Source organism: Chenopodium quinoa, unplaced genomic scaffold (genome assembly GCF_001683475.1).
Source record: "Chenopodium quinoa cultivar QQ74 unplaced genomic scaffold, ASM168347v1, whole genome shotgun sequence".
NCBI classification, from domain to species: Eukaryota; Viridiplantae; Streptophyta; class Magnoliopsida; order Caryophyllales; family Amaranthaceae; genus Chenopodium; species Chenopodium quinoa.
Genome location: NW_018744821.1, coordinates 3,165,306 through 3,236,669, shown reverse-complemented (window position 1 = coordinate 3,236,669; position 71,364 = coordinate 3,165,306). Strand labels below are relative to the sequence as shown.

Here is a 71,364-nt window from a genome sequence, read left to right as displayed (position 1 = left end):
AGGATTCAACATTAAATATTATGTGGTAACTAATTATTCAAGAATTAAATTGGTATATTCGATTGATTGAATAATTATCGTTGATTGAATGATTATGGTTTGACAGTCATCACCAAGTTTAATAACCTGTAAATAACGTAAAGTGAAAGAGATTACACACCAAAATTCTTGGAACGTATATACCTGGCTTTGAGTATGAACATATGGGGGGAGTTATGTGACTTTACATTTGATCATAACTTCTACTGGAGTACAGGATGCTGTACATTCCTTTTATTATTATTATGCGCAACGCAGGAATTCCGCCACCTATGTGTGGTTAATGATGCTGGCACAGTTAGCTTTCGTGTCAGTAACCTCAATTTATTTGGGGGAGGTTGAGTGGGAAACCCATTTGATGCGTAATCAACGCTAAATAAATTATGTAGTTGTCTAGTTGAGAAGTTTTGTGGAATTTTGTATGCTTGAAAAACAGATGCAACAAGGTAAGTTGTGTGTTGATAGGTAAATGCATATGTTAGTGTGTTAATTACGCTTATATACTCACCTTTACTGATTGTGTGTTTTGTGTGTTTGTTGGCCTTGTCTTTATCTTGGCCCTATGATGACCCATTTTTAATGGAGAGTAGTGGAAACCAGTAGAGAGAAGCTTTTCAGGTGATGAAGCATATTCATGAATAGGCATGAGTGAAAAGCGAATCATGCTAGTTTCCATAAGTATATGATGCGTTTAATGCTTTAATTATTTATGATATTATATTATGCATGACTAATGCAAAAGTTTAAAATTTGGTTTGGTTTTAATAAGGGTCTTTAATGGTTCAAGTTGTAGGTTGATTTTATTTTACTTCGTTTGACTTGGGTTTGACTTTACTTTCGTTTTGGTTGACTTTATAGTTGACTTGTTTTGAATGTTTTTAAAGATAGTCTCCCGCTGTGTGTCTTTGATAATTGCCTTAGCCGTTTTCACGGTGCGCGGTAATGTCTTAAATATTTCTATTTAAAGTATTAAACAGGGCAAAATAGGTATTTTAAAAGAAAGGAATTTCTAGGGTGTTACATTACTGGAGAAGACCCCAATGATAAAAAAACTAGTGCATGGAGTATAGCTGAGGATAAGGCACTTGTTTTAGGCTACATCAATGTCGATGGGAACGTTACCACAAATACCAAACGAACTAAAGCCGATTTATAGGCTGCAATTAGGACGTTATTCGAAGAGGCACGGGTAAAGAACCTTGAAGAGATAAAAGAACAGACCATTAAGTCCATGCAACAATGTTGGGATTTTATCAACACATGGGCTTCAAAATGGGTTATGGCATACGGTTATATCCTACGACGCCCGAAAAGTGGAAACTCAGGCGGAGATGTTGTCCAACGTGCCCATGAGTATTATGCAAAACTCAGTCATGGAAAACACTTTACTTTGATGCATTATTGTTTTGAAACAATGCAAAAATTTTTTAAATGGGCCCCACGTATGATCCAATAGCTTCCTTTGGAGAGCGAGGGAAGTAGGAAACGATCCGAACCAGAATCACCAAGTGTGGGTGTTGGAAGAAAACGACCTCCGGTTGTAAAAAAAATCAAAGAGTTTAAAACCAGAATCACCAAGGTAGTAATTCTTCTACATCAATAAACCTTGAAGCTTTCAACACAACTCTTGACGAAACTAGTGATAAGCGGCTTGATCAAGGAGAACAACTGATCGACTTGATAAGTAAAAGGAGCGATGTAATACCCCTAATATTTTAGTACTCTATCTATCTATTTTATATAGAAAAGTTTGATTTAGTTTTTACATTCTCTCAAATTTACAAGTAAGTTATTTTTAACTTTAAGTTTCGAGGACGAAAATTGTTTTAAGGAGGGTAGATTCTAATACCCGAATATTTTAAGAAATTATCAGATATATTTTTTAAAATAAGATTTACTTTTTTAAAAAAAAAAAAATTATTTTAAATTTTTTTTTATAATTTTTTTTGTTATCCTATACCGTATAAATTATCACACACACACACACACACACACACACACACACACACACACACACACATATATATATATATATATATATATATATATATATATATATATATATATATATATATATATATATATATATATTAGGGGTGTCAATCGGGTTTTCGGTTCAGTTTTGGGTTCGGTTTATCAGTTTTTGGTTTGTATCGGGTCGGTTTTTAACGGGTTGGAATTATTAATGGGTCAGTTCGGGTCGGTTTTAAATAATTACGGGTCGGTTCGGTTTGATTTATTCTTATTACAGTTTCTTTTCGGGCCGAATTCTAATCGGGTCGGGTTATAATTGGTTCGGGTCATAATCGGTTCGAGTTAAATTCAGTCGGTTTAAAAACGGGGTTTGTCAGTTTAAAGCGGGTTTTGGGTCAACACAAATCGGGTTGTAATCGGTTCGGGTTGTAATTGGTTCAAGTTGAACTCAGCGAGTTTGACAACAACTAGTTTTGCTTGTTTTAAACAGGTTTCGTTAACATATATCGTCTAGTATATCCACAATATTCTTTAATTAGTTATTCCAGTAGATCATACGGAGTATTAATTAGTTGTTTAACTTTATGTCCCTTTTTTATATAATGATTTTAAGGATCAACTAATAATAACAAATCTAGAGTTAGCTTTTGATTTAGATTTTTAATTTATTTTAATACAATATACTGTTCCATAAGCCATTACTCGTTAATAAACGATAATATTGTAGCATAAGAGTTTCAATGACATCAAAATTCCAAACCTTTTCAATATATATACTTTATAGTTCAAATTAAACCCTTTTGTTTTACTAATGATAAAATATACGCAAAACAAAAGAAAAAAAATTCTACGATTATAACGAGTTACGGACTTACGGATTATAAACGGTTCGATTATAATTAATCGATTTCGGGTTATAAACGGTTCGATCATAACTCATTACGGGTTATAAACGGTTCAATCCTAACTAGTTATAGGTTGTAAAAGATTTGGGTTTATCGGGGTTTTGTCGGGTTTAAACGGTTCCGGTTTACAATGGGTCGGGTTGCTATCGGGTTCAAAAGTAATCGGGTTGGGTTGTTCTCGGTTTCAGGTTGTATCAATTCGGCTTGATATCGGGTACGGTTCATTAACGGTTCTCAAACATTAGGCTCGGTTCAGTTTCAGGCTTTAAAAAGTCGGGTCGGGTCGGTTTAAGTTTTTTAAATAACAGGTTCTTAACGGTTCGGTTCCTTTTCGGAACAGTTCAAAATAGTTCGGATTCACCAGTTCGGGTCCGTTTTTGACAGCTCTAATATATATATATATACATGGTCGTATGACGTGTGTGCAGTCATGTTTTTTTTTCTTCTGAAAAACTCTAAGCTTTGACCTCTGTAAACTTGTTTCCACTAGTTTATTTGTCTTATGCTCAAGCTTCATCAATTCCCTTCTTATATCATGCGGCAATCCAAGATCATCATTTGATCAAACCAATTACTTTTTATTGCAAAGTGTTTGGAGTTGTGCGCATAAGATGTGATCAAGCAATCAAGACCTTTCTTTAATATTTGGTTAATTTTTGCGAAAGGTAATCACACGTATCTATTTTAGAGTTGTTTATATTATTATTGAATGATTAATTGTTCATATGCTTTAATTTATATATATGATTAATGTATACAATTTCATAATTTGATCATATTTAATGTCTTGTTATTATTGTTGTATATGATGAATCGTATAAATATGTTAGGGTTTTTAATGTTGTTGTTATAGAGAGTATTGTTTTATCAAGGTTTTAGCATTGTTAGTGCAGAGTATTATTTTTGGGTGGAGATTTGATTACATTTGGGTAACTAGTATGATTGCCCTATAAGAGTTGAGATATACTACGATTGGATCGAGTTTGAATTATTATATTATTTGGGAACATGTGCCAATATTAAGAATTTATTATCATGTGAATTATTATTTGATCAATGTATGAGATCAAAAGGTTGAGGAATTATTATTTTGTTCTTGGTCTGAGGCTCAATGTTGTATACCTTAGTTCTTGGCATGTTGGTAAGCGGATGATAATCATGAGTTAAGAATGAGGTACAATCTTTATTATTTATTTTTATATGGTCCCCTACAGTGGGAATTGACCCGTATGTGGTCTGGTTTAAAGTTTTTTTTTTTGTCCCCTATAGTTAAGAATAAGGTACAATCTTTATTATTTATTTTTATATGGTCCCCTACAGTGGGAATTGACCCATATATAGTCTGGTTTAAAGTGTTTTTTCTGGTTATTGAGAGTATTCAAGTTTTTATACTTGTTGGTTTGTTATTTGAATACCCATGTCTAACGCTAGGTATAAAACAAAGAGCATGGCATAATTATTGGTTACGAGTTAATTGAGTGAAGGATTGTATTATTATTCGAGGTTGGGTTTGACAAAGGTTATTTTCAGAGTACTATGTGTAATGTAGTTTCGAACTACATTGTTTAAGTGAGTTAATTATATTAATTATTATATTATTCTTTGTGTTATGATAAGTGGTGATTACTCAGCTTTTTGCTTACGTGTGTATTGTTTTGTTGTGCTATTTGTATTTGCGGCCATGTCTTTTTCTTATGGTGGCCCTGCGACGATCTATTTTGGAATTTGTCCTTAATGGTAAGCAGTCAAGTTGTTTAAGCAGGTTGATCAAGTGATCGTAACTAAAGGAGCTCCAGTGTCTCGATTAGTTTGTTATAACAAGTTTGTAAAGTTGTATAAATAGCTCACTTAGATTATTGGGTTGTAATTATTGGGATTTGTAAGCCTTAACACTTGACAGGTTGTTGAGTGTGGCAGTAATACCTCCGATTTAGGTGTATGCTTCCGCACTTTTATTTAAAGGTTGTCTATTTTTCCTTTATTTATTGTTTAGGAAAATTGTAATCTAATAATCCCACCTTTAGTCGGTCTTCCATAAACAATCCCACGTTTTGAAATTCCAGAAATAATCCCACTTTTGATCCTCATCTTCCACTAACGATCCCACTGACCTACAACTTGTTAAGCAGGTTATTTTATTTATTTATTTATCTATTTTTTTTAACTATACTCCTTCTCAAGCCACCAGTCCAACCACCACCCAACACTCACTCCTTACCGCCACCCCCACCACCAAGCCACCACGAAACTCACCAACCACGCCGGAAAATCCAATAACCATCCCTAAAACCCAACCCCCACCACGAAAACTCCACCCACTGCCACGAAAAACCCCACCCCAGCCCCCTGAAAGGCTGAAACTCAATCCTCAGCCACAAAATACTCCACCCCAGCCACGAAATACTCTACTCCGGCCCCAAAAAACGTCACCCATCGTCTCCAATTCGGTTTTTGGTTTAAAATTAAACGCAAATTATTATTTCAATCATCTGAAAAATCGAATTGAAAGGGAATGAATTGATGAATTCAGAGGAGAGGGAAACATACCAAAGAGAAGAGAGAAAGAGCAGGAGAAGGAGAAGGAGAAAGAGGGGTTCTGGGCTGCGAATTGGGTTGGGTTTTAGGGGAAGCTAGGTGGCTGCAGGAGCTGATTTCGGGCTACAGGGGTTGGGTTCCGTCGCCTTAAAGGGGTAGGTTGGGTTGCCGGGGAAAGCAAGGGTGGGGATGCGGTGGCGGGATGGGGAAGGGATACGGTGGTTGGGCTGGGGGTTTTGGTTTTGTTTTTTTTATATTATTTTTTTATTAGTTTTTTTTTTTTAAAAAAAAAAAAGGTTAAACCTATTAAAACATGACACGTGTCTTATAACCTATGAAAACCGGTTATCAAAAACAATCCAATCGGTAAAGGATTGTTAAGGGAAGATGGGGGTCTAAGGTGGGATTGTTTCTGGAATTTCAAAAGGTGGGATTGTTTATGGAAGATCGACTAAAGGTGGGATTATTAGTTTACATTTTTCCTATTGTTTATTATTAGCTAGTAAATTGGGGGTGTTACAAGCGAAGATAGGAAAAAGCTAAAGAAGGAGGAGATGAAATTCATCATGTTACGTTCATTGATGGCAAAACCCGTCCTCGATGAATTTGAAGTCGAAGTGTACAAGAAGCTTAGAGAGGAGTTTAGTAACAGGTTCTTTTAAAGATATTAGTTAAGTACTAGTTATTTTTATGTATTAATTATTTCATCTTTTAGTTTCTATATCAAGAGTTTATCTTTCAGCTAACAACATTATGTTTAAGACTTGTTGTAGTACTTAAGATGTAATCGTACGTAGTAGTAATTTTAATCGTTTGTATTTTTATTTGATATTAGATGTTGTAATCTTATGTGTTGGAGTAATAATGTTATGTTTCTATTAAAAAAACATGTAATTTTCTATGAAGTAAAGCTTCTATAAGTTTAGTCACATGTAACACCCCAATGATTCTCTCTTAAAACCTGTGAATACCCTGAACAAAATCCAAGAGAATTACTGGCGTGCTACCGCCACGTGTTCAAACGTTAAGGCTTTATCAGAAATTAGCAGCGGAAAAACTAAATCAGTTATAAATAAATTTCAAAACCAATGACCAAAACCAAATTAAATCTTACAACTTGGAACCATTAAGGCCCTTATTCAAAATCCCACAAAAGTAGTAATAAATAAAACCAGAGTTTAAATAAATTCAAAAGTAAGAAATAAAGTAAACTGTGAATGGTAATCAACACTCCACTCAAAATCCCACCACCTTGATGCAAGTCCAAACTATGTAAACACCTGTGATGAGTCTGCTCCCCAATATTACAAGTGTAAAGATTGGATCATTACAGGGTCATTGAAAGGCGAAGGCCACGACCAAAGAAAGACACACAAAACACGCAATCAGCAAAGCTGAGTACATACAAGCTGCAAAACATAAAAGAAATCCCTAACATGCTACTAATAATCAATCATCACGCATCATTAGTTTATAGACTTGACACATGACTCAACTATTTATAATCCTAAGACTCCATTAATTAATAATAGGTAAATCATTATTTTTATTCATTGGATTACGCAATAGACAAGGTTGTCCAACCCATGCTCCATTTGGAAAATCAATAAAAGAAAAACCCCATGCCTCCTTTCGGAAACATCAATAAACATCCAACGACCACGGGCACGACTCCCTGATCGTAGTTAGTATGAGATCTCATCTAACTCCTAGTTTTGAAAAGTATTTGAAATAAGAAACTCGTAGATCAGACGGCCTCGAGAAAAGTGCACGGCTAATACCCCGTGTACCCCAACCCCTGATTGTCATTACTCCATATGTGCACCAATCCAGAGTTTTATTGCTCATCCATCTTGCACCTTACATGATTTACAAGTTTAGACTTGGTGATGACTTATATGCAAAACAATATAATCAATCAAATATTACATCATTCCAAGCAATCCAAAGTTCCAATTCAATTCTTGATTTATTAGTGGCAAACAATATTTAGTAATGAATCATTTAACTACCTCGGTGTATAAACACCTTAAGTGCATAGGGCACTTCAAATCCTGAACCTCGTCTTAAAAGACTTTAATGAACTTTCTCTACTCAAATCATAATTAATTCATGAAAGAGTATTAAAAATTAACCTCATGGAACCATTATCAAAGTTAATTCCACTTATAGACAACCAAGAATCCATAACCTTTAATTAATCATAACATATCCAATTGATAAGACAATCACTTATACATCACCCACAACCGTAGTCATATACTTATATCTCAAACATGCCTCATACACAATATACGGAAATCACAATGTATAACCAAACAATTTAGCCCAGTCATCCCTATACATGATACCAAGTTCTCGACCCGTCCTTAAACATGCACCTAAAAGCAAGGTTTCGTAACTTGTACGTACCTTGTGTAAACAATTCGGTTGGCCACTTTAAAACTAGAAATCACCTTCAATAAACTCCTCTCCTAAACCAAACAATAACATCTCAATCAATACCCAATCAATCAAATTTACAGCAATACTAACCTATTTTAAAACCTTCAAAATCCAAATTAAACAACACTTTAAAACCTTCCCTTTAGTTAAAATTAAAGGCTTATTGTTACACCCCCGATTTACTAGCTAATAATAAATAAGAAATAAAGGAAAAATAGACAACCTTTAAATAAAATTGAGGAAGCATACACTTAAATCGGAGGTATTACCGCCACACTCAACAACCTGTCGAGTGTTAAGGCTTACAAAATCCCAATAATTACAACCCAAAAATAATATTCTGCATATATAACCCTAAAACCACAATAAAACAATGCTCCATATAACAACAACATTAAAACTCTATAAATAATACAATCAATCAATGCGACAAAAATAATACGACAATTAGAATCATATAATACCACACACTAATCATATACATATAAATCATGATTGTATATAATTCACAAATTATAAAATTTACACATAACAATACGGAGTACAATTAATACTAACAATTTATAATCAAACAAGTCAAAAAAAAATTAATTAAGGTAGTGTGATTACATATGCTATAATACAAACATCTCCCAAATAGGTTCGTGTGATTACCGATCTAATAGTAGGACGCAATATTGCAATTGCGCATGACATGATTACTCCAAACATTCTACTGCTCAATCACCAATTCACCAGCGCATGACTCAAAATTTTTGGAATAAAGGTAATTAGTTGACCAATTGATGATCATGAATCTAAAAAAAATTAATAGCACATATGGCTGCTACTATAATCCCCATGAACAGAATGGAGTTAAGAGAAAGCTATGAATTTATATCAAAACGGCTGTAAAAGTTTATTTATCAAAAACTTGGGCTAAAATAGTTTATATATGCTTAAAAATAGAGAGTCCTATTTAAAATAAAATAGGGTTTTAAACCTTTTCGAACTTTAAAATAAAAAATATGAGATTAGGAAAGTTATTTAATAAATAAAAATAAACTATTGTTTAATAAAATATATTATATAAAATCATAAAATATTCGGGTATTACAATCTACCCTCCTTAAAACAAGTTTCGTCCTCGAAACTTAAAATAGAAAATTTTAGGGTATAACACTTATATATAGTTCTTTAAATTTTCTTCATAAAAACCTTAAAATACACTCTTCTACATGAAATTACAGCAAATTTAAAGTTTAATAAAAATCTGAAAATTATTTAAAACCCCTAATAATCTTCGTTTTTAATGAGTGATTAAACCCTCTTTATAAAACATCAAAAGTAGTACTTAGAAACTATTTCCAGAATTCAGATTAATTAAAAACCCTTCAAAACCTTATCAACACATCACTTTAATACTCAATTAAAAGTCTCCTAGAAAATAATCACTTCCTAAAAAACAACCAACAATTAATATTATTAATCTAAGTGATTTCCAACAATATATCATGATGAAAACCTCTTAAAACATCAATAAAAACATAAATTTATGCTTAATTAACTTTAAACAATTAATTTTATTAATCAAACTCAAGGAGAAAATTTTAAGCATAAAAACTTCGTTAAAAATCAAAAACTGCAAGAAAATCATATTTACAGGATGAATTTGGCCACGAGAGAGTTGTACTCACTACCAAAGGTTGTGAGTCTTTTTTAAAACGTTATTTCCACATGGAAAACACTACTTTTTTTTTATCAAAATCGGATGAGTTCAGAACATGATCTGATTAAAACCGAATTAATATAAACGAACGGAAATCTAAAAATTAAAACATGTATATAATCTGAAATTATAACCTTTTACCATCAAAATATAGATTTGATACTAATTATATCAATTTCAAACAATTAAATCAAAAACCCAAAACAATACTTATATAATTATGCAAATAGAAATAGAAATAAGGGGAAAAGAAGGAGAGAAGAAGGGGGAAAAGGTGGATGCGGTGGCTGCCAGTTGGGTGGTCGCGGGCGACTAGGCGGCGGCGGCAGCAGGTGGGTCCGGCCGGCAGGTGGGGACACAATGAATTAATTCTCACGTAGGAAGAGGAGGAAGAAAGAAGAAAAAGAAAAGAGAAAAAAGAAAAATAAATAAAAAAGATAGGAAGAATAAAGGGAAAGGAAAATGAAATAAAATAAAATAAAGGGGAAGGAATAATAGAACTAACCTTTTGTGTGGCAAAATTTTGGGAATTAATGGGGTATTTATAGGAAAGAATATTGTAGGGTAAGTAGAAAGATTGGACCACATAAAATTAATGGGCCAAATGAATGAAATAGACTAAGCTTTATTTGTATTGAAATAGATTATATAATGAAGATTCATAAAATAATTTGTACCAAAATAATTTTCAATCCAATTTAATATTTTGAAATTAAATTACGGAAAAATACACATCAATATTATAAATAAAATTAAATTTCATTTATAACATATTAAGTTGGTAAAGTACGATAATTATTATTATGTAAGCTAATTATCGAATACTAATTATTATTATTCAAATTACTACTACTACTAGTGCATGAAAGAGAGTATGATGTGTCAAAATAGGGTAAAGAGAGAGAATGAATGAGAGGATGGTACCTCTTTGATATTCATGCTCTTAGGCACACAAATCTGGCGATGGCATATAGGCCTGGACCGTGCACGTGCTAGCCTTTTGAAAATTTCAGCTCGGTATGTAACTTCTAAATCAGGCCATGAGGCAGGTCTAACTAACCCCAAAACACATGAACCTAGCACGAGACATGACTCGATTCAGTCCAGAGCAACACGACTAATAGATAAAAAAAGTACTCTAGTAGTATACCCGTTAGATTTTTGTGGCCCATGCCATTGGAACTTTGGAATTGTGGCAAAGGCTACACCTCACATACACAGATTCACTAATTAGATTTCATACCTTTCTCAAGCACATTCCATAAACACAATTTTCAATTTCCCGGGAATTTCAGAGACTAAATTCCAAAAATGCCCCTACTACTCCGGCCACCGTCGCCGTCGCCGCCACTCTTCCACTCATTCTCCGGCGATCACCCTAACCTGAATTTCATTCTCTCTCCAAAACTCAATAATTTCCCTCAGCATCATCGGACGACGTCGCTTTCCGCCTCCCGAAACGTCGACTCGTTCACCCAGAACTCGGGGTACTTGTTCAAGCTCAGTGACTCGGAGGCGGAGTCGCTTTCGGAGTACGATATTGCGAGCATTGGTTCAATTTACAGAAGGAAGCCTTTGATTTTGGGTCGTAGGTTGTTTCAGATTGGTACTACGCTTGGAAAATGGTTCGGAATTCGGTATATTGATGGGGTTATGGAGAGGGCTGATACCATGTTCAAGGTGATTGAATTTTCTTTCTATTCTTTCAATTTCTTCTTGGTTGCAATTGCATTGTAAAGAGAGCTGAAGTGAACTTATTAGACCTCAACTGAAATGAACTGAACTTATTAGAGTTGAACAAGTGAACTTATTTTAGCTGAACTGAATTGAAATGAAATGAATATTTTATAAGAGAAGGAAATTAGGAACTGAAGTGAATTGAAGTGAACTTATTAGAGAGGTCAGCTAACTGAAAATAATCGTATCAGAAGAGGCCCATAGTGTCCATTTTCATATTCATGATCAAACTTTTTAACTTTGACTATAGTCATGTGAGGTACCGTTGTATTGTCTCCAATGTGTACTTTTATTATATTATCAAGTTTTTATAATTATTTAAAAAATTTGTAAATTAAGATTTGATGGTCAATGATAGACTGTGCAAACAAAATAAAAGACTATATATTATATGATGACCGATGTTGTTTAGAATGTAGAAATAGGATTCATGCTTCATAGTTTAGGAATAGTTGTAATATTTTGACTTTTACATTAATCATGGACTATCTTTGTTGATTTATACTTGTTATAAGTGTAGATATTGGTTAAAGTTATAACAAAGTGACAATTATGAAAATGGAAACATTACAAGAATTTTGGAGCAGAGGAGGTATGGAATACATGTGAAAAAAATTAAATGAAAAAGAGATATATATTCGATTTTGACACTATCTCATTTTCATATCATCAACAACACCACCACCACCAACAAAGTCTTACATGAATTGTCATAAGGAACTGTCCAATATAGAAAAAGGGATATAACAAGATAATGAGTTGAAAGAGTTCGGAAAAAGTGTGTAAAGTGAGAAAAAGAAAGAGCACCTAGGTAAAAATTAAGAGAGTGCTAACTTCTAAAGAAAGCCAAAAATAAAATTCAAGAAAGTTTTAGTAGAGTGGTAAAAACATGCGAGTAAAAAACATAAAGGTATGAGAAAACCTTAGCAAAGAAAATAAAAAAAGTTCATAAAACACGAATTTGGTAGAAAATGTAAATACTAATATAAAATCAACTAAAGTATATATGAAATCATGACATGTCGTTGACGGTGAATTTTTACCCTCCACACACCCATATTCAACACCATATTTCCCTCAATCCGCAAAGCACATCTTAAGTCGGCCATTCTCGGGGTCTATTAATAAGTGGCTCCATCTTAAAAGACACCTTCAACTCTTGTTTACAGGACTCATGATCTTTTTTCTTTTTTTTTTTGGGGTCTATAAGAGTATAGGGGCCAAAAAGGGCAATGATGTTGAAGGGATTCCATTACCAGTCTTTGATAGATCATCCTAACATTTTACCAGTTTAATTAGGATTGGTTGTTACTAGACAGTTCTTTCCTATGGGCACAAGGTTAGGGTCATGATAAAAGAGTTTTTATTGGACATGGCTTTCAATGGACATGATCTCTACTCTTTATTGGAAAGGGTCATTATTGGCGTATAGGGACAATATGATATCCTAATAATTTGTATAAGAAAATATAGAGTTGTCAAGGTTAATAAATTTACGCGTATAGTAAAGTGTTACTTTTTTTTTTTTTTTTCCATCTCTTCTTTTCCCCTCTTTAATTTGGCCGTCCGTTATTGACCACACTAGCTTTTGGCCTGTTTTTTAAGATGACCCTCTGTTAATCCACACTGACTCGACCTGGTCCACCCGATAGCCAGGTCCGACATCCACTATTGTACATCACTGTACCTTTGTAGAGTTTGGACTTTATCAAAACTATATAATTTATTGCTCGATGGGGCCTTGGGGAAGCTAACGTTTGGTAGATTATCAGCTAAAAGCAAATAGATGTTCACTATTAAATTGTATCATGATCAAGGACATAATGTGACGTTGACTCAGGTGCAATATTCTTACTTGAACGTCTTGGAGTGCTGCAATGGTTGTGTTGGTTTTGACCTTGAAGAGTTTTGACATTTGACTATGTTGTTTCGTTAGAAATTTTAATAAATGTTTCTTCTTGCTGTTTGCAGGTTCGAGCGGCTGAGCTTCGGAAAATTCTGGTTGAACTCGGTCCGGTATTGATAAGTCACATCGTCTTTGGATTCCATGATGCTGTCTCCAATTTGTTCATTCATGTTTTTGTGCTTTTGAATTATGCATAGCTTGTTCACATACACTTAATGTATCTGTTATCTCCATTAATTTCTGTTTGGTAACTCCATGCTCTGTCCTGTCGATGGTTTAGATATTTGTTATCACCTGATATACTACTAGAGCACTAGGTGCATGATATCTGCAATGCTTTTGTCAGATCATAGCTTCAAAAAGTTAGTCTGGTTTTCTAATGGATGATATATAAAAGATGAATATCCTTTACCAATAGTCTATTGTTTCTGTGCATGTCTCAGCCACCAGAATAATTCTATCTTGCACTTAATTTATTATTCCTATTATTGCAGATTTCTGCATGGTTTTGTTTAGATATTGGAAGATTGGGGATAAAAATAAGGAAGGGAAATAAAATTTCTATATGGATTGTTTTTTTTTTTTTTTTTTTTTTTTTTTTTTTTTTTTTTTTTTTTGTTTGTGCTAGCTTATGACCTGGTTCATTTCTATTTTGGATACTCTTTTCTTGGGTAACCCATCTCAAGCTTTTCTTTCTCACTGCAGGCCTATGTCAAAATTGCTCAGGCTATTTCATCTAGATCTGTAAGTTGCCTTTATCATCAATTTAGTGTTTGTTGATGCTGATCTACTGTTTTGGATTTGTTAAATATGTGTATCTGTACAAGTAATACCATTTTGCGTTGAATACTTTCTATTTCTCAAGTTTTTGACCGAGTATTTCCTATTCTTTGTCTTCTGTAAACACGGAGGCTTGGAGCAGTGACTGGAAGCACCATTTAAAATAACTCTTTGGCTGTAAACTTAGCAAAAGGAAGTAGTACATGTAGAGAAAAAGAAGCTGCACACAATTTCTACTGAATTTTAGGGTGCTGTTCTATTCACCTCACTTATCTGAACCTTTTCAGCTAAACTTAACTAATTTAATTTTTTTTTTTTTTTTGAACTGCACTTATCTAAACTTTTTAGGATTTATTTTGATTGTGAGTTGAACTCAGATGAACTTGCTTTTCCTAATTAGAACTTATCCTAATTTTTTTTTTCTTCATGAAATTAGTGAATTTAAGGTGAGGAGAGCATATCCTTAAATTTCTTATGATGAGGTACCAAGGTACATACTTTGGTGGCATTACCAAATAAGGGTGTTTGTCTCACAAATATATTGACATAATTTAGTATTATAAAGAGAATCAGAGATTGGGAATAAATATCAGAACATGTGCAGAAGAATTAGGGAATTTCCCCATTACAAATGGGTCACATTATGCCATTACACAAGTCCTTTCTTTGTTGCAGTTACCCTGAACAAGCTGACAGGATTACAGGATGAGGAGCCAATGTGCTGTTTGCAAATGATAATTGGTTTATCGATTGAATTTAGACCATTAGAGTAGGTTTTCATGCAAAGTTAGATCTTTCATGGTATCCTTATTGGATGAAGAGCCAATGTGCTGTTTGCAGATGATAATATTATTTTTTAAAAGGTGAAGTGAACAGGGCCTAATTAAGGATACTATGAAAGGGAGATGGTGGAGGCAATGATTTGGAAATGTCTAACACCAACTGTAACACCTCTTAAAGTGAATCTTTTTAAAATTGAAAATTCATCAAAACCTTGTGAGTATTATCCATTTCGTAATCAACTAGGAAAGTGAAACCCTTAATTAAGTGATCAAGCTAAGAGTAAACTATCAGAATCTCAAAACCCATAATAACAAAATGAGATAAACTAGATTAAATTGTCTTTTGGTTAAGTAAATTATTCCAATTGCACATCCTCGTTTGTAGTCAATTAAATAAATGGAAGACGTATAAAAAGTAACAAACTCCCAAAAATTTGACAATATGAGTTGATTCCATTTTCATCCTGTGATAATAAGTAATTTTATTTCAAAAACATCTTTGAGGACATAAATTAAGAACACAAGCTCTATAACCAACTAAGTAATCACATTATTACATTACCACACAAAACAATCTAATTAGGATATGAAACACAGTATTTGGTGTCCCGGTGACTAAGCAGTAAGCACTGGCACCACCTATTTTAAGGTTGTGCTTAACCTTAAAGTGATCATAGCTAGAAATTTTACAATACATGTCTAGTGTCTACAACCCTCACCAATATTCACAAGATTGTGAGGAAGAATTTTGACATAAAAGTGTTTTGAACCTACTAGTAGCCTTTTCTCAGGCGTTGGGGGTGATGTGGCACTTATCTTGTATTAAAATGAGTTTGGATTAATCATTATCTTGGTGATTAGCTAGAATTATACGAACATGTAACTAGGTGTATTTTTTCAAGATGTGTTCAGTTGTTCTCATAGAGACGTCGTTGTGGAGTTATATACTCTTTCTTCCCACCAAATTTTCCTAGTTGGAAAATCAGCACTGTAGTATATTACAATCACCGGTCCAGCTCATTTGATAAAGGGACATATTTTATAATTCACTATGTACCAGTGTTGGCAAGTTGCAATTACTTCCTCTGTTTTTTTTTTTTTTTTTAATTGCAACCTTGAGGATACTTGCTTGCCATTTCATAACTTTAATATCTCAAATTGTGGTTTTAGCAAAGAATATAAAAAATTGATATTTTGAAAGTTTATTTCGAGACAAATCTAAAAAAATCCCACATGACTATTTTTTTTTCCAATGTATGATTCATAAAAGATGATCAAAGAAGCACTTGTGAATAGTGTAACATTCCAAACATTCTAAGAAGAACAAAGGAAATTTTAATCAATGAAGGGTATTTTTGTCTAGCTATGTGGAACTGCTTTGGAATAATTAAGTATCATAGTTTATCTTGGTCAAACTTTACTTTGTCACTTAAGACATTTGTGACAAAAAGAGTTTTATTCTATGCTACTGAAATCTTTCTTGGCAAAGTTAAGTAGAAGCTTTTGCTTAATTTGGTACTCCTTTCTATTGATCCTTAGAAATTTGTTGTTCTTCTGATGTATAAACTGTTGTATGAACTGTTTTCAATGTTACTAAAACCGTTCACTCTTTTCATCTATTGGATGAATGTCAAAAAAGCAAGAATCTAACAAAGGCTCTTTGACATTCTTCCTCTTGCTGTCATAAACTCATGTTTATGTTTTTATCTTATGCATCAATTCTTCTCGTAGGACTTAATTCCACCATCATACTTGGATGAACTTTCAGTGTTACAAGACCGTATAGCTCCATTTTCCAATAAAGTGGCATTTAGTACCATTGAGAAGGAACTTGGGATGCCGATAGATGAAATCTTTTCAGAAATTTCATCAGAGCCAGTAGCTGCTGCATCTCTTGGCCAGGTATCAGTAATTGTTGATTCAAGGTTGATGTGGGAAAGAGTAAATTACATTTTAGGGGTGTATATTTGGTGCTCCTTTCTGCGTTCTGACATAAATGATATCAATGTCATCATCTTGTTACTGAGAGATGGAGGGGGAGAGGGGGATGGGGGGCAGGATTGGGCTACCATCTGGCATGAGAGGGATGTTGAATGCATGTATATAGGATCATGACTTTGTGAGCAATTAGAAATCTGGTTTGTTTTTAGGAATCTTAGCCTATGTAGGCTCATACTACAGGAAACATGTCAATTTTTTTTCTGGGACTACTCCATTCCTAATTAAATGCATCACTTGTGTTGGCACATAGTTTTAGAAGAATCTTTGGATAGTAATATTATATTGTGAAAGTGATGCAAGTGGGTAAATTATTTATTAAAATAAAAGGGTTTAATAAGAAAGAGAAACCACAAAAAACCTGAGTGAAGATCATGGCATAGGAGAGAGACAATTATAGATGGTTACCCAATATAGAAGTGAGACATTTATTTTGGAACGGCCAAATAAGGCAAGTGATGTATTTATATAGGAATGAATGGAGGGTTTATTATTTCCGACGCACTTTTGTGTCCCTAGTTTCTGTTGTGTAACTTTTATTCAACTGACACTTCGTTCTTTTCGTTTCTGATTAAGAAAAAGATTTTCTAACCAAAAGAATGTTTGAATAGGTTTATCAAGCTAGACTTCGGGCAAGTGGACAGCTGATTGCTGTCAAGGTCCAGAGACCTGGTGTAAAAGCTGCTATTGCCTTGGACATATTTATATTGCGTTTTGTTGCAGGGATAATTCGGAGGGCAGGAAAATTTAATACAGACTTACAGGTAATGATGCTATTTCCTTCTTGCAACAATTATAAACTTAAACATTCACAGGGGATGATGCATGACAGTAATAGAGTTGATTCAGCTGATAACAAAATCATGCCACATGACATCAAGTGTTACACTTTACATGACACCACAGAGTACACTTCCACAATGCATTAACATTGCTTGAATTGCAATTGTAACCTCTCCACAATTTAAATCCTAACTAGTAACTGTGATGCTCTCAGGTTTTTTGAATATGGAAATAATACATACAAAAACAAACAAGCAAATGTTGGCCTTCACTTCCTTGCCACTGAGGCACTGATGGACATCCTATGTTCTTGTTTTGAGAGGTTGAATGGACCTAAATTTATTCCCTGTTGTCCTCCCTCTTTCCTCTTTTCCAGTTGACGTTTAACATTATAGTTACTCTTCTTAGCACTTTCACTTGCTTATGAGCTTTATTCCTGGTCAGCTGCAGCCATGCCATCTTGTTCTCATTTTTTTTTTCCAGGTTTTTATTTTTTAGTTTTAGGATCTAGACACACACAAGTCAAAACCTTGTTTTTTCTATTCGCAAATTCCCTCTTTGATTTTAGACTTTAGATCTTGGTCTACCTTCTCCCTATTTAGCATGTATAGTATGATATATCAATGTTCTCTTTGTTACTGGCTAAACATACTTTCCTCGACACCCCCATATATGGTTATTTTTGTGCAGAAAGTCAGTAGACTCTGAGTGACCTATGAACACAGCAGGTCATATGTATAGTCCAGTCTTGGAGAATTACATTGTAGACTATCTGCAGTGATATTGAATGAATACTGCCATTGTTGTGTTGTAAAGGGTTGTAAAATGCAGTGGATCTTGCTTCTATGGCCTATGGGATGAATTAATGATTGTCATTGAACTGCAAAAGGTCTTATGTTAGTTAGTTCTTGATATTATTGTTTTGCTCATGTCTGAGTGAATTCGAATGTGTGTGATACATATCAATCCATATCAAAGATCTATAATTGATCTATATGGAATGATTCCTAGTATTGTACATAAACATGTATTTCTAGGACTATTCATCATTTGTTCATTATATTCTTTTAAAATAATTAGGAAATGTTATGAAATAAAAGTTGCAAATATAAGTTCTGATTAGGAATCCACATCATTTTTTTTCTTCTCTTTCTATTGATGATTATAATTAAACAAGTGGATTATTATTTGCAGGCAGTTGTTGATGAATGGGCATCAAGCCTTTTTAGGGTAAGTTTATTTCCTTTGATCATCATGTCTGCATATTTCTATGATCATCTATGTGCCTAAAATTTTGACCGAGGGCCTTTTTTTGGCTATTGGCTCATCTCGTACTTGCTTATGTTCTTAATTATAGGCATGATAGGTGTCACCTCTGTGTTGAAAATTATGACAAAATTTCCTTTAACTTTGGGAAAAGGGTGCATTGCTGCATTTTTTACTATCCTACTAACTGAAGGAAAGATTTTGGATGCTACTAGTATAATGCATTTTCATTAGTTACTTCTTTCTCAGATTCTATTATCTTGTCCTGTCTGTTGTTACTTTCTCTCTATTTTTTACACTTACCATTACCATTTTATTTTAAATTTGTTATAATGGTCAAATGTGAGAGATGAGATAAGAAATATCCTTAGAGCTTCATAATGAATACAGGTAAATCAAATTGAATGCAGGAGATGGATTACAGGAAAGAAGCAAACAATGGATTAAAATTCAGGTGAGTGAGGCTAATTATATATTAAAATGTTGGAACTTTTAAGGTTCTCTTTGGCAAGGAATTTTCTGTGTGTAGGTAATGACAATGTGTACAGTCCTTGTTATTTTCAATTTTACTATGACTGAAATATCTAATGGTTGAAATTGACGTTACAAATTTGAACTGATTTTTAATGACTAAAATTGATTTTTGCTCATGACTGATATTAACTAATCATGGATCTTTTTAACTAGATAAAAATGGCCAGTATCATATTTGCTGAATGATGAACTATAGTTATACATCATCATCGACTTCATTATTATTACTGAACAAGATTTAACTAAGAGATGACATAGAATTAAGTTTGGGTGGCTCAGATAGAGAGCAGAGGACTATTGTTTGGGTTTATGAGGGTGGGCATTTACAATAGCAAGGGTTTAGGTTGTCAAAAAAGCAAGGATAGGGAAAGAAGTTATTAAAATTCAGTTGAAAACTTCTCTTTTTGATTGTTATTGCCGATCATTAATTCCAATGGTTCTTTTGATGTTGTCATTAGTTTTAAGTTTTAAATCTACTATTGGTGCTACAGGATGTCGCGACATGATCTTTTACCTTTTTCTTTTCTCCTTGTCAATAGTGGTATGATGAAGGTGGTAAGAGTAGGTCCTGATTATATTTTGTTTCTATATCCAAACTTCCTATATCCAAACTGATAACATTACAACCAGGAACCCTTGAAGGTCTCTTTCAAGTCTCTATTCTTTTAGACAAGGCATCTTTTAAATTTGTTTGAGTCCAATTTTATTTTATTTTATTATTATTATTTTTTTTTTTTTTGAAAATTTCCTATGTATATAGAATAAAAAGCCCTAATTTGGTAGTGTAGCTACATGCCTACAATGATAACAACCTAATATGATGTTTATTGAGGTAGGGGTTTGGAGAGGTTCGTATCCTTACCCTTTTACGTAGATGCTTTTTGAAAGGCTGTTTTCAAGGGAAATATAAAATTGAACAAAAAGAATGTTATATGTTTAAAAATAAAGATCAAAATAGGTAATGTGATAGAAAGAAAAGTAGTTCACGATAGAAAAATAATACTAATTGCATTAATATGAGTAAAAAATTTGCATGTTGAATGAACAACTATACAGTTTTTTTATTAAATTAAAAAAAAAAAAATACAGTTATATAATTAGGAAAACAGAGGTTTTTCTAAGCAAGTCACATTCCTCTATCTTCCTGGAATTTACATTCCAAATACTTCATCCTAGTGCTTTTCCCCCTGTTTCTTTATACAAGGTACACACCGTGTCCGAAGTTTTATATAATTTTGTAGTCATGTTTTATTAAGGTGAAAAGGCTCTAAAACTCTCAGTTGTGGTGTCTGAGACAATGTCTGACAAGTGTCCTCAATTACGTATTAGTCTAGACTTTTGCTCTGATGTCCTATTTGGCTTCTTTTTATTGCAATTTCAATATTTAGAGTTTTGTGTTGACCTTAATTAAGGATGACTGCCTATGGGCTGCTTATAATTTTGGTTTGGTTTCTGAATCAAGTCTCTTCTCCTTTTTGTTATTTGGGACATCTTTGTCCTCTCTTCCGCCTTCTTAGAAAGAAATTTTGCATTCTTTCCTGTTTTTCCTCAGCTCTCCCTGCCTCGTCATATCTGTTTGATTCTAGTATGTAATTTTCTTTCAATACCTGCAGAGAGTTGTATGGTGGTCTTCCTGATGTTGTGGTTCCCCAGATGTACATTGACAAAACAACTCAGAAAGTCTTAATCATGGAATGGATTGAGGTAAATATCATTCTATAATTTCTTATTGCCTTTTACATAGCTTCCTCATCAGCACATTTATTTGGACAGTTTTTTTTTTTTAATTTTTTTAATTTTTTTTTTCTGATATTTTGGACTACTTTAATTCAGTGTCTGATTAAAGAAGTTTTAGATGAGCAGTGTGAAAATGCGTGATAGAAATTTTTTAAAATTTCCTGCATATGAAAATGTTGTGCTCCATTTTTGTTGATATATTTGGTGGGGTACACTTTTGTTTTCCTGAGTGCAATGTAGATAAAAAATTTCTGCATACATGATAACATAAAATCCTCTCTTGCTACTTCCAAACATATAGTTAATAAACAGAGGTGAACTTGTGTGTTCTCCAGTTTACAGTTGGTCATTCTTCATGAGCCTCTTCAAACAAGCTTCTCATGCAAAGGTTTTAAGTTTTGTAAGGACCTTGGGATTTGAAGATTAATGCAGGTTATGAAGTGAACTACAAGAAAGTATATCAGGACAATCTCTATTTCTCTAAAGAGGTTCTCCGATCTGGAGTCATTCTTTATTGATCAGGACAACCTTGAATGAGATTCTCCAATCCAGAGAGTCCACTAGCATACAGCATTGGTTAATTGAGCCGGTAGATTCTTTGGTGGAAGTTCCTAGAAGGAGCACTGTCCTCTCTGGCCAGAGGGTCAGAACTTAAGCACTATGAACTATAAATTGTTCTCCAGCTTGCGATTTTCCCAGTTATGAACTTACCCCATTCCAAATTTGAGAGTACAATAACCATACCATGCACTACCTCCATAACTCCATTCTTGAAAGTTTTTCACATTATCTATTTTAATAAAACACATTTACTACATTACCCCACAATATTTACACCTTTCCACTCACTCGTATATTTCCACCTATTTCTTACACCCACCCATCATTTTACACATCTTCTCTTACTTTTTTCCACCTTTTTCTTATACCCATCTACCTTTTTTCAATCTCTCTTACTTTATCCACCTATTATTTTACACCTACTCACAAGATCAACACTATCTTATTATTCTCTCCCATTGTCATCATTTGTGTGCAAATAGTAATGGTAAAGAACTTTTGCGAACGAAAATGAACTTCTACAAAGTAGAATAAGACTCATGAAACCTGCAAATATATTTCTAATTGATGAAAATATTCAATTGCTTGCTATATGCAGGAGCATGAGAGGGTTGTTGTTAGAGCAAATGAAGTAACTAGCAAAGAACAATTAAGAAATCTGATAGTAAAAGAGACAAGAATTTGGAAGGTGGGAAAATCCTTTAAGCAATTACTTGAAGACTATAAAACCCACCCAAAGCAAGGAGAATAGTTGTATCTCTCACTAATTTCCACTCTAAAGCAAATGGGTTTCAAGAACAAGAACCCTAGTTTTCAATGTGTTTCTCTCAATTTGGGGATAAATAACAAAATAACCCCAACTGGGTATTTATACCCCGTCAATGTTGGGTCAGATATCAGGTAGGCACGAATGTGCCAAATATGGCACGGACGTGTTAGCCTAGATAAATCAGACCAGAAGCTACTGGTCGTCTGGAACTTTGGCTGCACGGAAGTGCCAAATTTGGCATGGACGTGCAGCCGTGTTCAGGTCAGCACAGACAACTCATAGTAAACCAGCTATAACTTCCTCGTTTCTCATAGGAATTAAGCTTATGACATATCGTTGGAAAGCTCTTGAAACAAGCTTTCACCTTTAATTTGAATCATCTAAAAATTCAAAATAGTTTGATAGATATGCTCAGTTGAAGTTGACCCATTCCATTTTTCCTTGTTTAACACAAGTACTTCATCCTTTAGCTTATATGCTAAACCTCGATTGATTCTCAAGTCATATTCCAACAGTAGTGTTTTGAATCCCTATTAGAGTACTAAACTGAATTGTTGTTGGGCACATGTCACAAACTTACTTATCATCCCAATGCTTTGATGACCAACTTGGTTAATTCCTACTTAACACCCTAGAAAACCATCTATATCAGATCTGTTGTGAATACCAGCATGTTAGATTTTTTTTGGTAGGAAGATTAACTTCTTGGGTTACTTTATGCTACAAGAAGCTTAGCTGTTGGAATTTTCCTTATTTTGACTTAGCAGGTCTAAGTGAAGCTTTAAAAAACTGTAAACATTATTTTCGGGGAATTTTGTGTAGAACTATCCTAAAGATAGGGTCATTTGTAAATAACTATCCATTTTTTTTTATTTGTTTAGAACTACCTGCAAGTTTGGAAAAGTTTGGATAGCACTACCCACTAATGTTTTTCGTCCCATTAAAACGTTATTTTGGCCCAATTTTTTACTTTTTTCAATTACAATAGTCAATTAATGCTAAAATAAGCAAAAACCCCAATTCAATTAAACCCTCAAACCTTAGAAATTAAAATCCTCAAATAATACTACACTCAAGAACCCTATAATAAATTACGACTAAAACCTTAAATAGGTTAATTAAGGTAAATTAAAACCTTTATACAAATTGGGAGAGTTAATTGGGTGGCAAAAGTGAAAAAAGTGAGCTCCGATAACGTCTTAATTGGACGAAAAATGTTAATGGATAGTGCTACCCAAATGTTTTCAAATTTGTGGGTAGTTCTAAACAAATAAAATAAAAATGGGTAGTTGTTCACAAATGACTCAATCTTTAGGGTAGTTCTACACAAAATTTCCTTATTTTCGAATTTGTTTTCATCCTAGAAATGAGAGAATTAACTGATTTTTTATAAAAAAAAATTATTCAAGAAGTGTTTCACATAAGTTTAGAATCTTTATGACACAATTTATTAAGGTGAGATTTATTTGTTGAATTCCAGACTTTGTATCTTCTTGTGAGCTTTTAATTGTTTTAGTAAATTGCTGGCCATTCTTATAATTCAATCTGAGAACTTAGAGGCCTTAGCTTGGATTGTGGTGATCCGTTTCCGTAGTCGCTACCAATAAACTGGCTTAGTGCTTCTAAGATAGATTTATGTACTTTATTACTATTAATAACACATAAGCAACAAAAGAAAATTCCTTGTTTCATTGGTTTGTCTTGTTTGTTCAACATGTCCAGTGGTTCAGATAGTGTTCTACACCGTACCTCAGTTTCTTATGTACTCCCTGCACCCCCTTTTGTTTGCTCCATTGGAGGGGAGTATTAACATTTGGTTGAAAGAATTGATGAGAGAAAAAAGTGGTGGGGTTAAATGTAGTCGTTGTGAGAGTAAAGTTGTGGTCCCCAACAACCAAAAGTAGTATGGAGCAAACTTAAAAGGACGAACTAAAAAGGAAAATGTGGCAAACATTAAGAGACAGATGGAGTAAATATTTAACTTTTGGACTAAAATGTATTTTACAATAACATCAATTCAACAAGTTTGTTCATACATTATTAATATTAACTTTATAGCAAGTTGATACATGAAGGTAAAGAATGATATTGTTGGTACTATACTATAACTTTGACTTTGATGGGTTTAGACTATTATACTGTAGTATTATCATTTGTTTACTGATATATATGATCTTAGAATTCTCTAACTTAATTCCACAATTAGATTAATAGTCCTTGCTTATCTTATTTGTTCTGTTTGTATGTTATCTCATTGTTTTTGACGTTTACTTTCTTTTAGGGGCAAAAATTGGCTGAAGTTAAAGATCTTTATCTGGTTGAGGTAAATTCTTTTATTGGATGGTGTTGAGAAAATCTTTACATTTATTCTATAGTCAGATTCTATAGCCTAATGAAAATTGTGTTCATGGACAGGTAGGAGTTTATTGTTCATTTAATCAATTGCTGGAGTATGGATTTTATCATGCAGATCCACATCCTGGAAACCTTCTGCGCACATATGATGGAAAACTAGCTTATTTGGGTAATTGGGTTATCTCTCTCTCTCTCTCTCTCTCTCTCTCTCTCTCTCTCTCTCTCTCTCTCTCTCTCTCTCTCTCTCTCTCTCTCTCTCTCTCTCTCTCTCTCTCTCTCGTGCAATGGCTGTGATGTGTGATCTATGCCTGTTTTTTCCATTTCAATTTTCAGTGTCTGCCTTGTTTTTCCCGTATTTACATGAAGTTTGCTGGGCTTTTCTTATTTCTTTTATCTATTTTCTGAATTGTGAATAATTTCATTTCAAGGACACCCATGACTCTCATTCTGTGATAAAAATTAACGTCTTTAAACTTTTGGATTGATAGAGGGTTGGTATTTTGTTTGTGTTTGCTTGCTGCGATTTCCAAGTTTTGTCTGCCTGATGGATGTGGAAGAGTAATGCACTATCTGGTGCTATATGACATAATCTTTAAGTTAAAGTGAGTAGAAAACCATAAAACAGGACAACCAAAGGTCGAATTAGCCTATTAAAAAATCATGAGAATGCATGCCAATGATGATGGATATTGCAAGTATGCATCTCAACACCAGATGCCAGATTTAAAAAAAAAAAAAAAAAAAAAAACCACACCAACATGTTAGTAGCCATACTAAAGAAAAAAATGCACTTATATTCACCAAAGCACCCAAAAGCCTGCCATAGATGCACACTTTTAGTTTTTGAGACCTCCCTCTGCTATATTCTCCTTTGCTATCCACCTTGCCTGCTTGTGGCCTCACAAAGAAAGCAAAACACATCCAGCGCTTGTATCTTTAACTAAAAAGCGAAGATCGAAAGACATTAGCCACCTCATTCTGAAGGAAGAGATGAGGTTAGTGAATAGTGACATGAGTTTTAATTTTATTTGTACGAGGATTATAAGGTAGTAAAGTACCATATTTGCCTCTCTTACTGTATTACTGGAGCATATATAACTACCAGTAACTTTGGAGATGAGAGTTTAAAGTGTTCTTGTGAATCTTGTCACCACCTTTTCAGACTCATATTGGTGAAAGTCTAAATATCTGTGTAATGTAATTGAGGCACAAGGTTAACAGATGGTTTGACAAAGTTTTACAACCTATAAGACTGCAACATTATCAATACCCCAAAGCCTATATCAAGGCTCCTTCATATCCTTCCCTGGAAAGAGAAGCGGGGTTGGGTGTGTGCAACAACAATCTACTACTATCTCAGTTAAATATTAGTTGCAACTTTGGAATATTTTATTTCTCACAAATAATACCCCAAAGTTGCAACTAATATTTAACGGCGGTAGTATTTCACAATAATTAAGAAGCGTAGATATTTATTGCAAAATGAATATTTAGTCCATTGCAATCCAAAAACTATGGAATAATGATTCTTTGGCTCCATTTTGAAGCAACAATGTGCTTCTGTGGTGTTTATATATGAATAATTACTGATTTAACTTTTTTTGCTTGTATAGCGAGTCTGCATGGTATAAAAGGATTAGTGTGTTGGTAGAATGCACCATTGTGAACTACCTTTCCAAATTTGTTGTCAAAATCTCTTGGAGACTTTGGGAAAGATTAAATAGCATGGTTGCTTTGAAACCCCTGAAAGCTATTACTCTTATTTTGTTAATGTGTTAAATGTAAGAGTATATACCAAAAAGAAAAAAGGGGTATGTTGGGTATATACTCTCTCTGTCTCTCTCTCTCTCTCCTTTCATCCTTTCTTGTTATGCTGTTGCTTGTCCTTCCCCTTCTCTCTCTAAAAAGCATCAAACCAAGAGTCACTTCCTGTCATAAATTGTGAAAATAGTATAGTGCACGGGTGCACCATGCACATGGTGCACCCGGAAAGAACATTAGACATATTTTAAAGAACATGGACAAAAAAAAAAGAACATGCTAGTCTTTGAAAAAGAACATACCTGTGTTTGACAAAAGAACATGTTTGTGTTTGACAAGAACATGACATTACAAAGAACATGTTATTTTTCATGGTTATTTGGGTGGTTAAACGTGTTTGAAAAAAAACATTATATTTGACAAAAAAGAACATGTTTGTATTTGACAAAGATATAGGTGATCATTGGGCGGACCGGGCCAAGGTTAAAAAATCAGCTCACTTCTCGAGTCGGGCCAAGTTTTGGGCTGAAGTTTTTGTGCCCAAACCTGCCCAAAATGGTCCGGCCGTGCGGGCTTTTCGTGTTGAGTATAAAAAATCAAATAAAATGCATAATAACGCAATCCCAAACCCGCCCAAAAATTTAAATTTACGGGCCGGGTCCGACCGAATTAGGGGGTGAAATTTTTTTGCCCAAAACCCGTCCAAAATCAAGCCGGGTCGGTCTAACTTTGATCACCTCTAACCAAATAACATAAAGTCTTTACAAAAAGAACATGATAATACAATAAAGAACATGTTCTTTTTTCTAGTTACTCGGGTGATTGATTATTATTATTTTTTTTTTTTAATATACATACATTAAAGAACATATTGTATAATGTAAAGAACATATAGTTCAAACTCAAAGAACATATTAATCAAATTCAAAGAACATATTATGCTCACGTTCTTTATAAATATCTATAATGTGCTTTTTTTCGCCCATGTTCTTTTAAATATACCTAATGTTCTTTCCGGGTGCACCATGCGCATGGTGCACCCGGGTGCACCAACCATACATTACATAAATTGGAATTTTGAACCCAAATTTTGAATGAAAAATTTGCTCATCCTCCAGTCCTCCCAACTGGAGCATATAGTCACTAATGTACCCAAAGCATAAGGACTAGGGGAAGTGCATCATATACTGTTGCAATTGATGCATTGTGCAGCTTGTTTGTTTATTTATTTCATTTTATTTCTAATATGTGAGGACATTTGCCTTACAAAGTCACCCTGTAAGTCTGTAAGTATTACTAGGGCGCAAGTACTTTTTATTTTTCTCATATTCTTTTGTTTTTTCACTTCCAGACTTTGGCATGATGGGTGATTTTAAGGAAGAACTACGTGATGGGTTCATTGAAGCTTGTCTTCATCTTGTAAACCGGGACTTTGAAGCGTTGGCTAGAGATTTTGTTACTCTAGGGTATCTTGTAGTAATATTCTTGTTGTATGTTTTCTGTAGTAGGCTTTCAAATACAATCCATTTCTGATATGCAGTTGATCTTGACAGGCTTCTTCCACCAACTTCAGAGAGAGATGCTGTCACAAAGGCATTAACAGGTTTCAATCTCTTGTGTACTAAAATATTCTGTTGCCATGGCTAAATACCTAAATTCTGAGGTTGATCATGGTAAAACTTCTTTTTTCCAGGTGTCTTTCAAAATGCTGTTTCTAGAGGAATTCGCAATATAAGTTTCGGGGATCTCTTAGGTGACCTGGGAATTACCATGTAATCTTCAATTTACCCTATTAAGAATGACTATGTTGCTTTGTTGTATCAAGAATGACTCTTTGGGGTTTCAAGGTAAAAAAATCTGTATGAGGAAATGGATTTGTTTAAGGTATAGAGAAGGCAAGGAAGAATAATCCCATACCTCAGAATTACATTACCTGTTGTAGTAATTGTGAATTTTTCTTCTTGTCTACTAGTAGTGGTGGTGTGAGAAACGATGATTTGCATCCAATTCTTTGTTTATATGTAAAAAAAAAAGTTATATATTGAAGGACAACAAGGGAGTCATATGCTAGCAGAGGGCTAGAAACTAAGAAATTACCATTCCTAATTTTAGCATGTAAAATTTTATGCACAGATCCAAGGAAGACTAGGAAGACTGATGGTCAAAATGCTGAGCCTGGATTTTAACACTACGATAGTCCAAACTCTGAAAAGAAAAACTTATGAACATAAACTAGCGCTTCTCAGAAAGATATGCTGGATTTTATGCAATATTAACTTTCGACTTTCGTCAAGCTAAACCAAAGTTGCTATTATTGAATGTTTGTCTTAACTTTTAAAAATTACTAGTATCAATAGATGATATGCTGTTTACTCAATAAGTTAGAAAGATTCTTTAATGAAAGATTTACACGAAACACATGAATGCCTGCATATATGTTTGAGAAAAGAGAAAAATGTCTATTGTTTATGAAATTGCAAGTGTTTAAATCTGCTTTAAGGAATTTGATATTGACTGCAAGATAAAGTTCTAAAGATATGCATATATGCTGTTCATTTCAGGTATAAATTCAAATTTCAGATACCCTCATATTTTTCGCTTGTCATAAGAAGGTATTGCTTCTTTTTTAAACAGATGCAGTTCTTCGTTGTATCTTGGGACTTAATGATGCTACAAATATATGTAAATGTTGATACTGAAAGTTACTTCGTATATTCAGTTACTCAGGGCTCTGTACTAAAGCCTTTTGGTATCCAGTAGTCTTGTAGCTTTCTTCAGAAGAGGCTTTGCAGTCTGTAAGTGTGCATGTAGAAGAAATACGTGTGATGTAGACCATGCAAATGCAGGGAATTCGGGCAATGATTATGAGATGCCAGTAGTTTGGGTAGGAAATTTGTGAAAATCTTTGATCATAAGGTATGTGTGAAGGTCAATGAGTGAAACAGATGAATGAAAATATTGAAAGTTTGAAACATTGAAGTTTATTCAGGTGACCTGTTGAGCAAAGGACATAAGCACATACTCCTTTTTTTTACTCGCAACACTTCCTTTTAGGGAAATGTCTAAGTACATGGAAGATTTGCAACATGACTATATTTGGTAGCGTTTGAATATTAAAAAAATACCATTGCTACCGTTACTTCCCCATTTCTCCTCACCCTTTCCTCTCTATCATTTAACAGCCAACAACACTAGTCAAGATCTCAGCCACACCCACCACCACTATTAGCTGGCATCAAACCAAACCCATATCTGCTGTAAGTGGCCTTATCTATACTTGAAGCCGAATCTATTCAGATCCACCCCATCTCCTCCTTCCTCCCTCCCTCTCCACTCCTCCCCTTCTGGCAATCCAGCCACCACCGCTACAAAATTACACCAGTCAAAAACGGAACCACGGTCTGCGATTTGTTTTCCGTCTTAATAACCCATAGTTTTTAATTACAGAAAAATCCGATTCAATTTCCTGACCCAATATTCTTAAAAAAAATATATTTAAAACTAAATCAGAGATGTTGACTTATTTATTATGAAGATAAACAAGCCATATTATTTTTTTTGTTGTTTATATGTAAAAATTTAGAATGGAAAACTAACGAGAATAATCATTATAACGTCATTCCAAGATAATTGTGTGTGTGTGTGCGCGTGCATGTGTGTCTGCAAAAATGATATTTGCTTTGTGTGTGTGTGTGTGCAAAAAATGTACTCCGTATTTTCTTGGTGTGTGTGTGTGCGTGCACAAAATGATATTTTCTTTGTGTGTGTGTGTGCGCGCAAAAAATGATATTTGCTTCATCCTTTGTATATCAGCCTGGCTGTCTTGGAGGGTATTGCAATTAGCTTTGATCCTAATTACAAGGTTCTGGGTAGTACATACCCATGGATTGCCAAAAAGGTCCTGGTGGGAAGTTCACCAAAGTTAAAGTCATCTTTGCAGTCTTTACTTTACAAGGTAGATTGTGTGTTATTATGTTTTTAATTGTTACCATTCTCTTATGTTTAAAAAGTTTCTTTATCATGACTGCATGCTGTGTGCATTACATAATCTCTACTCCTACTATCTTCTTAGGATGGTGTCTTCAATATCGAGCGTTTAGAGTCACTACTAAATGAGGTGAGAACCCCCACTTTGGCAGTTGGCAACTTGGCACCCCTTTATGCCTCTGCTTGTTCTTGAATCTTACTTTTTTTAGTTGTTCTTGGGCTTATGTATATACACTTGTCATACATGTTCACTTGTAAACTCTTCTGTCTTTGAAAATTCAATTTCAAATTATTGGGTATATAAAGTGTTGTATATAACACTTGTCATACATTTTCAGTTGTGAGAATGTTTTTTTCCCAAAATTCATCTGTCGTCGAAAATTCACTTTCAAATTATTGGGCATATAAAGGGTTAAGCTGTAACTGATGCAAGATACATTAACAAAGAACAAAAAATTATACTCGCAGAATTATGTAGTACTACTACTAATACATCTCATGGCATTGCCTTTGCTACTTTTCTTACTAATACCCTTGATTTTTGTCACAACAGATGCGCCGTGCTAGACTAGATAAGACCCAAGTAAAGAAGGATGAATTTGACAAAACTATTGCTGCCAGAGATATTTTATCTTTCACATTAGCAGAGCAGGTACAGTGAACTGCAGAATCTTGATCCGCTCTTCATGTTAAATGGGCACATGTGCATATTTAATTGAAGTTTGTATTCTGTCCTCTGTGAAGTTTCTTTTAGTCTCAGTATGACTTGCATATTTTTCTAATGTATTATAATAGCAAACTCATGGTTTCACTATTGGTACATTTGGTTAAAAGAGCATGTCAATACACACAAGATAAGAGAAACGAACAAATTATACGATGTACAATGCTCACTTTGTTAATTTCTGTTCCATAATCATGAGGAATGGATTGTGCTTGAGAGCTTTTTTGCTGTCTTAAAGTTTCATTAGGGATGTATTGGCTTCTATGGTATTTATTGTAGATGTTAGATGTGGATTATAGGGGACTACTTTGACGGGTTCTAGATGACTTATTGATTGACCTTTTTTAAGGGGGCAAGTATCTTATATAGACTGTAATACATTTTATACTATATCTTACCGAAGCGATGTCCCCTATTTCTTTTGTCCAGAAAAAAAGCTCGTCTAAAGGAAATACTTGAAACAAAAGGAGCACTATCTCTCTGTCGTATTTCTAACTCTGTTTTATTTCAGGGTTCTTTTGTTCGGGAGATTTTTCTTGAAGAAACTGCGAAGGTGAGAATCATAGATGTGTGGTGAAAAGATCAGGGGGTGGGGGTTTGAGAGACACATATTTTGTCTGATTGCTTGTTTTTTAATTATAGGGTTTAGATGCATTGGGGATTGCTACTATAAACTCAATAGCTTCTGGACCTGCTGCATATCTACCCTTTCCTGTTCCAATTCTATCATTTCCCCTGGCTGATGAGGATGTTATCAACTTGAGGAACTTCCGCCGCATTGTGCTATTGGTGTCAGGGCTACAGGACTCTGGAGTAGTAAGTATCTCTATAATTTTTTATACATACACTATCACACTGGTCAATGCAGACAACAATCAAGAACATGCACTGATAAGGCTATTTCATTTGTGAGCTCTAGCATATGTATATTTAGTAGGCTAACTCATTTGTAATGCTGCAGTGGCTTCCTTGTTCAATGGTATATTGTTTATTGGTCTCAATGGTTAAAATTATCAATCCCTCCATCCCTTGTTCAACTTTTTAGTCTATTTGTTTGGATGTCCAAAAAAGATCTTCATTATCCCTTTTGTTGAGCTTGCTCTATCTATTAATTTCTTCTCAATCATTTTCCTCTATTCAATATCAATATATCTGTCTATTGAATATTTTTTCTTAATTTCTGATGTAAATAGAAGCTGGAAGATATATATGGGACAAATTACAAAGTACTTATTTTGTAGCCGTTGGCCTGTTGCCTAACCCTTTAGCGACTGTCACGATTCCTCAAATTTATTATTTTTAATTGAACTCTTCTCATTTATTCTTCTACTGCGATTTTGTTGCAATATTTGCAGCAGCTTCATGCCTTTATGAGGCCGTGCAGATAATATTACCATAAAGAAGATTTTCAAAAGAAATTTGGTTCTTTTTTCGATTCGACTGCAGCTTTCAAATGTTTAAAATCTATACATGTTTTGATGTTTATTTGGGGAGGTGAACTTGCTTGAGCTCTAATTTATCTTGTTTAGTGAGCCTGCTAGTTGCTTTAAATATTCCTGTTACATGAACTCTGAGTTTGCTGCTAGACATGCATTACTTAAAGTTGGCATACTTGGTTAAATTGAATTATTTTCTCAGAACTCTTCCTTAAGTAATGCTGTATGATCCAATTGTCCCATTAACTACACTAACTTTGCATTCAGTGCTACTTTTTTCAAGTGTGCAGTAGGCACTTCTGGTCATACATAGGATCAGTACTCCTACACGCCTACTTTGTATACTTCTCTTACTCACGAAGTGAAGAAATTAAATTTACCTAGTGCATATGAATTCAGACTCATTACTCACTACTGGACTACTTATGAGCTGACTGAAACAGAAATGAGTCAAGTTCTTGTAAAAGCAACTCAGCAATAGATATTATCTGTTCAATTTTAATTTTGAGAGCTTACTTTATTTATTTTATGATACCATGCTAGATTTGCACTGGAAATAAATTAAGATCATGTTGGTTCTGTTGTAGGAAATTGAAAAGATCAATGAAAATCAGCGGTCATCAACGATGGACATATACCAGCTTTTTTATCGGCTTCCACCTACTCAGGATATTCAACCCATCCTTGCAGTTGTAAATGAGGTAAGAATTGATTGATGTTTAACATAATTTTTGTATGATATTAGCATTGTGAGGATAATGGCTGGATCACTTTTCAGTAAGACATTAATAAAAATACAGCTACATGGACCAAGAAGTTGGTCAGTGATGGAAATTTTGCTCATCTTGCTTTCATAGTAAAGTAAATTAGAAGTATTAGGACTTTAGGAAATATGATAATCTTGAAAAACAAGGATCAGTTATGAGTTCTCATCTTTTTGGTGACATAAAAGGTTTTGTTGTAAGATTAGAAGTATTAGCTTTCTTTTGCTAGATTATATAGATCTACATATTCAATTTCATAATTTTTACCTTGTACCATGCACAAACGCTGTAATGCACATTTGTTGATTATATAAATGCAATCTTTTCATTATGTTACTAGTCTTAGTATATACCAAATGCATCCTAAGTTTTCTCTATTTCAGCTTCCATCAGAACAACAGCAGCAGTTGTACAGTTTGCCATCTGAGGTGCTTGCAAGATTTCTATCGCGTGTTGCTGCAAGAACAGTTCGTAGATTTTTACTTTGAAGATTCTATCTAATGCTTCATGCAAATATGCAATGCGAAGGAATGCATACTTCCACAGAAATACTGTGTCGTAGATTTGAAAACAAAAGTTCAAATTAAGTTTTGCATTAAAATTTATGGTCTTGAAAAAAAAAAGTTTGGTCGCATAATTAAGCCATTTACAAGGTGAAGGACTGTTATCATTCTTATCAATACAAATGCATAAGAAATGGTAAAATGCCTTAAGGTTGTGTTTGGGAAGATAGATTTCATTTCAAATGCATCATTTGAATTATTGAATTTGAGTATTTCAAATGACATGGTTTACCTTGTCATTTGAAATCCTTACCTTCATGGGTTATTACTTGGTAGTTGTATAATTTGGGCAAATTCCTCATTTGAAATTCTTGGACATCCAAACACTATAATTGTCCCAATTCTGGAATTTCAAATGAAATTTTAGAATCCAAACACACCATAATAGGATTTTTGTTTGTTGTGTAAATAGATTTACAATATGCACAATTTTATTATGTATATTTTTATAAATGTGAAAATTGCGACTATTCATTCAATGAAATGTGATTTTTCTAGTAGTTTTCTGGTAAAGATTTTTGCGTAATTGAGAAGGCTAGTCTTTTACATACAACTATACAAGGTTAGTCTTGGCAAGATTGATAGACATCCTTGTTAAAAAAAATGCTACAAGATATAGTGATATAAAAGTGCACATGAAGAATGTTCCATGTGCAATAGTCGTAGCTTTGTTGAAATGATAATTTTATTTGATTCGTTCAATTGTCATGCAGTAGTTAGATTTAGATCTTGTCGTAAATGTATATTGTTATATCAATCTATTTTATTTTTTTAAAAAAATGGAAATTTAGTTAGGACACGTGCGGTGCTCGTTTAAGCAACCTCTACTATACCAATGATGACGTAAATTATACAAATGTTTAAGCTAAAGAGAGCGTGTGTAAATAATTGAGTGGGTTTGAAAATATGGCGGAAAATTTAGATAGTACGGGATCAATCGTCTTAGCTGTGTCTCTCAAACCCCCCACCCCCCGATCTTTTCACCACACATCTAAACCACGAATATTTTGTCTGATTGCTTGTTTGAGAGACACAAATATGCAAATCCACCCAAAAGCCACCAATTCCAACCACGAATCAAGCAAACCACACACAAATTACTAGATCTAAAACCCACTAGAAGGATGGATTGGAATTTGAAGAGAGATGAAGAAGAAGAATTGAGAAATGAAGAGGAGAGAGAAAGATAATGGGAGATGATTAATCTGATTATTAGAGTGGGAAGGGTTAGATAATTAATTTAGATTAAGGTTATAATGTTTTGTAATTATGTGTAGTATTATGTGTTAATAATTTTAAAGTGATGGTATTTTGATCAATTTAACAAAAAAAAAGTTACTAAAATAAGAAAGAAATAAGTTTGTTGCACATAATTGTTAGCACCCTTTTTGGGTAAATGTTGCAAATAACTGTTAACGGAGGTAGTAGAAGATTTCCTTAAAAATAAATGTTGCACATATTTGGGCATTTGAGTTAACTAACCAAAAGAGTAGAACTACAAGTTATCGAACATGCCCTTAAATTTTTTAAGATAAATGGTTATGATTTAATACAGATACATCAATATAATCAATCGTAACCGACATCTATGGTAGAAGCTTCCTTCTTTGTTTTGAGCCAAAGACGAGTGCGAAGACGTGATTTATTCAGATAATGAAAGTTGTGGTTTTGTCTGGCTATCATGGATCTCTTACTCCGGGGGCTAAAGACCACTGAACATCATTTGGATGTGCCAAGGGAATATGGGCTTAGGCCTCTTTGATGATTGTCATTCTCATGGCTATTTGGATGTCCCTACCGACGCTGGGGTGCGAAAGCATGGGGAGCGAACAGGATTAGATACCCTGGTAGTCCATGCCGTAAACGATGAGTGTTCGCCCTTGGTCTACACGGATCAGGGGCCATCCGAAAGGAAGGTGCTAAATGTTAGAGTTAGCTTCATTCTTCTGGTAGCTAGGAAATACCCTCGAATTGTTAAGCTTCATTTTATGCCGTTTAACTGCAGGGTAAAGCTGCTGGCCTGAAGAGTGAGGCTGATCCATAACATCAACTGCAGAAGAAAGGCCATCTACTGAAGCTCTCTTTCTTCAGTCACCTAGCTACGTGAGCGCTCCTCATAGAACAAGAAGAACAACGAGGGGGGGGGGGGGTACTCCCCCCAGTGGAAAGACTGCGGATAGGGCTCAAATACCAGAATCAAGATCCAAGGCCTTCCCCCTCCCCTGATTCTATTCAGGACAGGCGAACCAGAAGGTCTAGTCAGAGCCGCCAGGTTTGGAACAAAACAGTCTCGCCGAAATCAGGAACAAGGGGCTCATCCAGCAAGTGAGAAGAGAGGAAGAGCGCTTGAGAAGGGAGGAGTCTGTCTAGCGTCTTTCGGTTGGGGTCCGCCCCGGGGGTTAGGTTAGACCGCTCGGGTTCTAAAATGCTTTCGCCATTTTCCTTTTTTTCTATCTTCCTTCATCTCTATCGGAAGTCTTGAAAAGTACATTTAATCTCAAGAGAGGAAGATAGAGGAAAGAGTGTTAGTAACAGCCAGAGTCACTAAATTTTCATGACTAACAAGACAACTGCTCAAAATTTTACTTTTTCTATAAATAATTGTAGTTGATTTACGTATATCTCTATAAAGGCTCACAACAATTACAAAGAATTAGATAGCTCTCAAGCATCTTAGAACCTGATTGCCCTCATAGGAAGCGTAAGTTGGTTTTGATAAATGTATTAACCAGCTCCCTTATCCACATGATCGTGGATCTATCCAGTGTGTGCACCATTACCTCTTATCAAATTCATCTGACTTCGACAAGTCCCCAAGGTTTCATCTGAGCATCTGCTGGAGTTGAATGACTTGCTGTTGCTGATCTGGGGGTAGTGAACTCAGCTGTTCAGGAGTTAGGTTCAGCACTTGTTGCAACAAGGCAGACTCCACATCAGGTGGAAGCTGCATCTGCAGAATATCACGAATGCTAATAAATAAATATTCACTTGAATTAAGAAATTGACGTTCTAGATCCTGGAAACTAATAGACAGCATAGAACAGCTAAGCAAATGAATTTGTGTACCAAGATCTTACATATTTTAGGCTGCTAAACAGCATGCTAAGCATATAAAATTGTGTACCATGATCTTACAGATCCTCACAGTTTCCCTCCTCACAACTGAATGTAGCTACTTGTACATCATGAACTATAATTCCAGAAAGGGCAGGAGTTTTTATGATAACAAAACAACTGACTACATGCTGCAATCTGACTAATAATTAAATAAATAATAAAACATTCTAAATCCTACTTTATCTCTTGGTAATGTGAAGTAGGAGGCTTTAGTTTAAATACTGGTACTTGTACACTTAATATTCCAACACTAGGTCCTGCTAAATTAACCCCCTCCATCTGTTCTTATTTGCCTCATTTGGCTAGCACACATGCTAAGAAGGCTTACATTAGTGAAAAAAAGGGTTGTGTGAGCACATTATAAAGTCAGACAAAAAAGGAAGGATACAAGTAAGAGGTTTAGGGATAAAGAATGACAAATACAACCACCACTGTAAAATAATGAGTAGCAATTCCAATTCAAATGAGGACTAATGAATTCATACCAGATAAGAACAGGTGTTTTAAGGTGAACAGCCTAACCCAAATTATAACATAAAGCAGCTTTTTTTTTTTTTTATTCTGACAGAAGCATATATGAATTAATCAAAAAATAAATAGAGGCGAGATGCACCATTACCTGTAGGGCTTGCTTCTCCGTGTTCTGTGCTTCCACACCAGAGCTTTGACCAGCTGCAGCAGAGCTACTTGCAATGGAAATGGCAGTTGGTGAAGCTAATCCCGCAGGTGAGTAAGGCACACTTCTGTCATCATCCAATTTCCTAAGTTTTGAAGGACGACCCATCTGATTTTGAGAATCTTTTTTATCAGATACTGAAGCATAGTTCGTCAAGGTGTTTGTCCGACTAGCCACAGTTGCATCCCCGACACTTTGTGCATGCTTGGGAATGTCCTTTCGATTGGCCTCAACCGACGCAGGGCGTATTGAAGAGGCAACCTGATGTAGCAACAATTTTCACAAAATTAATTCTCCGCAGAATTAGTACTTAAATTTTTATAACTATGTTTTAGAAATATGGCTCATCTTTCCTACGCCCCATCATGTATTTCTCACGTTCTATAAAATTCGCAAGTTTCTACATGCTTAAATTAGCTTCCATTCTTCAACTTTATTATCATCAATGAAACCACGAGAATATACCAGGGAACTCTCTTACCTGAAATACAGGAACTGACGGCACAGATTGGCTTTGAAAAGTAGGCTGAAGTTTTGTATTTTGAGTGGATGTCATATTAGCATGTCCTGTATGTTGCAATGGTGGAGTTTGAAGCGGTCTGAATGAAGAGGAAGATACAGGTGGCATTTGCAAACCACCCAGAGGTTGAGGCCGTGCAGATATCAGTGATGAAGGCCCAGAGTGTGCAGGCACTGCACTTTGTGGTGGTGAAATCATCTGGTTTAGATTTGGATGCTGAGCTCGTGGTTGTGGATGATGTGGCAAGGGTGCTGTGAATTGATTATGTGCCAATGGATTCTGGGACATAGAGGATAATGGAGTGAAAGAAGGCAACCCAGGAAGAGTATGAGAAGATGGAGGGTGACCCTGCATGGTAGGTTGCGTTGAAGATTGAGGTATTGGAATAGTAGAATTTGGGATCTGTTGTCTTATATTTGGCATCTGCAACTGAAAGTACCCATAAAAGTAAGGTTATTCAAACTTTATATATATATAAAATAAAATAATATAAAATCGTTTGTATGATATTCCATTGTCATAGGCTTATTTAACATACCATTTGAGGTGTCACCATCCCCAATATTATTTGTGTCTGCATTCAAATTCAAACAAAAAGACATAATATCATTCTGCACAGAACTCATTTTGAAATTATATTTTGGTACAAACTACTCTACAAACAAGATATCACTTAAATATCCTAATAAAAAGTAGTTTTGGTATACAGACCAGCAGACAAGAAACTGTAGAGATCCACAAATAAAAAAATAAAATAAGAATAAAAATAAATAAAAAAAATAAAAAACTGGACTGACCATCACTATTATCAAGACTGCATAGTGAAGGATATATAGGGCCAACAAACAACACAAAATATTAATCAAGGTGTTTTAAAATTTTCCAAAATTCTAAGGAGATCCATTGGTGAAACTATAAGGAACCAACAGTAGTGCCCAGATTCTTTATAACTATCATTGTGGAAAGCCTGAGAGGGAAAACAGCAGTCACAATGAAACAAAGGAGCATGAAAACTTTAATGGCTAATGCCTCATCTACCAATGGATTTTTTTCACCTCTTTTGGATTGAACACCAACAGTTATAGCATATTTTATAGGTGAAATTGGATGTATTTCAGATGAAATAATATAGTTGATAAAGGGTGATTTGTTATTCATCACATCATCAATGGTTAGACTTATAGAGTTATGGACATAATGCTATTGTGTATCAAGAAGCAGGATGGAAAGCTTTTTCAAGTCTTGCGGTTGTTGGAAGCTTCAAAAGTTCAAGTGTATATGGTATTAGAGTGGCTACTCTAAGGCTTCTCAGTTTATTAAAATAAGTTTTGGTACGTAGGAATTGGAAATATTATGAAACTTATCCATAAGTATTTTACTCTTTGTGTTCTTGACTTTCCCATGGGTCCACTGTCTGATAAGCGATAACTTTTTCCCTACAAGTTACTTTAACAAATTTAAAATGCAGCTAGGAAGTTTATATTATTTAAATTGAACCTATTTACCTGTATGGAGCAATAATGCAACTAACATAGCTGGAATATATTTATTTGCATTATTGCATATAGATTTCCTTTGGTAGTAGTAAATAAAAAAAATAAAAATAAAAACTTCAAAACCTACGCAAAAGGCTGTAAGACAGTTTAAAATTGATAACCAAATTGCACAACATAGCACAACCCTCAAAAACTTACTTCATATTAATTTATCTATCATATGAACCACAAACAAGCTACCTACCAAAGTAGGTTCCGACACCCGTTCCATGTACGATGTACCAGATTTCAGTACACTACGAGTAGACTGGTGGAGAGGCAAGACATTGGTAAATCCAGACTTTTCAGCCTTAATTCTGCAAGGCTTTTGTGACACAAATTGTATCATAGTTTTATGTGAAATGACCATTACTCCAGAGGCTTGCTCAAAATTGACATTTCCATTTATCCAAATCAAAAAACAGGAAGATAATATCATCGTATAGCATTAACTAACTAGCTAGCAAGAATACTATAAACAGAAGCACAGAGAATTGAAGAAAGCCAGATGCTACACCAAGCAAAAGAGAACAAACTTAAGGGATTTTCACCAATCAATGGAAGAAGTTCAGATTTGAGCAGAACCTGGAAGAGAGCTTTTGGAAGATGTGGGCTCACAAGCAAAAGTTGACGTGCGAGATCTTTGTTTTGCATAGAAAGCACCTGTAAACAGATTGAAAGTAAATAGATGGAAATTATATTATAACTCTTCAATGCATCTCTTTTGCAATATTAACCTTCATTTCTTGTATAACTTGGTTCAATTGACTCCTGGACATTTTGGCTAGATGATGGGTTAAAGGATCACTGCCTACTAGAGACTGATTCTGCAAACCATTTTGAATAATCTGACCAGTCTGAGAACCACCAAGAGCTCCTGCCATGACAGAAGCAGCAGTCATAGCGATTGGGAGGCCAATTGGTTGATGTAATGCTGCGTCCCTAATGGAAGCCGGGCCTCCTACCTGCTTTTGAGTATCTGTTTACATAGCAACTCCATTAAGATATGGTAACAGGTCACCTCCATATGAACAAGATAGAGGTAGACCTCCAAAAGTTGAAGCAGTTGAGGAAGAAACTAAACTAACCAACATTTGTTGCCAATCCTGGCCCACCCCTACCCTGCAAAGAGAAACAAGGAGCAATTTCAGAGCTTGTAGTCAGAGAAGCCCCCCCCCCAAAAAAAAAAAAAAAAAAAAAAACTCCACAAAGAAAACCATTCTTGAGCCCAAACTTCAAATAATTCACAATCCAAATTCTGATTTCCAAGTTGCCAATTCCACTTCTAGATCTTAGAATTGACTTCCTCTCTTAATGGACCTACTAGCTTAAAGATCTTGTGTCCAAGAGAGGTTGATTCCAATCATATTTATTTTTTTTTTTTCAAATGTTTCCTTCACAGCCTAGAGTGACTTTATACTCCAAGACAATAGTGAGTCCTGGAGGGTGAAAATTGGGAAAATATCTGTCTTGTATTACTAGATTGATGGTTGTGATGCTTTAACCTCCGACCAATCTTTTAAAGAGCTTAGAGTCTTGAACATTAACAGTCAGCATCCCACAAACAAGAGACCCTTGTTCACCCTCTGGCAGCAGATCCCCTCCAAAGTAAAGACTTCCAAGTTGAGCAATCTCACTGTCCTTAAACCATCTACGGATCTACCAGTATTCCATGAGTATATGATTCCCCTTTCTACTATAGAATACCTGTTAGAACTTAGTTCAAGTATGCACCTCACTACGAGTTCCATTCACAGGTCTTATTTTATTTGAACTTATTAGCCCTTATCTTATATTATCTTATTGGACAATATTAGACGTTATAGGACCTAATTATAAGGTTTAATTAGAACTTATCAACCTTTGTCTAATATTATCTTATTTGAACTTATTAGCCATTATATAATCTTATCTGAATTTATTGACCCTTATATTATTTTATCTAGAACTTATTAGCCCTTTAATTATCCTCTCTGAACTTACTAGCCCTAAACTAAACTTATTAGACCTGGGGTAGGTACAAATAAGGTGAGGAGATCAGAGCCGTAGTCCCCTCTCCTCAGTTCTTAGAAGCCCACCTCTTTGTTGCTGGATTGCCTCAAAAGGATGTGCAGAACATCTATTCTACAAAAATCTCTTCCTTGAAATTTAAGGAAATGACAGTAAAAGCTAGTATAAAATGTGAAATCTTAAAACAATAGGATATACAAGTATACATACCTAGAGTCCTAGATGCACCTCAAAGCATAAATTTTAACATGTTCCACGACCTTGAGATTCCACAAGTCTCCTTTGTCTAAAACCCTGAGTCAACTCCTATTTTAGGTCATCCGGTTGTGTTTGACACAGAGGATCTACAAATTAATATCAGATATAACTCATTTCAATTCCTTTGTCCATAGCCACTAATTCGGACACCATCACACCATGTTAAGAGGTTGTTTGGTAGCAAACCTCCCCCATACACTGTATGTGTACAACTTGTTCTAGCTCCAAGCATTACCTAAATTGACAAAAGATCCCCAAGAATATGTGGTCACCTCCGCTCATCCTTAAGCCCTTCAAAACACCCTTGGATTTATCCACTTAGTTGAAGCCAAAAGGAATGCTGACCATATTTGAACACTAAATAGTGCCCTCTTAGCAGAAAATTTATTTGTGCCACTACACTCCAATCCAAGAGCACTAAGAGGTCGTTTGGTTCGTTATGTTGGAATGGATTGGTATGGAATCTCATACTAGGAAGGTGTGGTTCTAAACCCCATACTTGTCTAAACTTGTTTGGTTTATTCTTTTACAATCCATTAAAGGAAGGGATAGCGAATCTTAGGGGATAAGGTGGGTATGGGATTCTAGGGGGATTGGGTGGAATTAGAACCCCTTAGTATGAGATTCCATACCTAAATTTGCCTAACCAAACAACAAAATGGATGGATTGGACTTTAACTTCATTCCAATCCATTCCAAAAACTCTAAACAAACAACCCCTAAGAATAAAGAACCCATAGTCCTACAGAATCACAGTTTTAAGGTTTAAGAAATTTTACACATCTGGCCATCTGGGGCCAAATATATATAAACTTGCATCTAACGCAACTCATATTATCAGAGATTTACAGATATTAATTAATAACAACTATGCAAATGAGAGACAGAATCGCACATAGACAACTTTGCTACAATAAATCTATATACGTACTTCCAGAAAGAAATAATATAATACAAACTAAAACAACAGACCATGGATTCTTAAAATTTACCTGTTCACGATTTCTATCAGCACCTTTGTCATTTTCAGCAAAATCTACCCGCAACTGCCGGCCATTAATCTCATAACCCTGAAGATTACGGCGAGCACTGAGTGCTGTTTCCTCATCCTTGTACTCACAAAATCCATAACCTTTTGGCTTCCCAGTTTCACGATCTATAACCAATCTGAAAAAAAGCAAAAAAAATAAAAAATAAAAATTAATTAGGAAAATTCTTGACCTAGGAAAGCACTCAACAAGAAATAGATTTAAAAAAACAGTACTAGAATGCAAATGACTTCAACAAACAAACATAATGTATTATAGTCCAAAGTTTAAGTTCAACTTGCATTACAATCAAACATCACACTAAAAACAGACACTGAATCATTGATGAAGCTGAAAGACTTGCACCTCTGATCCTAATCGATGATATAAAAAGGAAGATAATTATTCTGCGCATATTTCCCAGTCTCGGCCTACTTCACCACTAACCTATTAATAACTATCCTTGCCAACTAACATAATCAGAACTAAGGGGTAAGTGAAGCAAATTTCCACCACTCCTCCCCCTTTACACATTTTCTATTGAAAGTAATAAAACCAAATCCGGAATTATAGAAACGACAGCATAGACCACTTTTATCATGGCAGTTGGCATTCAACCTATGATATCAATAGATTGCAAGGTCAAATTCAACTAGTACTCCATATAAATATGATGTTAAACATAAAAAACAAAAATCGAGCCCCGGTTATAAGAAAAGATCCCATGATCAGCCCCAGCCAAAATCGAGTGATACACGAAGCAACACGATACTCTCGAGCTAAAGCTGAAGCTTCATTAACAGTGCACCAATTTCCAATCAACATTTTTAGTAACAAAAAATTGGAACTCGTTTATTATACTAGCAACATCAAATTTTGCAATAGCAATAAAACTACAACTTAGGGTTTAATTTAAAGAACCAATTATAATTAACAAAATTGTGCATAAATTACAAGAAACGAACCTGAATGAAACAACAGGGCCAACCTCTTCACAAATTTGAATCAGCTGTTCTTCAGTTGCATCATAAGGTATATTCCCAACTATTAATTTCCAAAAAAAATCGACATCAAAACAAAAATATATTAAACAAACAATACAAATAATTCCCAGATTTGTGCAAAAATCAACAGATAAAAAGAGAAGAAAAGGGCGAACCGAAGACGCAACGATGTTGCTGAGAAGAGGCCATAAAAGGGAAGAAGAATCAACGAGACGAAGACATGGATGAGCTCTATTGACTCAATCTTCTCCTTTTGTACATTATTTGGGAAAATTGCATCGAAATTGCAGAAGCTTGAGATGGGTATTTTAATGGCGTCGGAGTTGGAGTTTCAGACTGGTGAAAAGAATACACAGATGTATACAAGTTTTGGGTCCGGAAGGTGAGTCCAAGTTTACGATTTTTTATCGAATGTATTGCAACCAATATTTAACGGAGGTAGGGCCTGTTCCGATTGACTGAACTCAGATGAAATGAAGTGAACTGAACTGAATTGAACTGAGCTGAACTGAACTGAACTTATTAATTAGTGATTTTTAAATACGGATTAGTGATCTTTGATTATTTATTATTATACATATGTGTATATACAAATGTATATATTAATAATAATAATAATATTATTATTATTATTATTAATATTATTATTATTAGGGGGTTGTTAAATATCGCCCTCAAATATCTAACTAACGCACGCAAAATAAAATAAAATTACGTATTTATCCTTATAATAATGATTATAAAAAATAATTAATTTTACCTCAATTTCACACTTTTACTATACACAAATTTTTTTACCGTTCTCTCTAGTGGTCAACGGCCACCAACGCTCATCGAACAACCACCCAAACCACCGTGAGTTTCAAAATCAAACAAATTTTTAAAATTTTACAAAATCAATTTCGTTAGATCTTATGGACAACGACGAAATACATGAAACACAACCTTAGACGCTTGTAGAAGGCTCGTCAAACCGTATGAAATCGGAACGTCGCGATAAATTTTTTAAAAAGATTCAAAACCCAGGAAACGCCTAGTTTTTTAGAATACCCTAGGCTGAAACGCCTAGTTTTTTTAGAATACTTTATACTGAAACGCCTAGTTTTTTCGAAACATCCTAGGCTATTCGAAAAAACTAGGCGTTTCAGCCTAGGGTATTCTAAAAAACTAGGCGTTTCACCTCAAACGCCCATATTTTTCATACAACCACACGGTTGTTCACAAGAACTAGGCGTTTGAGCCTAGGACGTACGAAAAATCTAGGCGTTTGCCGCAAATTAAAAAAAAAAAATTTAAAAAAACATTTTCTTCGTCGGCGGCCGACTTTCCTTTGTCCTTACTTGTCATTACCGCGGTTGTGTAGATCGTAAAACCGGAGGTAAGGAGTTGGTGGTTAAAAGAGGAGGAGGAGGTGGTGGTGGTGGGTATAGTAGTATGAAGAGGGGGTAAATTGAGGGGTAATTTTTTTGATTAAAAAGGGTAAATTTGTAATTTTAGTTTATTTTGCGGACGTTAGTTAGAGATTCGAGGGCGACGTTTAGCTTTGATTATTATTATTATTATTTATTGATTATTATTATTATTATTATTATTGTTGTTGTTATTATTATTATTATTATTATTATTATTATTATTATTATTTATTGATGATTATTATTATTATTTATAGGTTATTATTAGTATTATTATTTCAATTATTATTGTTATTATTATTTATTGATGATGATTATTATTATTATTATTATTATTATTATTATTATTATTATTTATTACTTATTGATTATTATTATTATTATTATTATTATTATTGTTAATATTATTACTATTATTGTTGTTGTTGTTGTTGTTGTCGTTGTTGTCGTTGTAATAAGAGCTTAAAAGAATGAAATTTGGTTTTATATCATTAGCAATATCATTAGACGTAAATTAAGAGCTGAACTGAGCTGAACTGAACTGAAATGAACTGAACTGAATTTCAACGGAAGAGAACATGCCCGTAGTATTTGTTATATTTAACAGAGGTAGTATTTGTCTTAACTATGCTATGGACAAACCGGAACATATGGGTCATAGTTTGTGTAAAAAAAAATACGGGTCATAGTCATAGAGTCATTATTCATAGATTAGTTTTGCATTAACCAAAACCAATGGAAGTTTTATACGGTATTTCTAGAGCTCTAAAAATTCGTGACAAGGTAAAATATTTGTTCCATAAAGTGATACTTAACTTTTTAATACTATAGTACACATGGTGACCCTATTAAGCTTGTTAAATTGCTAACGTATCATTAAATACAAAATTACTAACCTACTTAATCAATAATTAAGAATGACCTACCCCTCTATCACTATTTTCAAAAAATTCACAATAACGATTCAACTCCTATGTGTCAAGCAGCTCACATCCTCGTTCATGTTTATTCTTTGTCCTTTTTGAACCGAATCATCTCCTTCACTCTAATCTCAATCTTGCTCTCTAGATTGATAAGAAATCCACGTAAACTGAAAGACATGGTAGAAGTGAAAGATGCAATTTTTTCGATTGGGTTTGAACCGGATGTTAGCATCTATGGAGGATGTGGTTTTTTTATTGGGTTAATTCGTGAAGAGGCTTGTAAAGTTGTTTGTGTTGTTTGTAGTTGTAGTTGTTATTATATTTCCTCCGTTTTTATTTAGTTGACGCATTCAATTTAAACACACATATTAAGTAGAGGAGAGAGAATGATAAAGCAAGGTATAAAACTTAGCTCAAAAGGAAACGTGTCAACTAAAAAAAAATTCTAAAAAGAAATACATGTCAACTCAAAAAAACGAAAGTAAGCATTAGATAAGTCATCTTGGTGAATAACTTGTTAAGGATGATGATAGATCACTTTGAAAAAATCATTTAATAGTTGATCGCCCATCTTGTTGAGCAACTTTTTCTTCAAATGAGTTTGTGAAGAATACTATTTGTCCCTAACTATTATTAGTCACTTGACAGCGTACTTGTAAAATTGTAAATTATCGTTTTGAACCTACATAAAATATGAAATCCCCTAAAAAAATGAAATATTGAAATTAATCTAACACATTTTAGTCTTCATTTTTCAAATTAATTTTATTCAACTAAAGAATCAATGAGTAAATTCTGATCATCAATAGTTACAACAACAAAAAAGCACTTAATCTAAAAGTGAGGGCATGTTCTTTTCAACTTAATTTCAGTTTAGTTCAGCTTCAATCCATTTAATCAGTTTAGTTCAGTTCCTAATTTCCTTCTCTCATAAAAAAATTCATTTCAGCTCTATTCAATTTACCTTTAATCAGTTCAGTAAATCAAGACATGCCTTAAATCTGAGAAATGTTACCACAAAAAAAAATGTGTTGCGGAAATTAAAGAGAGATGATAAAAAGTTACGCTTACTACTTTAAATTTTGCTTAGGAAATGATTAATTTGGTTTTCGGGAGCAGTAAAAGTGAAAAAAAAAGAAAGAAAAAATGAGAGAGAGAATAAAAGTATTTGCGCAAATTAGAACACGCGACCTATGACTTTGAGGTTTGATGTTTAAAATAGGGCTCTAACCGTTGGTTGTTGAGCATATATAAACACATGGTGTGTTATATTTAATATAATTATTAACTGATTTGTATATAGAGATAACTCGATCAGTTTTGTTACAAATCCAATATGGGTTCAACCCACTGAACCTATAATGGATCTGCCACTATCCCGGTGTGTCCTTACTCTGTCCTTAAATTGATTTGGGTTTTTTTTTTTTTGGTAGAATCACCAGTTAAGTAATGTTTGGTAAGAAAAAAAAAGTTGGCTAATAGGTAAATAACCTTATTTGTTGTCTAATTATTTTATTTTAGAAAGAATTTAAAAACTAATCACATGTTTAGGAAAAATATTACTCCATATATAGATCATAATACAATCCCTAATCCATAATAATTATTAATAAAAGATTATTATAAATTATTTTTGTCAAGTTATAATAATCTATACTAATATTAAATTACATCTATATCTATCTATACTATATATTAAAAGGCGTTCCTAAAGAAGTTGAGATGCCACGTAGAGCTCTCCTCAAGGCGTTCCTAATGAAGTTTAGGTGTCATGTAGCGCTCTTCTCATTTAATCCGAATTTCACTCCATGTCTAAAAACATGGTTCTTACAAGATTTGAACCCACAACTTCAAGTTTAAATTTCAACGTGTTAGCCACTAAGCTATTACCGTATTACATGTCATTCAATAAAAATAAAATATTAATAAAGATTTTTATCATGGAAATAATGCAGTAATTTGGGGCATCGCCCGAGCCTAACACTAGTGAAAATTTGAATTGTTATGATTAATTACATATAATACCTGCTTTGGTTGTTATCTTGCAGAGATTTGGTATTGATCTGTTTGTACTGGCCCGGCCGTTGTTAGCATTATGGTGGGTGATGTGTCTAATTTACATAGTATTTTACCCCTGTCCCTTGGTCATAATTAGTAGTGTTTTTGGCTCTTTAGAGCCACTTTTAAAACTAATTGGTATTTTCTAGTGTTTTCGTAGTTTTGGTTGAGTTTTGTAGGAAATTTCACTTTTGGAGCATTTTCTCGGGTTTTCATGGAGCAACTACGGACATTGGAGGAGCACAACCGTTTTTGAAGCCCAAGGCCGGTTAGAGTCATCAAGCCGGTGATTAATTAAGGGCTCGACATGTGGAATACGAGCGTTGGATCGAGTATTCAAGACCTTAGGTGGATATCCGAATTGGGCTAAGAAGAAAGCCCAATCGAAGTTCCAAGCATTGGCTCGATCGGGCGCGGCTGCTCAGAAGGATGTGCGAAGAAAAAGGCGGGCCCGATCGGGCGCGTGTTTATGGGGAGGCATCTTCGGCGATTTCTTAGTTTCTAATTAGGACGGAGTAATTTTAGATTGTTGTTTAAGTACGATTTGAATGCTTTTGCTTAGTACCTCTCTTCTTAGACTTTCTCTCTCTACTTAGATTATTTCTCTCTCTAATTTTCTCTCTCTTACAACTCACTCTTGTTCTTGACTCAACTCCTTAATTCCGATTACTTTGGTAACGATTTCTTATTTTATTAATTTCAGCAATTTTATTACTTTGTTTCTTCATGAATTGTTTAATTTCTTTGATTAGTTTAGTTTTAATTATGTCCGAGTAGTTTAATTCTAGGGTTTATGGGGATCCATAATTAATATGAAGGGGTAATTTGTTATTGTTGATTATTAATATTGCATGATAATTTCTTATTGAATTAATTCTTTACAATTGGATTATTAATCGACCAGATGTGATTTGATTGTAAAAGTATAGCAATATTGAATTGATGAATCGAGCAGATGTTAATTTGATATTAAAGGCTATTTTCAATATGAACTTAGATCTAATAAATTGCGAGAGCCTGTTAGATTCATGTTGGTTAATAAATTGCGAGAGCCTGTTAATCATGTTATTTGTGCAATGTTAATTATTGATTGTTATGCTTTATCCTGGAATATTAATTATTGGTGAACCTGTGACCCTAGGCCTTCGTATTATTGATTTTCTCCCTAAACTTGATCTTCGTAGTTAGTTCTCTTTTTCTAACAACAAATTGGTTACTTGATAATCTAGATTTTATTAATTAATTAGGAATAGAAAGACTTGTTTCCCTGTGGATTCGACCCTACTTCCCTATCTGCATTAGTTAGAGGACTTAGGTAATACTTTTGATTAGGTGATACGACTTTAGCCTGTCAGTGGGAAAGATGTGGCCTGCTCTTAAATCTTGCAAGCATTAGGTTTGATTTTGTTTAGTTAAACGGGGATGCTATCATTGTTAATTTACCAACATTTTCTTCATATTTGACACAATGTTCTGTAACACCCCAATAATTCTCTCTTTAAACCTGTGAGTTCCCTGAACAATATCAAAGAGAATTACTGACGTGCTACCACCACGTGTTTAAACGTTAAGGCTATATCATAAATTAACAACGGAAAATCTAAATCTGTTATAAATAAGTTTCCATAACCAACAAACAAAACCAAATTCAGTCTTACAACTTGGAACCATTAAGGCCCTTATTCAAAACTCAAACCAGTAGAAATAGTATAAAAAAAGAAATCGAGTTTATGTAACTTCAAAAGTAAATAGCAAATAAAATGAGAAAAAACAACCAACACTCCACTCAAGATCCCATCACCTAGATACGAATGCTGCATGTGTAAAAACTTGTGGTTAATCTGCTCCCCAATATTACAAGTGTAAAAATTGGATCGTCATAGGGTCATTGAAAGGCGAAGGCCATGACCAAAGAAAGACACACAAAGTACGCAATCAGCAAAGCTGAGTATATACAAGCTGTGAAACATAATAAGAAATCCCTATCATGCTACTAGTAATTAATCATCACACATTATCAAATTATAGACTTAACACACGACTCAACTATCAGTTTACTAAGACTTCACTATTTAAAAGTAGTTAACTCATCATTTTATTTACTGGATTAAGCAATAGACAATGTTGTTTAACCCATGCTCCATTTGGAACATCAATAAAAGAAAAACCCCATGCCTCCTTTCAAAAACATCAATAAAACATCCAACGACCACGGGAGCAACTCCGTGACCGTAGCTAGTATGAGATCTCATCTAACTCCTAGCTTTTGAAAAGTATTTGAAATAAGAGACTCGTAGATCACACAACCTCAAGAAAAGTGCACGACTAATACCCCTTGTATCCCAACCTCTGATTGTCATTACTCCATATGTGCACAAATCCAAAGTTTTATTGATCATCCATCTTGCAATTTACGTGATTTACAAGTTTAGACTTGGCGATGACTCATATGCAAAACAATACAAACAATCCAATATCAATTCAATCGAGTAAAGCAAGCTTCCAATTTCAATTCTTGATTTATTAGTGGCAAACAACATTTATTATTTATTCCTTTAACTACCTCGGTGTATAAACACCTTGAGTGCATAAAGCACCCCACAAACTTAACCTTGTCTTATAAGACTTAAATTTCCTCCTTTACTCATTCTATCTCCATGATCATGAACGAGTAATAAATGAATTATTTCACCAAATCACATACCTTTGCCTCTAAGCGCATCTTGTATAATTAGAGCATAAACAATACTTTCAATATAGAATGGTGCACAACATACGGAAATCACAATGTATAACCAAACAATTTAGCTCAGTCTTCTCTATACATGATACTAAGTTCTCGATCCGTCCCTAAACATGCATCTGAAAGCAAGGTTTTTGTAACTCATACGTACCTTGTGTAAACGATTCGGTTGGCCACTTTAGGAACTAGAAGTCGCGTTCTACAAAGTCCTCTCCTAAACCAAACAACAATAATTAAATCAACACCCAAGCAAATGAATTTACAGCAATACCAAACTACTTTAAAACCTCTTAAACCATCAAAATAAAGCCTTTTAATTGTTCCCATTAGTCAAAGTTAATAATATAATATTCCAACTATAAGTTTATATGTTAAAATCATGAAAATATAGTGTATAATATAAAATTCCAGTAAGTTTAACTTACTAACATATGCAGATTTTTTTTATTAATAGTTTTGGCAATTCAAATAATCTATACTTATCATATTCCATAAATAGTTGTTTAAAACTTATACAAGCACTCTAAACCCCTATTTTTGGCTCAAAACTAATAAAAATCAGATTATATAAAATCTGAAAAATAATTTAAATTATAAATTTCAAACTTCTAAAGATCTACCTTCATAATTCAATAATTAGAATAGTGTATTACACATTAAAACCTTAAAACCCTTTAAATAAACAACATAAAACTCCAATTTCACAAATATATAATCTGAAAATTAATTTTAAATATGAAATTGTGGGATTTTTCATTATGAGATCATATTGATTATTAACTTGCTAATCACGTTTTCAAACCCTAAAACATGAAAAATCAACATTTAAACCCTAAATTATACATAATATAAAATCTGAAATTTTGTATCATAAATTAAACATGTCAAAACTCATAAATTCATAATCCTTTATAACCCATGTATAATATCAAACCATAATAATAATAATTTAGAATCAAAATTAAGCAAATATTGAAACTTTAAATAATTTTTTTTTTTAAAAAAAATAAAGAAAGAAAAAGGAGGAAGAAGAGGTGCGAACGGTGGCTGCGGTGGTGGCTGCGGTGGTGGCTGGTGGACGAGAAGGCAAGGCGGCGCGGCGTGGCTGTACTGGTGGCAGGGGCAGCAGTTCGAAGTTGTGTTTTTTTTTTCCCCTCTGTGAATATCGTGAAAGAGGAGGTGAGGCTTTCTCTCTTTTTTTTTTTTTAACGTGAGTGAGAGGAAGAATAAGTGAGGGTTTTTATTTGGGTTTTAGTTTTCTAATTTTTTTAGGAGCTCAATTTGTGCAATTTGGGCTAGAGTAGGAATTAAACATTGGGCTATTATGTTAAGAGAGACTTATAATTATTTAAATTAAAACTTAGTAGTTTAAGCTTACTAATGATGAAAATATTGTTACTTTTTCATTAAAATAATTCATACTATAAAATTAAAATAAAAATATCTGTATAAATAATAAATAAATATAATTTTATTAGGTTGAAAATATGGGGGATTACATGTTCTGTGTTTCGTTTTTAAACTCAGTATTATAAGGCGAACGATCAATTGAATCAATTGTCACATGATCTCCTGTTCTTGATCATGTCCTTGTTAACAATGAAGGAAGCAGCAAGAACTAGTTCTTTCTCACAGATGGAATAAAATGTGGCGATGTTTCCCTGTCTTGATCTTTGAAGATAATCCTGCAATGAAGAGGATGTTGGGAGATGAGGAATCTATTCCCCAAGAAAAATCAAACTTTTTTGAGGTGGGTGAATCAAGTTTTGGAAGCTAATTGTGGTCAGAGTATAGATGAATTGAAGGTGATTTTTAATTTGGACAAATATTATCAACCTGATGTGGATAGATGGGTGGTTTTTGCATTGTCTAAACAAGTTAAAAGGCTTGAATTAAACTTCACGCCACTCTTTGGAATGTGCAATGATTCACCTCCTAAATGGCAAAAGTCTATTGCTCAGTAACATATAGCCGTCTTTAAATCTTGCCTCTGTTCTCTGTGTCTCAAATATGTCAACATAAATTCAAAAGATATTGATTGCATTCGGCGTTCGTGCATGGTCCTTGAGAATTTGTGCATAGATACTTCATGATCTTTGAGACGTGTTATTGCTTTTGACTCACCTCTGCAATTAAAATACTTAGAGTTATCTAACTGTCTACGCTTGAGAACCATTGATATTTTGACCCCAAAGCTCTTGTCATTTATATATTATGGCAAACCTATAGAAATGCGTATTCGAAACGCTTCTTTGCTTTCGGAGGTGTCAATTGGTGAATCATTATTGGCAGGAGACATTGTGGCACCAGGAGACATTGTGGCACATGCTATTGCGTCCCTTTTGATATACTTTTCACAATTAGAGTATCCGAGGTGGCAAATGAGATTATATTTTGATGATATACCAGGTGATGAGGTATTCCATGAAATTTGTTTGAATGCTTTTCTAATGCATGTGCTTGGCTTGCTGTCTTGTTAATGTATCTTTTTAATGCAGTATAGTTTAGGGATCAATAATCCACCTTCCATGACAAACCTAAAGCATCTAGAACTCGATGTCTTTGCGTCGTGTGAACAAAGCCTTCTTGGATGGGTAGACTTAATTGAGGCATCTCTTCTACTGCAGAGACTTACTGTAAAGGTAGACACCCCTTTTTTCTTTTGTAGATGAAGTGCTCCGAAAAAGCTATATAATGCTTTAATGGCAGAAAATTATGGAGTTGTTCATATTGTATATTTACATATTGGAAAATTTGTAAAATGCCACCTACTATTGTACCCATATTTTTCAATATCACCAACAATTTTTTTAATTTTATTTTACCACCATCTTTTTTCCAAATTCTTAAAAATTATCACCATGACGTCACTGTGGACCCATGTAACTACTGTTTCGGGGTTTTCTGATGTCCTGCGGGAGAGTTACAATTTCGAGACTGGAACCGGACGCCTGTACCTGCAAAACAACGGAGTCTCCTTGTGGTGGGAGCTCCGCCTCCAACGGTCAAGTTAGTACTTGATTAAGGAGTAATTAATGCGGAAATTAAAGTGATTGGGTCTCTCTAGGTGAGAGTGTTTAATGTGTGTAATCTGCGTTCTCTGCGTAATCTCCCTTAATGAGGATTAAGGGAGGTATTTATAACCTCGAAAAACGTGCCAATCTAGGTTTAGGTTAACCTTGGGCTGATTGGGCTTCCCTCGGAAGTTGGGCCTAGGTGACCGGCTTCTCCATTAGGCATGGAGTATGCCACATGTCATGACATAATAAGTCCAGGGTGAACGAATAAGCGTGTGCCACGTGGCAAGCCCTGAGAGGTCCAACTGGGGGACACTTGGCAGGACCTGATTGGCCCACGTGGCGCATTCCGATTGGTGGGAGAAAAATCCCCTAATCATTTGCCCCTCACAGGTGGCACGTGACTGGTCACGTGTTACCTGTGACAGGTATCGCCCTGTAACAGGCGGCGACCTGCTACAGGTGTCACTCGGCGAGAGGCCGAGAGATTCTCCCGCCAAAATTTTGAATTCTGGAAGTGACCCTTCGCCTTCTCACTTCTCCTATATAAAGGAGTGTTGACTTCGGTCATTTTCACACTTGAAAACTTTGTGAGAGAACATTCGGACCCCTGAACTTGCTCTGACATTTTGGACCCTTTCTGCCTACCGCCTGCTCTGACAAGCCGACTGCAAAGGATTTTCAGAACTTCATCAATCGTCACTTGTTCAGGTAACCGTCGGTTCTCTTACTCTTAATTTTCTCTTTACTTTATTCTTTTTTGAAATGGCACCACGGAAGCACACGACACGACCTAGGGTAGTGATCAGCCGGTCACCGGGGACGGCTGAATCTAGGACTAGGAGTGCCGCCTGCCCTTTTCTGGACCCATCTTTGCCCTTTATACAAAGTCCGATTGTATCTGTGTCTATGAAGAGCATGATGGCCAGAACAAAAAAGACTGCCAGGATCTCAAACTCAGACGGCTCCTCCCACAGGGTGCCGATTAGTGAAACATCTGACCAGGCGCCAGATGTGGAAGTGAAACAAAGCGGCTTGAAAGCCGGCAGTTCTGAGGGAGGAGTCAAAGTGACCCCTTCCCATTTTACAGTTGACAATTCTTCATTCTCTCCTGCTCCTTTTAAAGGAGAGGAGGCGGGCCCCTCCGGGAGAGGGGAGGAGTCGTCCTCTTCGGACTCGTCAGAGGACGATTCCGAGTCTAGCTCTTCTGGTCATGCTTCCCTGGACACAGAAGAGAAAAACAGTCGCCTACAAGAGGCGAGGCTTTCTCACGCAGTTGAGAAGGGGGACGATTGGGCGGAGCCATCCGCCTCTCACCGAGAGCAAAATACCCCCTACTACTGCACGGTACCTCGGGGCCGGATCACGGCCATGCAAGAGAAAGTGGAGAGCTTTATCGCAAACCACACAATGGGCCCCGACTTTTTAGTGTTCGTGCCGGATCCAGAGGACACAGTCGTCTGGCCGGCTGGTACCAGTTATGATGACGCCTGCTTTGGCTGCTACGAGGCGGCCATTAAGGCTGGGCTGCGCTTCCCACTACATCCGGCTGTTCAGCGGATCTTGGATGGGTATGAGTTGGGGTTATGGCAGTTATCCCCGAACTCCTGGGTCAACGTACTCGGCTATGTGGCCGGGTGCGAACTGCACGGGGTGGAGCCGAACTTCGAGGCTTTCGCCCACATGAACTACCTCAGCTGGACCCCTAAGGCAGGCGGTACCGGCTGGTATCAATTGACGAGCCACAGGGGCTACCTCATGACGAGAGGTAAAGCAAACAAATGGAAGGACTGGCGGAGCACCTTCCTTATCATTGAGAGTTAAGACACAGAGCTGAACAAGCGCTTCAACAGGTGGAACAGGAATCCGCCCCTTCTTGCAGGCGGCCACAGCATGCTGCCTGTTCCCCCCAAGGCTAAGAAAGAGATCCTAGATAAAGGACTCTTCAAAGTAGAGTCGAAGGTGAACTCTACTTCAGGGGTACGAGAGCAAGTACCCCTGCACTGCGTCCCGAGCTTCAAATGGCTCTACGACGAGTACTTTTTGGCCGCCTGTGGCCTCAGCAGTCGGTGCTCAAGAGGTAGCCGGCCTGTCGAATACTCTGTTGTTCCGTGCATTTCTTGTTGTGACTTTTATTAACTTTGCTATTTGTTTTTGCAGCGGACGCCATGAGCAAAATTACCGCCTCCAAGACTGCGGCGGCCATGTTGCGGGCCTCCATCATGCAACAGTCTTCAACCGAATCCCCAAACAAGGGGGCACCCTTGGTGGGCTTCGAACCTTTCACCCTCTTTTTGGAGTTGTGTTTATGCATATACTGACTCTTTTCTTCTTTTTTAGACGGGCGCTCCAAGAGCTTCTTCTTCTCAACAGCCGGACTCCAAGGCCCGGAGGACGACTGTTGCGAGCTCTCCTGGTTCTGCCAGGAAACATGTGGCGGCTGAGAAACAGCCGGCCACTTCTTCTAAAACTCCAGCTGGGCCACCTAGAAGTATGAAATTGTCCTTGTAAATTTTAGACTTGCTCCCTTCTTTACTAGGTCTAATCCGTTTGTTTATGCTTGATGCAGCCGGCCCTCAGGAGCCTGACTTGGTCGAAGTGGCCAAGTCTATGATCAAGGCCGTACCTCCAGCTGAAAGGGAGGCGGTCAAGGGTGTCGGCACCCTTGACCTAGACGGGATTGCAGGAGTCCTTGCTGAGGTATACTTAGCATATTTTTGAGTATTTGAATTCCAGGACGCCTGTTTTCTTTTTTGTTTGGAAACTGACGCCTTTTGCCCTTTTTACTTAGGCCCTGCTCCGAGTGAACGACCTTCGCAAGCCGCTTGACCGGAAGAACAAAGAGGTAAAGGCTGCAAAAGCTATGGCCGCCTCTGACTGTGATAAGGCAATGTTTCAAATTGCCCAAAATGAAGTTCTGACAGTTGATATTCTTTATTATCAGGCGCAGGCTACCGCCGCTATCCGGGCTCAGTTAGAGGCGGCCCAGAAGAGGAATAGCGAGCTGGAGGCGACCATCAACACCCTCAAGACCGAGCTGAGACCTCTTCGCCAAAAGATGTCCTCATACGAAACCTTGGAGAAATCCTTGGCGAGCGTAAAGGAACGCCTGGTGACCCAGGAGAAGAGTCTTACTCAGGAGCTCTCGGAAAAGGCCGGGCAAGAAAAGAAAGAGCTGGTCCGGGAGATGATGGAAGACTCTGCTCAAATCCAGCGCATGACTTGGGGCCGCCTCTTCCCCAATGCCGACTTTGCCTCCTGGGAAAAAACGTACCGCCAGTGTTCTGATAGATATAATCAAGAGATCCTGGCGGCTGCTGAGGAAGAGGTGTTGGAGGAGGAGGATGAGCCGGTAGTGGCGCTTGTGCCGCTTGGGGGTAATGCATCGAAGAAGGATGCAGCTGAAGCTGAGTCCAGCAAAAAGAGTGCTGACCAGGCGGCAGCTGCTAATATTGAAGATCTGCCCCCTTCATAAGCTTTATGTCTTCTTTCCCCGGCCTGCGTGCCGTTTGTTTGTATTTACCCGGCCAGGGGGCCGGGGCTCTGAATATTTTACCGGTCTTTAATGACCGGCTTCCTTTTAATGAATATTTTTGTTTGTTTTCAAATTTGTTTAAGTATTGAATATTATGATATCCAATTGTATACTATACCGACTGTTTTACATGGCCGATAGTTGCAGACAGGTACGGATAGTTTCCAGGCAAGACAATCAGTCGGCCATTTATCCAATCGGTATTCGAACCATTTTAAAGACTGGACCCTCTTTAGGCAGGTGGTCCTGTCATTTGTAAAATTAACCAAGTAGGAAAGTGGTTTCCTACTTGTCATGTTTTTAGGCTAGAGACTTTAGGCCGTCTAGGCCGACTGTTTCCCGCCATATTTAATCTAGTGTGAACAGGTGCTGTATGAACACCTTTTTAGTTTCATACTAATTTTTTAAGGAGTGACCAAGTAAACATGATTGTTACCTAGTCGCCAAGTAACTGAGTAGTAGAGGTATCAAGCGGTGGGTACCGGTTGTTCCCCTTTATTCGCCAATGTTTGTTGGCTTTTAACTCATAGGTTGTTAACCTAGCAGGAGTAGTGGTTGAGAGCCCCTGTTTGCTAAAAACAGGCGGACGACTCATACCTTTTAGGCTCCATACTAAGTTTGAGAGAGTAACTATGAGTTAACTTTGGCGTTACTCAGTCGCCGTCACTCCTGCTTGAGTAGTAAAGGTACCAGGCGGCGGAGGCCGGCTGAACCTTTTTGATTCGCCAATGTTTGTTGGCTATTAACTCAAGAGGTACCCCCTGCATTTATCCCAAGTAATACAGGCGGTCATCTGACTCAGATGTCAACTGCTACCACTGGTTTGGTTAGTGATAGAGTTATCCTTGTCTCAAAAACGGCTACGTGGTTGCCCTTGGGGACAGTCGTATAGGTGCCGTGTAATTAGTTTATAGAGCAATGTTTCACCCAAAAGGGAGCTGCTCTCTGCGACGAATTTCATCCGGAGGGATGCCGTCGGACGCCTGCTATGATGTTGGGACAGGTCGTATTAGTTTTGAAGATTGGATCAGTTGGCTTGGCGCCTGGTCTGATCATTCGGCCTGTGGCCTTGGTTAGTTCTTGGTGAACGTAGGTGCTAAGTAAGAGGAGGGTAGCCGCCTGTTTAGGCACAGGGTCGGCCAGGCCCTGATCATTTTTAGCTAAGTATAAGGGGGGTGGCTGTGTGTTTGGAACCAGTCGGCCCTCTTCTATGGAGAGTAGCCGACTATATGTCTAGACGGCATGCCCCTATGGTGATAGAGTAAAATATTCAATGGAGAGTAGCCGACTGTAAAGGTACAGGCGGCCTGCCCCTCTTAAGTAAGAATAAAAATTAAACATGGAGAGTAGCCGACTGTTTGTCAGTAGGCATGCCCCTCTTAAGTAAAAATAAAAACTGAGTATGGAGAGTAGCCGACTGTTTGTTAGTGGGCGTGCCCCTCTTAGTACAAAATTGAATATTAAGTATGCAAACTTTTATTAAGTAGCCCTTGACTATTTATATCATTCAAAAGAAATATTTCTTAAGATTATCTACATTCCAAGTTCGAGGCAACAGTTGGCCGTCTGGTGTTTCCAGACGGTAGGTACCGTCCCTGACCTCTTCACAGATTCGGTAGGGTCCTTCCCAGTTGGGAGTTAGTTTGCCAGACTCATTAGCCCTTCCAACTGCTTCCATTTTTCTAAGTACAAAGTCCCCCACTTTGAGTGGACGCCTGTGTACTTTTTTGTTGTATGATCTAGTCATTCTCAGGCAGTAAATTTCATGGCGCAAGACAGCATTGCCCCTCCTTTCAGGAAGTGAGTCTAATGCCAGGCGCATGGCTTCCCAGTTTGCCTCTTCGTCATATAGCATTACTCGAAGAGTCGGCTCGTAGTGTTCTATTGGAAGAACATCTTCCGCACCATAAGTTAGGAGGAATGGAGTTTCTCCAGTCGCCCCTTTTTCAGTCGTCCTAATGGCCCAAAGAACATGTGGTAATTCATCCGCCCATAGGCCGCCTGCTCGTTCAATCTTTTTCTTGAGACCGTCTAAGATGATTTTATTAAAGGCTTCTACCTGGCCGTTTGCTTGTGGACGGCCGACAGATGCAAAGTAGTGTGCAATTCCTTGGTCACCCAACCAGCTTTTGAGAACAGGCGTCTCAAATTGGGGACCATATCAAAAACCATAGACATGGGAACCCCGAACCGAGTGATGACATTTTTCCAAATGAATGAAATTACATCCTTCGTCTTGATTCCCTTTACAGCCTCCGCCTCTACCCATTTAGTGAAGTAGTCGACTGCAACAAGTATGTACCTCCTTCCGCCTGTAGCAGGCGTATATGGACCCAGAATATCCATGCCCCACTTAGCAAACGGTAGTGGGCTATGAATGGTAGTGAGGTCAGTAGCCGGACGGTGAATTAGCTTGCCAAACCTTTGGCACTTGTCACATTTTTTCACCATCTCCATCGCATCTGCTTCTAAAGTAGGCCAAAAGTAGCCCTGCCGCCTTGCCCGTTGAGCAAGCGTCCTACCGCCTATATGGGAAGCACAGTAACCAGAGTGAAGATCATCTAGTATCTCTCGCCCCTTTTCTGGAGTAACACACTTTAAGAAGGGTTGAAGGTACCCCCTTTTGTGAAGTTCTCCCTTTATTATTTCAAAACTGGTTGCTCGTTTTTTCAGTGCTGCCGCCTGTTGATGATCATCTGGCAGGGTACCATTTGTCAGATATGCCCTGATTGGATCCATCCAGGTTGAGCTTCTGTCTAAGATTCCAATAGGGTCTTCCTCAATGCTTCTCTTCTCCATTACTTCCCAAAAAACAGTTCGAGGAGTATCACAGGAGGCGGATGATGCTAATTTTGAAAGTGCATCCGCCTGGTTGTTTTCTGATCTCGGTACTAGGGTCAGATGGAAATCCTCAAGGGAGCCGACTGCTTGTCGGACCGCCTGTAAATACTTGATCATGGCCGGATGGGTTGCTTCGTATTCGCTATTGTACTGACTCACTATCAATTGTGAATCGGAACAGGCGTCTATTTTTCTTACCCCTGCCGCCTTGCACATGCGGATTCCGGCTAGTAAAGCTTCATATTCTGCCTCATTGTTTGAGGCCTGAAAACTGAAGCGTAGAGCATACTCGTACCTGTCGCCCTCTGGCGACTGACATATGACGCCTGCTCCACAACCATTTGAAGTAGAGCTTCCATCCACATATACCTTCCAGACTTGGTCTGGAACTTGAGAGTCAGGAGGACGAGTCATCTCAACAATAAAGTCAGCAAAGGCTTGCCCCTTCACTGCTTTTCTAGGATCGAAGGTAACTTTGAGGCTCTGTATTTCTATGGCCCATTTGATCATTCGGCCTGACGAATCCATGATGGTCAGTGGCCGCTTGATAGGTTGGTTTGTATACACGACGACTGCATGTGCCAAAAAGTAGGGCTTCAATTTTTTAACAGCCATGAAGAGTGCAAGACCAAATTTATCCACTAAGGGATACCTCAACTCGGCATTTTTCAGTACGTGACTGAAAAAGTAGACCGGGAGCTGACAACCATCTCTTTCAGCAAGGAGAACAGCGCTTAACGCATGATCAGAGACGGCCAGGTACATGTAGAGTACTTCTTTGGGCAAAGGGCTGACCAGCCTCGGCAAGGAATGCAAGTGAACTTTCAATTTTTGGAAGGCCGCCTCAGCATCCGGCCCCCATTCAAACCTTGCCTTTTTCTTAATTGCCTGGAAAAAGTATAGGCATTTGTCGCCTGATCGGCTTAGAAATCTTCCCAAGGCCGCCAGACAACCTGTTAACTTCTGAACCTCTCGGATGGTACGAGGCGACTGCATGTCGATGACCGCCTGCACCTTCTCAGGGTTCGCCTTTATTCCTCTCTGATTGATAAGGAATCCGAGAAATATCCCAGACTCAACTCCAAAGAAACATTTCCTGGGATTGAGCATGACATGGTGCCGCCTGAGTGTGGCGAAAGTTTCTCGGAGGTCCGACAGATGATCTCTCTGAAGTTTAGACTTGACAATCATATCATCAATATATGCCTCGACATTTCTCCCAATCTGATCAAAGAACACAGTGTTTATCATTCGCTGGAAAGTGGCCGGGGCATTCTTAAGACCAAACGGCATGACTGTGTAACAATATAACCCCTGATCAGTGACGAAGGCCGTCTTCTCCTGATCTTTCTTCCATAAAGGAATTTGATGGAAACCAGAGTAGGCGTCCATAAAGCTCATCAAAGCATGGCCGGCTGTTGAGTCGACCAGGTTATCAATTTTAGGTAGAGGGTAACTGTCTTTGGGGCACGCCTTGTTTAAGTCTGTGTAGTCTACACACATTCGCCAGGTGCCATTCGGCTTTTTAACAAGCACCACATTTGCAACCCAGTCTGGGAAGTAACATTGCCGAATGAACCCTGCATCAAGTAATTTTTTAACTTCGGCGGCTGCCGCCTGACTTCTTTCTTCGCCATGGTTCCGCTTCTTCTGCCGTACCGGCTTCTTTTTCGGATCCACGGCCAGTTTATGTACCGCCAGATCAGGACTAATGCCTGGCATTTCATGGACTTCGAATGCAAAGATGTCCTTGTATTCTTTCAATAGTTTGTGAAAGTCGTCACCCAGGTCCCTTAGAGCAGTCGTCCCAACCTTGATTGTTCTGTCAGGACGCGAGTCATCTAAGATCAGGTCCGTATGCTCACCAGCTGGCTGAGGGCGGAATTCATCCGACCGCTCCTCTGCCAATGATTGCAATTTTCTGTCTTTTCTTGCGGCCCCTGTCTGGGATGCCTTTCTCTTCTTGTCGTCTGCTTCTGGAACAGGCGCACTCTCCTTGACATTGTCAAGGTCTATTTTTCCACCGCTCAACCCAGTGGCCATAACAGTGGGCTTGACATCCGAGAGATAGCACTCTCGGGCCATCCTCTGATCTCCCCTTAGGGATCCGACTGTTCCATTATCCCTCTCAAACTTGAGCAACATAAGAGATGGGATTATAACAGCCTTGGAATTATTCAGGGTTGGTCGTCCCAGAATCATGTTGTAGGCCGAGAGTTCTTCTACTACCAGGAACCGGACTACCATGTGTCGTCCTTCCCCTTTTTCGCCCAGGCGGATGGGTAAATCCACTCGTCCCACTGGGTGGACGACTCCTCCTCCAAACCCTACTAAAGGGTGGGATGCCGGATGTATGCAATCAGTCTGATATTTTAGTTTCGACAGACATTTTCTACTGATGAGATCTGAGGAGCTTCCGGTATCTATGAGGATTCGGCCAACTCTCTGGTTGGCCACTTTACATTCAATAACGATAGTCGTCATGCGACCCTCTTATCCCTCCTAGATCTTTTTCAGTGATGACAATCTCAGGAAATGAATATTTGGAGGGCCGTTCTTGGTGAACGGAATTTACATCTAGCCGTCTGATATTGTCTTTGTTGCCCCTAATAGTGGGGCCGCCTCCTGAGAAGCCGCCTGTAATGGTGTAGACGACTGCATCATCTGTATCGAAGCTGTCGGCCTGTTGATTCTTTTTGGCCGACTGCTTTTTTGAGGAAGTGTTCCCCGTAGATTTCTTGACATAAGTGTCAAGATCACCTTGCTCAGCCAGGCGGTCCAGATACCGCATGAGACTGATGCATTCATTGGTGTGATGACCAACATCTTCATGATAATCACAGAATTTTTCTTGGTTCCGGTTGTTTGCAGAACCCTTCATGGGGACCGGCTTCTCAATTGAGATCCGTCCCTTGATTTCCTTTATGATAAATTGGCTATCCTTGTTAAACGCATACTTTGGGGAGTATGGTTTGAATTCTTTTTTCTTCTTCTGGGCCGGCTGTTTAGAGGAATCAGCCGCCCAGACCTCTTTTCTCTTCTCGGCTTTGTTTGACGACTGTTTCTGTCGTCCTTCTCTTTTGTCGGACCTTCTCCCGTCTGACTGTTTTACCGTACTACAAAGATCAGTCGCCTGTATATAGGCTTCCGCTTCAATCAAGGCCTCTTGAAGAGTCGTCACCCTCTTTCGGACCAAATCAAATTTGAAGGTCGACCCGTCTTTGAGACCTCTGAAAAAGTCAGTATAGGCTACTTCATCCGGTAACCCTTGAATCTGTATTCTCATCAGGTTAAACCGCCTGATGTAAGAACGAAGCCCCTCCTTCTCCCCCTGCTGAATTGTTCCTAAATCAAGGGTCGTCTTCTTCGCAGGGATGTTCATGGCGAAGTTGGAGGTGAATAAGTAAGCAAGCGTCTTGAAGTTATTTACGCAACCAGTCGGCAGGTTGCCGAACCATTGTTGTGCGATTCCTTTGAGAGTCGCTGGGAAACACTTGCACCAAGTGGGATCATCCAACCCTTGAAGGTACATCAGGTTGGTGAATGCCATCAGATGGTCTTCTGGGTTAGTAGTGCCGTCATAGGCGCCTACTAATACATTTTTCACTTTGGCCGGCTGAGCGGCTTCAGTAATTTCCTTGGAGAAGGCCGACGGATGTTCGCCAAGTCTAAGCTACCGTAGCTGCCAGTCCATAGGTTGGACATTTTTTGCTGCATGTCCACCAAACGGAGGTGGCTGTAAAAAATACTGTTGTTGTGGTACAAACGGTAAGTTTGGTACCGCCTGGTCGCTATGAAAGCCGGACTGACGGGAGGTGCCGCCTGACTGACCCTCATGATACGACTGAGTATGCCTCATCGAGGTATTTCGCAGACTGTCTTCGAAGTTTGAAGTAGAGGCCGACTCTGACAATCGGTCACTCTTCTTCTGATCTAGCAGTAGCCGAGCGTCTGTGTATGTTTTCCTCGACCTGTCCGCCTGAATATGACGAACAGGTTTCCTATTTCCTGGAGTAGGAAAACGGTATTTTGTGAAATCAAGGGCAGGTGGCTCCCACTTCCTAGATTTAGGATGAGGGGTCTCCTCTCGCCCTTGAACTGGCTTCCTCTTCCGTGAAGTGGAGGGTTTCTTAGCCGACTGCTCCTTGTCCAGAGCAGGCGGCTTCTTGTTGATCAACTCTTGAATTTCTCCCTTGAAGTCCCTCATGAAGGTCATGAGTTCGTTCCTTGTGATGGGAGCAGACCCATCAGTCGGCTGCTGCCGAACAGGCGGTGCGCCTGCTGGCTCGCTTCCAGTTTGAAGATGTTCCCGTTCCCTCCTTTCGGTATGACGGGTACGTCGGGCCCTTAGGGTCCCGTCTGAAGCTGTGTGAGCTTCAACTTCAAATTCATTCTCAGTATCGTGGTCCGATTGAACTTGAGGGTCGTCTAGGGGACGCCTCTCTTCAGGAGTCGGTACAGACGTGGATGCCATCTCAGAAGTACTCTACCCACAGACGGCGCCAAAATGTTTCGGGGTTTCTTATGTCCTGCGGGAGAGTTACAATTCCGAGACTGGAACCGGACGCCTGTACCTGCAAAACAACGGAGACTCCTTGTGGTGGGAGCTCCGCCTCCAACGGTCAAGTTAGTACTTGATTAAGGAGTAATTAATGCGGAAATTAAAGTGATTGGGTCTCTCTAGGTGAGAGTGTTTAATGTGTGTAATCTGCGTTCTCTGCGTAATCTCCCTTAATGAGGATTAAGGGAGGTATTTATAACCTCGGGAAACGTGCCAATCTAGGTTTAGGTTAACCTTGGGCTGATTGGGCTTCCCTCGGAAGTTGGGCCTAGGTGACCGGCTTCTCCATTAGGCATGGAGTATGCCACATGTCATGACATAATAAGTCCAGGGTGGACGAATAAGCGTGTGCCACGTGGCAAGCCTTGAGAGGTCCAACTGGGGGACACTTGGCAGGACCTGATTGGCCCACGTGGCGCATTCCGATTGGTGGGAGAAAAATCCCCTAATCAACTACCTTCTTCTTTTTTTCCCTCATTCTCCCTCTCTAATTTCATGGTTCTCTTCCATGTCCCCCCCATTATTACTCCCTTCTTTCCTCTTTTTTTCATAGGCAATAATTAGGGTTTAATAATGTAATTTGTTCTTCAAGGCAATCGAAAATGCAAAACCGAGTGTGTAATCATATTATCAAGAAGGTATGTTCAATTAGAGTTATCAAAAAGGTATGTTCAATAAGAATAAGTTTGTTGTTATAAAATAAAATAAAATAAAATACTGGTGGTATTGTAAAAAAATGGGTATAATTGTAGGTGGTATTTTACAAATTTTCCTTACAGATCTGACCTTGTTTTATTGGGCATTAGTCTTTAGAAAAGGAATAGTTTGAAGGTGAATTTGAACCTGAACATGCTGCATATCATTAAATTTCTGGATCTAAAATGTTGTGCTGAATTTTTTTCACTTGTTGCAGTTTTTAGTGTGGGATGGAATGCCTTTTAGGAAGATAGTGAGACGCGATGGGTGCTCCCTGAAAAGCTTGCAGACACTATAACTTCGTGGGAATATGGGACTTCCAATTGACCTTGAGTTTTCCACTTATGTGTTCGAAAACTCCATCATGCTCAAGGATGTGATTGTGGAGATCAAGCCTTTGACGCCTTCACTATCAGATGGCGTTAGTGTGCGTGATCAAGTTGCAAACTGTAGGCGTCGCTCGAAGTGCGCCTACGTTAAAAGCATGTTGTGAATATGCTTGGCACTCATAGGAAGTGGGAATTGACATAATACGATTAGGGACAAGGAAAGTAGGGAGCCGCCAACAAGTTTTTTAAGGAACTTGTAAACCGTTCACGAATTATAAAAGGCAACCACGAATAAAGGGACAACAATAGGCAACAACGATTGACCCGTGAAGGTTAAACCCCATTCATAATCCATGAGATTACTAACTCCATATGGTTCGGAACCACGAAAGGAGGATCGGGGATGATGGTACGAAGTGAGTCATGGAGTCACATTCGCCCGTATTGGCCTCTACTCGATTCTTATAGTGAAAAGTGATTCCTGCGATCTCAAAGGCATACAGACAAAATATTCAATTTGCTCCAAACTATTATTATGCTAAATTGGTTGAATATTAATGCAACACATAATTCTAAAATATCGTGATCACTTGAATTAATAACAAGATTAAAAAGGAACCTAAATCGGTTGTCCAAATTATCTTATTAGGCGTGATTTTCAATTACATATTCCCTTTAAATATGCAATATAGTGATCATAAAAATAATAGAATAACATCAATATTGGAAGCAATTCAACAATAATAGCGTTAGTCAAATTAAATATAAAATAACCTAATCATGATACTAGCGATAAGAAAATAAAATAAGAGTAATTAAATTAATTAATTACTCACATTCCGCGTGTTCCTTTAAATTGCTACATCATGAATAAACTGTTAGTAACTTCAATAAAAATATAAAGTAAATGGAAATTAAATTAAATTAAAAGTAGAGTTGATTTGGTCCAAACCCTCAGTTATTTGTACCTTTCACGCCTTGGTTTAAGGACGGAACCTCGGGTTAAGTATAGACTCCTTGGAGTGCTTAGGGGAATTATTATGGAAGAATAAGGAGGCTAGAAATTAGGTTAAAGAGGGAGAAGAGAATGATTTTTGGTGTAAGGTGAGAGAGAATGATTATTGGTGCCCCGAACTGCAGAAAGGGGGGTCCTATTTATAGGGAAAATGAGCATAGGGAAGACGCGGAACCCTAAAAAGATAAAAACCCTAAAAAATAATACCGTGTCACAGCAAAGAGCACCGTGACATGGTGACAGGTACCGTCAGACGGGGGAAGATCTCGTGACACGGGGAAAAACTGAGTGACGCGGGAAATAATTAGGTTACGGGAAGTGAAAACGCGTTTAGGGATTACGCGGAGAAAACACGGAGCAATCCCGTGGCACGAGATGTGCAGCGTGACACGGGAAGAAATGTCGTGACACGGAATTGTCCACCGTGGCACAGTGCAGTATGCCGTGTCACGGTGTAAAAAGTACGCGGAAATTACACGGAATTTTCCCGTGTCACGGAATGGGCACCGTGACACGGGAAATTGCACCATGACACGGTGCAAAATCCCGTGACACGGGAGAAAATTGTGCAGAAATACAAAAATGGGCACCGTGTCACGGGAATCAGCCCGGTGACACGTCAGCTTTTGCTGCGTCGCGACATTTTTGCTGCTGCGCGGTAATTTCAGATTTTTACCCGTTTTTAAAATAATCGTAACTTTTGATCCATAACTCGGAATAAGGCATATAATATATCATTGGAAATATTATCAAGTACACTTTTCAAAAAAATTAGAATCAAGTCAAAATGATATGTAAATTTTAAGATATGGTCTTTTTAGTGGAAGGGTGTCGGTTTTAGGCCGAGTTTAGTGTTTTGCTCATATCTTTTTCGTTATAGCTCGGAATTGGGCTTATGATATATGGTTGGAAATATTATTTAAAGGCCTATCCAAAAAAAAAAATAATTGGATCAAAATTGTATATCAATAAAATCAGTTTCTCTCAGTTTTGCGATGTGGACACGAAAAGTGGAAAATAGGTTATGGTTTAGGGAAATGAGCTAGAAATTGGATTGGTTCATGAAATATATTGGATAGAACATGGATTTAAGCACTCCAAAGATTAAATGCTCAACTCGACCAATAATGGCGGTGAAAGGTGTTCATCAACATGTTTGGTTTTGGGGAGACATTTTTAGGTGTCTACAGAAGCCCCCACTTTGACTGAGTTTGTAGAAGCGTCAATTTCGAAAATGATAGTCAAAGTAGCCGATAGTGACGGAGAATGATTTAAGACGTTCTGCAATCCTAAATCATTTTGTATACGCCGATACCTGCAGAGAAATGTTAGTTCTACAGATAAAAGAGTAAAGAGATAGAATGCTTATCTAACACCAGTGTATCGGTGGCAAATGAGCTTGGTAGCTTCCTATGCTTGAAGGAATCCACCGGATGACGTTTGTTGAAACGCTTTCCATGCTTGAGGAAAGACCACTAATGAATTTGGTAACTTTCTAAGCCTGAAGAAATCTACCAAGCCTGAAGAAATCTACCAGATGATACTTTCCATGCTTAAGGAAAGCCGACATATGAATTTGGTGGTTTTCTATGCTTGAAGAAATCCACCGGATAATACTTTCCATGCTTGAGGAAAGTCAACAGTCCGCTTGTCCCCGGGCGTGGTTTGTAGATGGTCCGCTTGTCCCCAGACGTGGGTTGTAGATGGTCCGCTTGTCCCCGAACGTGGGCTGGTTGTAAATGGTTCGCTTGTCCCCGGATGTGGGCTGTAGATGGTCCTATTATCCCCGGACGTGGGCTGTAGATGGCCCGCTTATCCCCGGACGTGGGTTGTAGATGGTCCGCTTATCCCCGAATGTGGGTTGTAGATGGTCCGCTTGTCCCCGGACGTGGGCTGTAGATAAGACCTGCAAAATAAAATTTGCCAAGGGACTCGTATATACTGTGATTGACTTGACAAACTGACTTGTCCAAGTTTGACTTGACATGACATGTGTATGACTTGTGATTGTGTGTGTCTTGAGTGAGTGTGTGCACTGACACAAGCAATTAAAAATGCAAAAGCAAAAATTTTCCGTCATTTTTGTCATGGGTGGAGGGTACCGACTTTCTCCCGAGAAAGAAGACGTGAAAAATGAAGTTTTGTTTTTGAACTTCCCCAAAATAAAAGTCATGATAAGAAAAGGGAAGAAGTTTTGAACTTTCTTGTTGAGCAAGACGAAATGAATCACATGGATTTTCTTCTTGTCATATTAAACTGCCCGTCTTGAGTATAATGTATGCATGATGTATGTTCTTAGGCTAGGAGGCTAAGAAAAATTACATCATGTGACACGATAGATGAATGAACTTAGGTCATGGAGCTAAGCATCATATATGGTGTAAAGAAGCGATCTTGAACGTCACTTAGGTCTGGAAACTAAGCATGTATATAGATGAAATGATTGATGAGTATTGCATAATGAATGTTGCTTAGGCCAAGGAGCTAAGCACGATATGCGATGCATGAAACAATGAATTTTGCTCAGGTCAGGAAGCTAAACAAGTATACAATGTTTCTTCTAATGAATGTTGTCTTGAAAGATGATGAAGCATGCACAGTGTTGAAACAAGATTTCATGAAAAAGGGTTCTTAAAGGGAAAGATCATATGGATATGGATGTGTGAGTGAAGTGTGTGAATGTGATAATAAGGCTGGCTGCAAAGGCTATGGTGATGGAAATTTATGTGAGAAGAGCCAAAATGGTGACTCTTTAGGCTGGGTAGGCTAAATGATGTGGGATCAAGCCCCCAAGTCTAGCTCTAGATGGATAGGGTCATAGTATTAAGCATTGGATATTCTTTGACTTGATCATTCATATGAATGTGGTCGAACCTCAATGTGAGGTTGCCTACGTATCCGTTAGGAATCAGGCCAAACGTAGCTCCAACCGAACTTTTCACAAGCGTATGTACACCTAAAAGAGGTCTTTCAAGGGTTATAAGGTGGTTAAGCTGAAGGTTTAAGGAAGAAAGGGGTAAAAGGCTCAAGACCCGAGAGAAGCCCCCAAGATGTGTAATTGTGAATTTGAAAATTTTGAATTTTGCAAGTTTATTTTCAACTCTTTTTTTTTTTGCTTGGATTTTTTTTTTCATTATTTTGAATCAATGTAGGCAATCTCAGATCATGCGGTCCATCACTCACTTAGCATTCATGTTTCTCAGGCACGGTGCCGAGCACTCGATGAGAGACGCAATTTGAGACGTGTTCATATCAACGACATTGGAATACTTGCCTTTAGACATTGTTTTATTGTTGCTTTGCTGCTTTTTTTTACTTTCTTTTTGAATGTTATACAATTACATATCTTCCAATCCTAGGTTTAAGTGAATGTGGGTTGAAGAAATGAAGGCCAAACGTTAGACGGGGCTCAAAATGGTTGATGAAGAAATGGAATGTGATTGAACGGTTAACAGAGAATGACAAGGTTGCAAAGGTGCCTCAAGTCATTGGTGTACCTTGGGTTTAGTTCGGTAATTGATTTTTTTATTTTTTTATTTTATTTTTTTAGAATGAAAAATTCTATGATCGAGATGTAAAGGAAAATTGCTCATTTTATTAATGGAAAAGGTGAACGAAACACATGAAACATATCAAAAATTCAAAGTGGAAAACCTATGCTAGACATGAATGGGGGAATGGAGATGAATGATAAAGAAAGAAATCATGAAATCTTGCACGAAGGATCTGTGTGCCTTGTATTCATTACTTCTTGCCGCCTGGAGGGACAGGAAGTTTGTTTGCATCCATCAAGTCTTGAATGACGTCCTTTAAATTCCAACATTTCTCCGTAGTGTGGCCCCTTCCTTGATGGTACTTGCAATGGGCATTGGGATCCCATTTGGCGCTCCTTTCTTCAGGTTTTGGCTCTGGAAATGGTCCAATAGGTGTGATCAAGCCTTGACCGTAAAGGCGATCAAAGGCCACATCATAAGTCATTCCTAAAGGAGTGTAAGTTCTTTTCTTCTTGGGCAATGGAGCATCAAGAGCTAACACTT

The 71,364-nt window shown here is 36.9% G+C and overlaps 2 protein-coding genes across 3 annotated transcripts; one reads left to right on the top strand and one right to left on the bottom strand.

Moving 5' to 3' along the window:
- Nucleotides 1-10,760: 10,760 nt before the first annotated feature.
- On the top strand, nt 10,761-34,530 carry LOC110704193 (uncharacterized aarF domain-containing protein kinase At1g71810, chloroplastic-like). Its single transcript, XM_021881987.1, has 21 exons — nt 10,761-11,286; nt 13,315-13,359; nt 13,955-13,993; nt 16,543-16,713; nt 17,421-17,573; nt 18,787-18,822; nt 19,269-19,312; nt 21,006-21,096; nt 24,741-24,782; nt 24,875-24,983; nt 27,927-28,041; nt 28,129-28,178; nt 28,269-28,347; nt 29,137-29,187; nt 30,389-30,530; nt 30,648-30,692; nt 31,116-31,214; nt 31,798-31,839; nt 31,929-32,102; nt 33,310-33,423; nt 33,870-34,530. Exons 1-21 carry the CDS (start codon nt 10,918-10,920, stop codon nt 33,972-33,974), a joined length of 2,115 nt encoding a protein of 704 aa, XP_021737679.1. The 5' UTR covers nt 10,761-10,917; the 3' UTR covers nt 33,975-34,530.
- Nucleotides 34,531-36,298: 1,768 nt separating this feature from the next.
- Nucleotides 36,299-44,594, bottom strand: LOC110704192 (cleavage stimulating factor 64-like). Of its 2 annotated transcripts, XM_021881985.1 has the most exons (10): nt 44,353-44,594; nt 44,159-44,237; nt 43,158-43,332; nt 40,986-41,019; nt 40,635-40,876; nt 40,483-40,560; nt 38,901-38,936; nt 38,324-38,791; nt 37,786-38,103; nt 36,299-36,999 (listed from the first exon to the last, which is right to left on the bottom strand). In XM_021881985.1, exons 1-10 carry the CDS (start codon nt 44,384-44,386, stop codon nt 36,871-36,873), a joined length of 1,593 nt encoding a protein of 530 aa, XP_021737677.1. In that variant the 5' UTR covers nt 44,387-44,594; the 3' UTR covers nt 36,299-36,870. The 2 variants fall into 2 exon arrangements, with proteins under 2 accessions (XP_021737677.1, XP_021737678.1); XM_021881986.1 differs by lacking the exons at nt 44,159-44,237; nt 44,353-44,594 and having other exon boundaries at nt 40,946-41,019; nt 43,158-43,326.
- Nucleotides 44,595-71,364: the final 26,770 nt, after the last annotated feature.

Excerpts from the sequence above, each read along its gene's own strand:
- LOC110704193 (XM_021881987.1), top strand. The coding sequence starts at position 10,918 with ATGCCCCTACTACTCCGGCCACCGTCGCCGTCGCCGCCACTCTTCCAC. Across the intron at positions 13,360-13,954 it reads TTCTGGTTGAACTCGGTCCG|GCCTATGTCAAAATTGCTCA; the intron begins GTATTGATAAGT and ends TTCTCACTGCAG. Across the intron at positions 28,042-28,128 it reads AGAGATTTTGTTACTCTAGG|GCTTCTTCCACCAACTTCAG; the intron begins GTATCTTGTAGT and ends TGATCTTGACAG.
- LOC110704192 (XM_021881985.1), bottom strand. The coding sequence starts at position 44,386 with ATGGCCTCTTCTCAGCAACATCGTTGCGTCTTCG. Across the intron at positions 43,333-44,158 it reads GGCCCTGTTGTTTCATTCAG|ATTGGTTATAGATCGTGAAA; the intron begins GTTCGTTTCTTG and ends GCTTTTTTTCAG. Across the intron at positions 40,877-40,985 it reads AGGATTGGCAACAAATGTTG|ATACTCAAAAGCAGGTAGGA; the intron begins GTTAGTTTAGTT and ends CTATGTAAACAG.